Below are 65,685 nucleotides of genomic sequence, written 5' to 3' on the forward strand. Positions count from 1 at the left end.
GATGAGAGTAATGACATAACATTCAGTCAAAGTGAGCCCCCTAGTGGCTGGCTATTATGGCTACAGGTCATAAGTCCCGCACTTTTCATAAAAGTGACACTAGCCAACTCTTCAAATACAGTTTCTCCAAACGTGTTTATTATTTTAGGTAGTTATTATCACGATAATCTATGTCCAAGAGTCCATTTCCTCGGATGAGATGGTTTTTATTCGTTATTTGACACTATAAACCATGCTATAAACACACACTGACCACCTCGAGCTTTTATTTTGGCACTTCCTGTTACCGGCATTTTGAATTTGCATATTAGTTAAATATTTAGTTTCAACCCAAACATTTAGATTCAACATTTAGATTTAGATTTAACATTTAGATTTAGATTCAACATTTAGATTTAGATTTAACATTTAGATTTAACATTTATATTTAGATTCAACATTTAGATTTAGATTTAGATTTAACATTTAGATTTAACATTTAGATTTAACATTTAGATTTAGATTTAACATTTAGATGTAACATTTAGATTTAGATTTAATATTTAGATTTAACATTTAGATTTAGATTTAACATTTAACATTTAGATTTAACATTTAGATTTATATTTATATTTAACATTTAGATTTAGATTTAACATTTAGATTTAGATTTAGCATTTAGATTTAACATTTAACATTTAGGTGTAACATTTAATATTTAGATTTAACTATTTAAAATATCTCTAAGTTGACAAATATTATTGTAAATGTGGTAAAAAGTGACCGTCAAAAATTCATACCAGTTTTTTAAACATTGTTTGAAGCTAAATGTGACAAAATGTTGCTGTTATTTTCAGCGTGAGCCTCTTTACAAACGGCGCCCCATAAATGCTCACCAATGGAGATTGATTATCAATAAATACCTGTTTGTGCTGCCCGTTCAGCAGTCATTCCTTAAAATATATTCCTTCTCACACACTCGTTCTGTGACCTTTTCGTTCTTTAAAGGATTACTGGTTGATTATACTTAAGCATAATGTGTTTTTTACTCAGGGTGTGTTCAGTTTATTTAACTAAAGGCCATTAGATTTGAAGTGATAATTAGTTTTAACAAACATACTAAATGTGGTACAACCACTTGTAGCTTTGTGTGAAGAACAAAGCAAAATTAAGCCATTATTTACTGATAATCTTCTCCAATGGGATGTCAGTGAGTTGAATTTTAGAACAGTCTGATTTGTAAACTAGATCAACTGCATGATTCGTTGGAAGGATTTGAGATGATTGTGTATCTTATAATGAGAAAGTTGTAAAACAGATGGGGTCCCTTCAGTATAATGTGATGATGCCAACACCATTCTGTTAAAATGATGCACAATATTGCAAGACATTAAATCTGGATCATGCAATTAAAACTGTTAAGAGAAACACTCAACTTCATTGACTGAAAGAATTCAGTTCTCCGCATGACAATATGGCTCAGCAAACAGCCGTGTGGATGTTTAAATCAGAGTGCGCTGCCCCAGAGATTTTTATGCAAAGCGACAAAGCAAATTGGAAACTGTCTTTGTGATTCAGCTTTTCTGCATGACATAGCCTAAGTGAATATCTGAGTAAATTGAATAAGAGATGTCAGAGGAGGCTCATCGCAGATGTACGAGTCTGTTAAAGGCTTTCCGTTTAATCTAATGTGGTCTGTGGAGTCTCAACTGTTAAGCCAAACCGTCATGCAGAGCTTAAGGCGCTCTATTGCTATTCTGACTAAAACAAACACAAAACGCATGGTTTAACACATCTGTAGTTTAAGTCCACTTCATTGTTTTTTTTTTTTGTCATGTCTCTTTAAATTTGAATTTTGCATTTTAAAAAACTTTCAATGTTGAAAAATGGCAACCACTGAAATTCTAGTCTGATCCCGAATCAGAAGACATATTACACATGCTTTATAAGTCTTGGTTGTGGGAAATAAAGTTTAAGTACTTGTAGTTACCACAGTTACACACTGTAAAAAATATTATCAAAAAGTTGACATCATATGTTTTTACATTGCTCATCAAAATAAGTTAAGCAAGATTTAACTCATTTTTAAGTGAGTTTAATGTAATTTAAGATGAAATTACTTAAACATCCAAGTTGATTGTGCTTAAAAATTTAAGGTAGCAAACTTTGTTTTACAGTGTAAACGTATTATTGTCGCACTGAAGTTCTTACATTCATTGTTCATCATTTTCAGTAAAATAAAAGTAAAGGAACTGTGAGTACAAATCAAACGATCTGTAACAGACTAAACAATAGTGAAAACATTGTAACCTTTTGTGCAATGGAAAGATTCCATGGATGGAACCATCGACGCCAAGAAAGAACCTTTATTTTTAAGAGTGTAGAGTGTTATTCTCGTGAAAGAGCTGTATTGTTGCAGTGTCAGAATGAGATAAAACACCAGCGCTGACTTCGCTACAAACAAACGCTCTTCGCTCCAGGCAGAATCATGCAAATCCACTTCCACTCCAATACTTTGGCATGTGTCAGCTACAAAAGAGCTCTGACTTTCAGAAAAATACAGCTGAAAAGATACAAAATTTAAATGTGTTTTTTAGACAAGCCTCTGAGGGTTTCAGAGTACAGCGTTAACTTTAACCCACATAAAAAATCTGTGGTAAGATCCGAAGACCGCTGTTCATGAAGTCTGACAGATCTTGAGAGAATCTGCATAGAAAAGTGTAAGAAGCTCTGCCCATCCTTGGGCACAATAATACTTTAAATCTGACTCATTATTTAGATGCAATGACATTAACGGTTATAGGGTTCACCTTTCAGACATACTAAATACAAGCAATGAGATAAAAAGTGCTGTTTTCCTCACATCTCTTGGGTTTAGCTGGATAACAAGGCCAGAGTGCATGTTACGTACTTTGATGCTGTTTGCGCAGCGGGTGTGCGGGTGAAAAATACATGTGGTTTTAATGATCTAAATGCTGAGGGTTGGTTACAGTGACAATCACAATAAAATGTGATAAAATGCATGTGTGTGTGTGTGTGTGTGTGTGTGTGTGTGTGTGTGTGTGTGTGTGTGTGTGTGTGTGTGTGTGTGTGTGTGTGTGTGTGTGTGTGTGTGTGTGTGTGTGTGTGTGTGTGTGTGTGTGTGTGTGTGTGTGTGTTGCAAGACCGCATGAGCTGGTGTAGGAGTGTCTTCTCCAGGCATTGTGACTGAAACTGTGAAGATTGATTGACACTGTGAGTTTTTGTGAGATCCCAACGCCTCCACTGTTCCAACGGGGATTGACGTAGATCTCCAGGTTTAAGGGATTCTCGAGCGTAGGAGATGTGCCAGCCTCATCTGTTGTTGTCGCATTAATGTTTTAAAGGCTGTTGACTCACCTACTATCATCATTTACAATGTGTTATTGTGTATTCAAGAACTGATATTTTTAATTTGCTATAGTTCAGACACTGCTGATAAGACCATCTTAGACCAGTATGAATTTCCTTGTTGGTTCACAAGTGAATTTTGTTAACATAATCTGTCTATTTGGGCCAATCTAGTATTTCCAGGACTCTTAAAGCCCCACTGAAGTGCCTTGCAACGCGTAGCTTTGTATGATGCGTTGACGTAATTTCCACTGAAACAGGAAGCTAAGGCGGGACATATTGAATGGCTCCTCCCCCTTTTCAAATAGCCAATAGCGTTTAGTTTACCTCACAGACTGCAATCATGCTTGACAGTACCGAAGCAAATCCGAGTGCTGATGATACGTTGGATTCAATAGTAGAAGTGTGAATAAATTCTAGCCATTTCATCCTTAACCAACGTACAGTTGGAAAACGGAATAAAACTTGAGCGTTTGAGCAACTGAACACACATCTCCAACCTGTATCGCTCCGTGGCGCGTCAACGGTCGCTTTGGCCAGATGGTATTTATACCATAGGGGGCGGAGATTTACATTCTAGAGAGCATTTGATTGGACAGAAGATGTGATGAGAAGCTGAAGGTGATGTCATAAAAATCCATGATCCATTTTAGCATAAGTTGAAGGACTGTAAGTTTTGAATGCTTATATCTCCTAAATGAGAATTTTGTCATTGTTTTGGAACACACCAGCTTATTCATAACCTTAAGGCTAACATATTCATACTAAAAGCTAAAAAACTTAAATTTTGATTTCAGGGGGCGTTGAAGCACAATTGTTCCTGGTAAAAACATATTTGTATACACTGAGAACTGAAAGGAGATTTTAAAGTGCTAGTTGTAGTGAAAATAATTTTTACGGTGCAAAAAAAATATGAATGGTCCTTATCAAGTTCAGGTTCACAGTCTTGCACGAGTCTTCCATCTCCATCTGAATCCTCTCTGACACCTTACCTGTTCCCTGTCAGAGTATCACTGTTGTTTTTATTCATGAAGCTGTGAATTCATGTATGAGCCCTGAGTGAGACTGTGGTGAACTGACACATGAGAATAAAACTGTCAGGACTGATCTGAAACATTTGGGTGCATGGCGGCGATGACTGACCAATTCACATTAGGATATCCCGACCCATAATCCTTCTCTTGATTTAGTAGCACTGTTTTCCAACCCTGTTGTTTTCCCCTGGTGGATGAGGATGTGGTTTGTTTAGACGTCTTTTCTCCCTGACTGTCAGGCAATTAAAAGCCAATATCTGCTCAGCGCTGAGGTGAGTCATAGCTTGTAGTGTTTCCGAGGGCAGAGAGAGAGAGTAGCCTAAGCACTGGAGGGATAAAAGATGTACTTTATATCGGAACAATCTCTTTCGCTCTTTACAGCCTTAGAAAGGTGTCAGCATATAAGACACTCCTTTCAAAAACATTAAAAACCGACCCCAAACTTTTGAAAGGTAGTGTATACGAACCCATTTATTCTGTGTTCAAAAATATCATAAAGACAACATGCTGGCTTTTATGTTATTAAAACCAAAACCAATTGAAATATCATCTAGAAATTATTTGCTTTAAAGTTCTAGAATATTGTAATATAATATTTAGAAATAAATGATTAAATTAATAAGCATCCCCTTGTTGCCCGAGGACCCTAGTTTGAAAATCCCTAATCTAAATCACCTTTATTTTGGCTCTCGTTGAGTCCGAAAGGCCGACTTATATCGCACTAACCTTTTGTTAAGTAAATCTGTTCAATATCAAACATAAATCAGGTTTGTCCATTATAACAGAGAGATATTGTTCACAGGGGACTCTTAAATCATGATAACCTGATAAGTATTGAGTATAACAGCAGACTCTCTTAATAAAGATGCAATATGTTACCCGAAGGAAATGAACCGGATGCTTACACATGCCTTTTTTAAGCTTGCATGTGCAAAAAAAAAAAACATATAAACAGTAATTCCTCTAACTCATTTTATGCTTTTTGTATTTTTGAAAAGGACAGCAATGAAAAATATTGAACAAAACCAACAACCCATTTGTGATTCATGGTAAATATATCTGAAAACTAGCTTACTATGTAGTTCATATTCATTTTAGTTTTGTTTACTTTACCATGCAAAGGTGTAAAATAAGAGAAATGGTCGTGTTGTGTTGTTGTCATGGCGTGTGTTTTCTTGGTCGATTTGCACCAGGGATCACAGTGGCTTAAACTAGGACGCCACTGGGTTTTGGGGTCAATCCCATAGTTTTGAAATCCAATAACTGTGTAAAACTGAAGGCCTGGGTTGTTTCCATAGAGACAGAACTTTATTTTATGAGGCATTGCAGTTGTTGAACGCATCATAGGATAAGCCAAATGAGTCATCGGAGGATACGGACTGCCTTTTTTTCAGGGTGCAAAAATTCTTGGCCTTTTCTGATGTTCTTCTCAAGGCTAAAAGACCTTGAAATGTTAAAAATGAATGAGAAATTCCTGTGCACATAGAATACAAATTAAATTATTCACCAAAAAAAAAAATGTTTTTCATCAACTGAAACAAGCTAATTAAAACAGTTTCTAAAATAACCGTTTTTAATGTATAAGAATTCAAGGTCAGAATTTACTCTTTGCCCAATTTGTTGATTTGTTTTATTAGTGTCTGATTCATCAGATTCATCCTGTACTGTTTTGTAAGTCACAAATCATGCAGACTTACTATAAATAGAGAGAGCACTGATCCTCTGAATAAATGTTGCATGCGATGAAACGATGTTGGTCTGTCACAGACTGAGTGACCAGAACATTCTCACCCACCCTCGGATTCATGCAGAGTTCAGTGATGATAACACGAGCCCAATTAGCACAGTGTCGAGCGTCATATACACAACACATGCTGCGCAACTAACCGACTCATTGGTTTCAGCCTGGTTTGAAATGTGGCTGGGGCGCTTGTTAGCTGTTTCCAGATAAGAGATGCCCTGCTTCTGAAGAAATGTGTGATGATGCTTTTCATCTTTGTCTTCAAGGGCACAAAATTGGAAAAACAGTATAACAATATTACAGTATAAGCAAAGTGTTGCTGTCAATTTATCTGGAATATCATCATGCATGTCCTGAAATGCTAATTTATTATTATATTATATTATATTATATTATATTATATTATATTATATTATATTATATTATATTATATTATATTATATTATATTATTTTATATTATTTTATATTATATTACATTTATTTTAAAATATATTAATGATTTTATTCATTTATTTTAAAACATTTGACAGTTTTACATGCATTTTCTTTTTATTTCACAAAATGACAAACTTCATCGTTAAATTTCTTGTTGTTACAAATATGCAATTCACATAATATTTTGATTTTATTTTAATACTTCATGATTTCAGTTCAATTATGCTTAAATTCAAACCGGGAATTCCAGGAATTTTTAAAGTTGGAAACTTTACCTGGGAATTAATGGGAATAAACAAAATTGCAGGTTAGCCTATAACAGGGAACGTAAATGTTGTTGGAAAAAAATATACGGTTTATATAAATTACCTAAATTTCCAATTAATCCCCATAAATTCCCATTAATTTTCCAACTTGGAATATTTAAAAAATTCCCCTGCTCACTTCCGCCCCTTTGCAACCCTAATTAAGACCCCCTGTGGTGAAAATCAAGTCTTTTATATCTCTATGTGGTGCTTTTTAATATGCTTCAAGACAAACCTGGTACAAATTCAAAAAGCAACATCATTGCTGAGTGGTTTCTCCTTAAAATTGACATGAACTAAAGACAGTCTCAAAAACACAGTTTGAAACCGTCCCTCTCTCCTACCATCACAAACATGTAACCAATACTTTCAAATATTGCTGATTGTTAGAAGGCAGCTGTCTGACTCTGATATGCATGGCGAACGGGACATTAGCAACACATTATTAGCTGTCTGATAACATAGTCAAGCAAAAGGCTAATCATATGTATTACCGTTATTTATCCGACGATGTAGAGAGAGACACATAAAATGAATTGCCATTCTGATACGTCGACTTGTAGTTTAGCTAGCCTGTATAATTCACTCTTCCTCTTCATTTTCTGAATCGGTTTCTGGTTCAAAAATAAATGGCTGAATTAAACCAGTATTTCCACTTGCCATTGTGCAGCGTTTACCACAGTAAAGTTGACCGAGTGGATCAGGTATTCTAAGCTGGTGTGAGTGAGTGGAGGTGGGGCTAATTTGCATATTCATATTCATTCAACAAAAAAAATGGGATTTAAATTAGAGAATTGTATCTAGTAGATAGTAACAGCGATTGGTAGCATCTTTCCGAAATTGCTTCTTTAGATGGGCATAATGTAATTATGTGCTTGATGTGAGCCATACATCACCCATAGTTCATGTGTTGTTCCTCACAGCTGAAGAGGATGTGGTGTCCATGGCTGATTCCACCATCACTGTGGAGGACATCGAGGGGGAGCTATTCAAAATCGAGCGGATAAAGGATGCGCTGGTCCGGAAAGAGTCTGAGCTCAGATATATGTGAGTGAGGTGTTTTACTATGGTAAAACCTGAGGTGGCTCCTTTATATAGGAGGTCAAAAGTACAATGGTGCTCAAAATCATACAGTCAGCTTGCACTGCATCATGTGATCCTTTACTGTGTCGCACTGCATCATTGCATTCATCCCTTCTGTCAATACATAGACTTCAATAGAAAAGATAAGCAAATGTTCCAAAACATGGTGAAGGCTATTGGCTATATATTATCACATAATGCAGTGCAAGAAATAGCAGACATAACCCAATAAACCATACCATACTGTACCATATGCATTATTTTCATGATTTATCCATTTTTTTCTTTTGTCAAATCAACTAAGATAATTTATGTGGGTCAGATAACATAATATTTTGAGTTTCTTTTGATTAAACCAATCTCCTTCATTGTATTAACTACATTTTTTCATTTCAATGAACTTAAAATTTTAAGGCAACCAGTTTACTTGCTTTTTAAAGTTAAACCAACAATATTTTTTACAGTGTGTGAATATCATCAACTGACATACACTTTCTGTCAACAATTACAAATCTCAATTGAGGTATTTTCTTGGATACAGAACTAAAGGATAGGCTTGAACTTGGACATGAAAATAGCATGAACAACATTTCTGAAACAGTGAAACAATATTCCTGCCATAGAAAAGTATTTCCACGGACGTATCGTTATTATTAGCAGACTGAGGGAGCAAGAAGTACATTATGGCACATTTTACCCACAATGTACATTAATTCCACAGAACTAGCTATACAATGGAAGTGAAACAACTGAGGTCACCATTAACATTCATTATGAAGAGAAATAAAGCATCTTAGACATTCTGCTAAATTTGTCACAATGACTGTCATTCCACAATGTTTGTTTTTTTTGTTCAATAACAGTTTGAACAAAAATAAATGTTGCAAAGATCTGTGCAGAGCGGGAGTGTGAGATATATAGACTAAATAAAAGCAGGGTAAATTGTTGAGGACATTTATTGATAGGGATTCACTGCAGTTATTTACAACAATAGCTTCTGATGGGAGTCTGCAGTTAGACATCAACTCCAAATGTATGTGCCTGTATTGTTATTTGTGTGCGTATGTGAATATTACCTAGCAAAACATATTATCTGTTATTTCATTGCCGAACAGAGACTACTTTGACATCAACCAGCAAAAATGTTTTGTGACATGCAATACTGTGGATCTAAGTGCATGAAAGACAGGCTTTTGAGGTCATTTTTGCATTTGTTTTCCATTGAAAGAAATTTTGATTCTAGTGGTTTAGAGAAAAAATCTCAAAAGTTTTTATTAATTTTGTTCCTCATTCCTCAGGATGGATGACATCCAGTTGTGTAAGGAGATCACAAGGCTCAAAAAAGAACTCCAGAAATTGGTTTCCATCCCAGGTATGTTCTCAAAAAGACGTTATACCAAAATATTAAGCAGTAATATATTGCTGGAAGAGGATATGGATCTCATTCTCAGTGGTGCATATGTTTTTCTCTAAACCGAGTATCATGTCTGTTAGATACTCGATCAATATTGGGGTTCTTCGGTACATTCAAAGCTAATCTTAAAGGCCCTTTGTGACCCATGAGCATCAAATCAGCGTGTTAGAATGATTTCTGAAGACTGGAGTAATGATGCTGAAAATTCAGCTTTGCATCACAGGAATAAATCACATTTTACAATATATTCAAATAGAAAACAGTTATTTTAAATTGTAATAATAATTCACAATATTACTGTTATACTGTTTTTCAATATACTGTTTTTACTGTATTTTTGATCAAATAAATGCAGCCTTGGTGAGCATAAGAGACTTCTTTCTTACCAATCTCAAACTTTTGAACAGTTAGTATAATAAATAGATTCAGCTAATGAATTGCCTCCCCTGGTATTATGTGATTACTTTTTAATTTCTCCATTCTCTTCTGGTTCTCTTTAATGGCATCATTTATAGTTCCTTCTTTCATGTCAGCCTCTTTTCAGCACATGCTTGTGACATACTTCACTATAGGTCTCCTGTTTCCAAGGAGATGCACGAATGAAGCATACACCACGTTTTGTTTACCGCTGAAACCTCATATCGCAAGTGCATACAAAGCTTGCACTCACAGAAGAGGTTATTTATCCAAACCGGCAGATAATATTGTCTTATACAGTTCCATCAATGCGGGAAACAAATCACATTCCAGTACTAGTGATGTCCATTTATTCTGAGACCTTCAGGTTCTTTCTGGTTCATCTGTGGAGTCAGGATTTTGATATGCTTTGGTATCAACTCATATCTGTCATCATTTATTCATGTTAATCCAAACCAGAATGATTTCCTTTCTTCGGTGTAACAACAAAAACTGATATTTTGAAGAAGGTTCTTATTTTCCATATAGCAAAATAGCAGACATTGATACTGAAAATCTCCACAAAGGACACGCTATTCTCTGAAATTTGTCTTTGTTATTTTTTTTTTAAAAAGTCTCACCAAGGCTGCATATATTTAATTAAAAATACAGTAAAAACAGCAATATTTCGATATATTATTACAATTTAAAATAACTGTTTTCTATTTGAATACATTTTAAAATGTAATTTATTCCTGTGATCAAAGCTGAACTTTCACTGAAAATTTTTCAGCATCATTACTCCAGTCTTCAGTGTCACATGATCCTTCAGAAATCATTCTGATATGATTTGATGCTCAAGAAACATTTCTGTGAAACATTTTTTATTCTTTGACGAAAAGAACAGCATTTATATGATACAGAAATATTTTGTAACATTATAAATTTCTTGTAACTTTGGATTAATTTAATGCATTCTTAATGAATAAAAGTATTAATTTCTTAAAGGGGTGGTTGATTATGATTTAACTTTTTTAACTTCAGTTAGTGTGTAATGTTGCTGTTTGAGCATAAACAACATCTGCAAAGTTGCAACGCTCAAAGTTGAAAGCAAAGGGAGATATTTTCTTTTACAGAAATCGCTTTTTAAGGACTACAACAAATGGCTGGTGGTGACTACAAGCTTCTTCATGATTTAGTGACATCACTAACCCTAAAATGTACATAAACCCCGCCCCTGGGAATTTTTGGATTATCATGAGAGAATATGATAATCAGTGACTTGAAGATAATTAACTCCACATCAGCTACATAAAATCATCAACTAACCATTCAGAAAATGTCCTGTTGCATTACTACAGTGGTTTTAAACCTTTAAACTCCCCCCACTTCACACACTTGAACGCTGTTGAAACTGCATTTTTTTTTGGGGGGGGGGGGGGGGGGTCAGACCAGGTTTGAAGTCAACAGCAGTCAGGACATTCTGTAAAATATCTTCTTTTGTGTTGCATCGATGAGCATCATACGGGTTTGGAATGACATAAGGATTAGTGAATGATCATTTTGATTTTGGGTTAACCGTTCCACACGTGTCTCCTTTCTGCAGACAAAGAAAAGTCTAATGAGGACCGACAGCGTGAGGAGGAACTACTTCAACAGATCCAGAAGCTGGTGGAGACGCGGGACTTTCTAGTGGATGACATGGAGTTTGAGAGGCTCAGGTCAGTTTTAGAGAGTCGCCAGCCTTCAGGGACAGGAACGTGGGCCACAACCCTTTAGATTGCCGGCTAGCATGCGTGACTATCTGCCCCAAGAATGTGTTTTGTCCCTCTTGTGGCTGTTCCCTCATCTGTGAAGACACTGCAATCCAATTACCCTCCTCTTGAAGCCAATAATCCACCCTTACCTCACCACGGCCGTCACACACTCACACACACCTCACATCACGCTCACAGACGGTCCCAGCGGCTCTGATTCTGAGAAATGAGAGATTGATTTGCAGGCAAGAAAGAAATGGAAAGAAAAAAAGAGGTGTTTTTTTCGATAGGTTGAGCTGATTGTCATCTGCCAAGATATCACGACTGTGTGTGTGTGTGTGTGTGTGTGTGTGTGTGTGTGTGTGTGTGTGTGTGTGTGTGTGTGTGTGTAATCATGAGTGACGCACGCATCAGAACCCAACACGAATTAAGTCCTCACAGTTTATTCATGGGATAAATGAGCCACTGTCACCCACATGACAAGCCGCTATTACACGGGTGGATGGTGGAGCGAGAGAGAGAGAGAGAGAGAGAGACCGCGAAAAACTGTCAAACACTCTTAGTTTGCACACTAAACCCATGTGCTAAGAGAATAACTGATTGTTTGGAGTTTGGGTGTGAATGCTCAGTGTCTCACTTCACAGATGTTTGTGTGTGGGTCTAGTTTGACATTGCAGGGAGTGGAAAAATAGTAAATCTTGCTGCAATTTGGGGAACAAACAACAACTGAACAAGAAAAATGGCTTAATAAACACTAAATACCTTAATGAAAATATAAAAATGCATAAAGCTTAGTGTAATGGTTAGGTTTCAAATTAGGGGATATATATATATATATATATATATATATATATATATATACTGTATATATATACTGTATATATACACATATGTATGTGTGTGTGTGATCCAGATGTGCTTAAGTGACTAGCAGTATGTTTTGCTGTACTTGTATTGGCACATCCATTTTAATGTAGTGGATGTGCCGATACATTTGCAATGATTTTGTATCCATAGCATCCAGAATGAGTTTTAATTTAAATCTTTTAGATCAGCAATATAATAAAATGAGAAGAAATTCAGTAATAAGATTCTGTTTTATTCACAAATCCTGTATTATAATGTTTTTTTTTTTTATAATATTGTTATGAAACAGAGTTGACACCTACCTTATTCCTGAATGTGGAAGTCTCGTACCAGCGGTACTATCCTTTACATTTCTGGTGTTTCTATTCAAATTAGAATAATTTCGAGCTTATAATATAACGAGTGAGTGAGTAGATGACATGAAGCTGGAAACAGATGTGTGCTCATATCCTACATACAGATCCTGATCTGGTGAAGTTCGGGGCAGTTTGTCCTCAAAATGATAACAGCGCACATATAGGCTACCTTTTATGAGGGCTATTTTAACAGAGTATTTAAATTGTCGTTTTCTCTTGTATACCATTCAAATGTTTGAGGTCAGTAAGATATTTTGGTAACACTTTATTTTACAGTGTCTTATGTTACATGTACTTACCATAGTAATAACAGTAAATTACCGTATGCATAATTACATGCAAATAGCCCTCAACCAAATCCTAATCCTACTCTAACCCTATAGAAAGTACATGTTGTTACTTAATATTACACAGTACTTAAATATATTACACTGTAACAATGACACCTTAAAATAAAGTGTAACCAGTATTTTTTATTAGAATTTTTTTCATACTTTTATTCTGCAAGGATGCATTAAATTTTCCAAAAGAGACAGTAAAGTCATTTATAATGTTATAAAATATTATTTTTAAAAAAGTTGTTCTTTTGAGGCTCTTTGAGTCTTAAGATCTATGCATCAATGAAAGACAAATGTATTGCAGTTTCCACAAAAATAATAAGTAGCAAAAACTAAAAAATGTTAATAATTTAGCCTTAATAATAAATGAGCAGCAAATCGTCATTTCAGAATAATTTCTGACGGATCATGTGACACTGAAGTCTTAAGTAATGATGCTGAAAATTCAGCTTTGAATCACAGGAATAAATTACATTTAAAATATATTAAAACAGAAAGTAGTTCTTATAATAATATTTCACAATATCACTGTTTTACTGTTTTTAATCAAATAAATATAGTGAGCTTTATTCCAAAAACATAAAAAAATCGTACCGATCTCAAACTTCTGAACAGTTGTGTACACTTGACATTGAATCCTGACTTATGTATGTGTTTGTGCTTTTGCCTCCCTGATACATGCTGTTCTTCACACAGAGAGCGAGAGGAAGACAAGGAGATGGCTGACTTCCTACAGACAAAATTCCCCAACAGGTGCCGCATGAAAAGTATGTAAAAGTGTGTGTGTGTGTGTGTGTGTGTGTGTGTGTGTGTGTGTGTGTGTGTGTGTGTGTGTGCGAGAGCTCAAGGCCAGTCTCTTAAACCTCTACATAAATTAACATAATAATACAGTCCTTGAGCATCTCCATAATTGTTTTACTCAGTGCCTGTTCAAGTTGAATAAAAATGGAAACTATAGAACTTAATAAGGAACCTGTGTGAATGTTAATTCTGTTCTCAGGGTGTTAATAAGCTGTCTTCTTTTGTTTTCTTTTAGTTCACAACTAATGAGCTAATCCAGAACTGGAATAAATAGTGCAAAAGCACATGAATGTCAATAGAATTGGGAATGTTTGACTAAATTAGAAAGAACAGTCAAATGCTAATTAGTGTTATGGTGAGAATTTGAAACTTCTCACAAAAATCTTTCATAATCTTTAGTGCTGCTTTATAAAAGTGTACAAACTGAGCTTTCCACCCAAATAAACATATTATAGATTTATGTATGCAGGTAAATAAGGACTTTTCATATATATATCGTTGGGCGATAATATTGTTTACATTTTTGCTTATTAGTATGGTTGAATTGGATCATCGAAGGTCAACAGCAAAGACATTGGTTTATTAAGTGAGATTAAATACATAAAGTATATTTGTGTAATTTAACTCTGCACTTACTCACGATTTCTCTCAACACTGGGACAGGAGACCAGTCAATAAATGGGAAAACAAAGTAACTTGCGTTACTTATTTGAAAAAGTAACTCATATTTGTGTTTCTCAACTGCTTTATTGAACTTCACTGATTCAGTTCAAATCAGACTGAGCTGAACTGTTCCTCTGAACTATGTTCCTAAAATCAGTTCAGTTCAACTCAAATCATCTTAAAGGTGCAGTGAGCGATTTCTGAAAAATGCTGTTGATATTAGAAATCACAAAAAACAAACGCAAAATGATGTGGTCCCAAAAGGATCACACCCGTATCTTGATAGCCCCGCCCCCAAACTCACAAACATGCTGTGCAACACAAGCACCTCCCCCCTAATGACTGTATACGCGTACCTTACTGCTGATTGGCTGCAAGTGTGTTGTGCTGCTCAGTCCGATCCACTTTCAACAGCGTTTCTCCGAGATCGCTAACTGCACCTTTAACTGTGCTCCTCAAATCAGTCCAGTTCAATTCAACTCTGTTCTACTGACTTCTAAATTCAATTCAGTCACTTCAGTTTTACTAAAGTGAACTCAACTATGTTTCTCAGTTAAATTCAGTTGTATTTGTGTAGCACTTTTCACTATACACAGATGATTAGAAATCATTTTAAATGAATATCTAAAAAAAAAACCTTGGATTTCAGCAAAACACCGTATATTTGCAAATGTTCTGCATCGCACATTGAACACCTCAGCGCTCATGCTCGATGGTATTGCCGAGAATGATTCAGAGAAGGTCACTGCATCTCTCTCTCTCTGTTTTTCAGGTCAAACCAAGGACAAGAGAATGACGTCCAGAGCCCAGCAGACCTCGTCTCCTTTTGTGACAAAGACAGGCGTCACCCTGCTGAAAGAGTGCTGCGGCTTCACCTGCTCCGTCATGTAGATACGCCGGTGTAAAACAGGAGAGAGTAGAGCAGAGTGACAAGTAAACAAGCCCTCAGACCCACTCTCTTTCACATTCATTTCATAACTGACCGCAGTACATGGGTGCCCAACTGATGTGCATATTATGCAGAATTATTGCATTAACCTAATGGAGATGATATCCAAAATGAGGAGTGTGATTAGATGGTACAGTTCCTCATTTCCACAATTAACACTGAGCTGTCTAAAAGCACAAGACTAACGTCAGACTCGAGACTTTTTCTTGCTAGCACATTATTTTCTCCCTTCCTTCTTGGAAAAGAGCAAATTATCTGTTGTGGGGTTGCTCCACCTGCCAACCACAATGTGTGTCACCAAAAACACTGACATGGTCCTTGGGTTTTTAACGAATAGTTCACCTAAAAATGTAGTCAGTGTTTGATGAGAAGGACAATGATAAGGAGATTTTGGACAGGGTAAATCACCAGATAAGCTTTGAGAATTGATAAACAAAATATATGTAGGTACTTAAAATAAAATAAAGGTTAAATTAAATCAACTATAAAAAACCTAAAAGTAGTTAATATTATTTATTTAAACCAAGGTGACATTTCTCATTTTCATCAAACACATTAATTACTAAAACTTTAACTAAGATTAAATGAAAATGGATTTTCGTCAATTATAATTAAAATCGCATACTCTCTTGAGTAGGTCCTTACTTTGAATAAGTTATTCACGACTTCTAGATAGTTGACTTACTTTTCGATTATATATAGAAAAGGATGTTCTATATAGTATGCATGTGTGTAGTATGAATGTAATCCGGACTACGTACTACATTCGCCATGCTGTCATTATCATGTGACCTACCAGCGTCAGTTGCGTCGCTTCACTGCCATTCACAAATCGTCTCCCGTGGCCTCATGGATGTCCATATGTCCAATCCATCGTATGCACACTTTATTCTCGCTGGAAGTAGTAGGTCATCTGGATACTTTTTGCCTACTCTTTTATGAGTACTGGCAATTCAGACTTTCTTCCTCTGTCACATACTGTTTTTCGCCTACTATACAGTGGGGAAGTATGCGATTTTGGATGCAGCCAACAAGTTTTTCCGGAAATCCCAGGTTTCACTGTTAAACGGTAGGGGGCGCTGTTATGCATAGTCTAAAGTAATACAGCAAGTGACTAGAGATACAGTAATACACCTTCCCTAATGTTTCATAAATTTAGATCTACTGAAGCAAAATTATGCCATACAGTTGAACAACAGAGACAGCCAGAAGATCTGCGTACAATGTGAATATGCACCATTGCTTCTAATGTATACTTTGACATTTTACATCTGCATTTTTAACTACAATGTTGATGAAAGCTGTATAGTTTTGTGGTGCCCAGCATGACACAAAAATGCAGTTTGAAAGTTTAAATGGATATATTTATATTTCACCCAGTTTTAGTTTGCTTATCTTTCCCCACTGTAAAGTGCTTTAGCATATTATTTATGTATAAATCATGTACACTGCTGTTTAAAAGTTTGGGGTCAGTAAGATGTTTTCAGGAATTAATACTTTTATACAACAAGATGCACTGAATTTATCTGAAGTGACAGTATAAACTTTTATAATATTACAAAAGATATTTCAAATAAGTGCTGCATGGTCTTTTGAACTCTCCATTCATTAAAGACTTCCAAAAAATATGAAGCAGCACCACTGTTTTCAACATTGATAATAATCAGAAATGTTTCTAGAGCATCAAATCATCATATCAGAATGATTTCTGAAGGATCATGTGACACTGAAGACTGGAGTAATGATGCTGAAAATTCAGCTTTGCATCACAGGAATAAAGTACATATTCAAATATATTCAAATAGAAAACATTTTATTTCAAATTATTATATTATTTCACTATATTCACTGTATTTTTGATCAGATTAATGCAGTCTTGTTGAAGAGACTGACCCTAAACTTTTAAATGGTAGTGTGTTTGTGATGCATCGTTTTAACTAAATAGTGTTTATGCAAAAAAAATGATGAAAGTATTTTATCTTTACAAAAGAAATCAAATTGTGAAACTGAGAAATGTGTATTAATATAATGCTCACAGACACTTGATATGTGTAATGCTGCTTAGTTTGTTTGTGCTGATGCTTCTATTGTTATTTTCATGCCTCTAAATGATATTTTTCCACTAATGAATAAATAGGAATTCTGATGAATGAACCAATGCTTCATTGCCTTTTAGATTATACAGACTCGTAAAATCATCTTTTATTGCTATACAAATAACAAAATTATGAAACCCAAGCTTGCAAACTTCATATAAAATAAATTAACACATATTGTAGAATAGTCTGCACTTTTAAGTTTGAATGTGAACAGTTATTAAAAATGTAAAAAAAAATCTGATTTTATGTTGATTTCACATTCGTGAAGTCTCCATAGCCCTGGAAAAGTGCCAACAAATCTCATCTTGTGCACCAGCTTTAATAAGCCAAGGTCACTGAGTGTGTGCCTTTATTGACAGGTTCCTTATTACAGCAGGCAGGAAGGAACCGAGGAATTAAATGGGTGATGAAATCAAATCTGCTGGTATTTTGAATGTCCAGACTCTCGCTCTGGACAGTATAATCAGGATTTTGTTTAGATGATGATTCTTCTTCATCAAGCTCTGGCAGAGGATGCAGCGTCCCTGACATTTGTGTTGATTGGCTGAAGACTGTCCACAGCTGAAGGGAAATCCAGCGTGTGTGTGTGTGTGTGTGTGTGTGTGTGTGTGTGTGTGTGTGTGTGTGTGTGTGTGTGTGTGTGTGTGTGTGTGTGTGTGTGTGTGTGTGTGTGTGTGTGTGTGTGTGTGTGTGTGTGTGTGTGTGTGTGTGTGTGTGTGTGTGTGTGTGTGTGTGTGTGTGTGTGTGTGTGTGTGTGTGTGTGTGTGTGTGTGCGCGCGCAACTATCTTTGTGAGGACCTGTTTGAGTTTTAGACCATTGGAGTGAGGACAAAGAGAGTAAAGTGAGGACATTTTGACCGCTCCTCACTTTCTGAGACCCCTTTAAAGGCCTGTTTGAGGGTCAAGACTTGGTTTTAGGGATAAGGTTATAATTAGGTTAAGGGTTTAGGGTCAGGGTTCGGGTTAGGCACTTAGTTGTGATGGGTAAGGTGGTTAGGGTAAGCGGCTAGAGATAGCTTTGTGTCAATGAATGTCCTCATAAAGATAGATGTACAAGTGTGTGTGTGTGTGTGTGTGTGTGTGTGTGTGTGTGTGTGTGTGTGTGTGTGTGTGTGTGTGTGTGTGTGTGTGTGTGTGTGTGTGTGTGTGTGTGTGTGTGTGTGTGTGTGTGTGTGTGTGTGTGTGTGTGTGTGTGTGTGTGTGTGTGTGTGTGTGTGTGTGTGTGTGTGTGTGTGTGTGTGTGTAATATCTCTTAATTGGCCTTGACAGTATGTCATATGAAGTTGATTATTGTTCATTCAGCTGAAAATGTGAAGGCTAAACCATCATTCAAATGCATTATCCACTCTATGAAATGCTCTCAAAGAGCATTTACTTTTCTTACAAGAGTACTTTCTTTTGCTTTGTGTTGGACTGGGAAGCTTGCTGGCTGCTGACAAGACAAGTCAGTGTGTTTTATGTCCATTATCTGCAGGTTATTGACTGTGGATTCATGGAGGATTTTCTTTTCTTTGACTTTTCTTTTCTTTTGAGCTCCTAAAACTGTCGGTCTGAAGATATACAAGACTATTTAAAAGTTTGGGGTCGCAACAATGTTTTTCAAAAAAGAAGTCTCTTATACTCACCAAGGCTGCATTAAATCAAAATAACAGTAAAAACAGAATAAATATTGTGAAATATTATTACAATTTAAAATAACTTTTTTCCTTTTTGAATACATTTTAAAATGTAATTTATTCCTGTGATCAAAGCTGAATTTTCAGCATCATTACTCCAGTCTTCAGTGTCACATGATCCTTCAGAAATCATTCTGATATGATTTGATGCTCAATAAACATTTCTGATTATTATCAATGTTGAAAACAGTTGTGCTGCTTCATATTTTTGTGGAAACCGATACATTTTTCAGGACAGAATAGAAAGTTTAAATGAACAATCTTTTTTTAAACATTTTAAATGTATTTACTGTCATTTTACTCATTTAATGCATCCTTAATGAATAAAAACTTCTTTCAACACCAAAAAAAATCCACATTTTCCTCTGTTGATCTGCATCTCACACAGAGAAATGAGCTGTGAGTCATAACTGACTCATTCCTGACCAATTTAATTACAGGAGGAGTTCTGACTCCAATAAAGAACTGCGAAAAGCTTTGAGATTTTACCAGGTATGCGTGCCAAAAAAAAAAACTATTGCAGTTCAGCTGTCATTTTCTTGCCACTAATTATCTGAAATTACATGCAACGCAATGTATTCAAGGAAAATTAAGATCATGAAATGAACAACTTACAATGCAATGAAGAATCCATCATTTTGATATAGTATCTCAGTGATGTGTCATGTGAATTTCTGACCTTTACAACCACAGTATTTTAAATGCCACTACCATAGGTGTTGGTTTGCATGCTTTTTTTACTCAGTAGACAATTAAACAGAGACATACGCCACCATGTGGTTGATCATGAAAGTTAACCAGTTCACGGAAGAAGGTTTCACTACAACCAGTCAGTGTAAGAGATGTTGTTTATTACTGGTCGAAAGTTTGAGTAATTAGTGTCTTCTGCCCAACAAGGCTGCATTTAACTGATCAAAAATACAGTTAAAAAAAAAAGTTATATTGTGAAGTATTAAATATTTTGCATTATAAATGTCTTTACTGTTGCTTTTGATCAATTTAATGCATCTTGCTGAATATTTTTTATTTTATTTTTTTCGCCAAATGGTGGTTAATCATGGTTTCCACAAAATATTAAGCAGCACGACTGTTTTAAACACTGATCATTAAAAAAAAAGGCTATGAAATGTTACTTGAGCATCAAATCATCATATTAGAATAATTTCTGAAGGATCATGTGACACTGAAGACGATGATGCTGAAAATTCAGCTTTGCATCACAGCAATAAATTACATTTTAAAATATACTCAAATGGAATATTTAAAATTGTATGACATTTTAAATTGAAAAGTTTTTCAATTCAGTCTTGGTGAGCATAAGAGACTTCGTAACACACTCTTATAAATATCGATGATTTCTAAGCCTTTCAAACATTCACTAGTAGCCCCAATTCCCAAAACTAATATAGAAAAATCTCTTACATCTGTCCTGGTTGAAACTGGAAGGCTTGGCGTGGACTGGGATTAGTTTTGTGGCCTGTTCAATAGGCCGTAGTGTTTACAACAGAAAGTGGTTGACCTTTAGAGACAAAAAGACTAATATTAGCAAAGGCAGTATTTCAGATATGATAAAGACTGACATGCATCAAAATTAGCTTGACCTCCTGCTACCATTTTTACAATTCCCTACAAAACCAAAGACTGCATCTCATACTCCAAGGAATCAATGTTTTCTGTGGTATAGAGCATAGACATTGACACACACACACACACACACACACACACACACACACACACACACACACACACACACACACACACCCTGACAGGTCACCAGACTGCTTGTTATGCACTCTCAAATCAAATCATGTGGGCAACACGTATAGGGCAGGGCCTTTATTTTAGTTGGTTAAAGAGCACCACACCTTATCATTTATGCAGTTCCAAATGACAAGAATGTTGGTTGTGTTTTTCCATGGCTATGTTCAGAATAGTGTTCAACCATGCTAATCATACTACAGTATGCAATATGCAGTATTTATAGGTGCATAATGCATGAATAGTTTTTTATGCACTGCATACCTGGATGACAACATATTTAAAGAGCTTAAATCATGGAATACTGCATCCCACAATGCAATGCCTTACGTGCACATCTTTCCATTTCCAGTGTGATCAGTGAGTAATATCAGTGGCAGTTTTCATTTTTAATTATTTAATTAGATTGAAACAATACAAAACTGAGTTAAAATCCAATTTAAAAGGATAATTCACCCAAAAATGACAATTCGGTCATCATTTACTCACACTCAATCCAAACAAGTTCTTCTGTCCAACATTTGATAACAAAACAGTATATCTTCTTTTATGTTCAGCATAAGAAAGCAATTCATACAGGTTTGCAATAACTTGAGTGATGACTAAACAAATGAAATTATACAATTTATTTTTGGGTGAACTGTCCCTTTAAGAAAGATAAGAACGTGCCTACTTGGACTAAACATGCATGCTTGCTGTAATCTGTTTAAGACGGTTTAAAACGTTTATTGTTGCATAACGCATTCTGTTTCGCATACAAATGAAAACAGTACGCAGAATACAGTAAACACCTGGGAGAGCCCCGTATTCTCATAGTGCTACTGTCACTTTAAGAGATGATGTAATCGGTTAAGTTTGTTTAGCTCTCCAGCTGGTCAGCCCGAAGCCGAAACACTGAGCAGCAGAGACACTCGGAGGATGGAGTTTTTCATAGGAAACCCTTTTTCTTCACCCGTGGGTCAACTTATAGGTGAGTAACACGCTGGATGAGGTCGCAAATAACTGGCAGTATGTTTAAGCGGGCGTCAGTTTAGCACAGATCAGCAAGTGTACTTTAATTTGATGTATGGAATACGACTGCTTGATGTTTAGCCTACATCACATATATCTGTATATTCGCTTCTGGTTTTCTTGCAAGACACACATGAACGGAACACGTATACATCGCTTAATTACGGATGACAGCAAATGATACGATTAAACTAAGATTGACACCTCGTTCGTGCGAACCAGAATCGGAGGCGCCCCATCAACGCGTTCGTGATTGGCGGAGCCGCGTGTCAATCAAACGCCATCTGCCAATATGGACGAGGAGGCTTGTTTGATGTTGCTCGCACGTCTCAGTGCATCCTAATAACGTTTTGACCCATTTCTTTGTAGCTCTTGTTTAGAAAATAACTATTTACATATGAAAATTAAAACGGTTATGTAACCTAGTCCCGATGTTAATGCTGTTTTCGTAAGAAATACAATAATAGGTCTACTTTTCATTCATTTTAAGAGGTGGCCTCTTGTTCTGCTGTGCACTTGATTGTGTCGTTGCAGCTAGACTAGTCTCATTTGAGCACAGAACAATTAGTTGGGGAGGAACTGTATGTTCCAGCCAAACGCCATAATTATGTATTAGCAGCAAACTTATCTTTGCAATGTTCTGCTCATCCCAGATTTATCCTTCGAATTGTCAGACTGTCTAAAAAAATTTCTGTGGAACATTTGAAAAGAATTGTAATCCACATCATCATCTCCTTTAGCGTTTAGTAAGTCAGCATGCCATGTAATGGATGTTGCAATAATCTTTTCTTCCCTATTGTGTCTTCTCAAACAAAAAAAAATGTAGGACTTGATAGCTACAAGAGGGATGCAGTTATTTTTATTAAAGATTATGAGGGCTCATGATTTTAAATATGATAAACCATATGCATGGATAAATCATTTATAATAAATACTGCAATATTCCAGAAGGTGACTTTAAAGACGGATAGTCACCTAGCTTATGTAATGGAACTTGCCCTTTCAAACTGTTGAAAAGCCTGTTTTCCCTGCCTAGGTGCCCAGGTGTGGAACCTTAAGCATTGTAAACAATGCAGCAAGTCATGTTAAACTAGCTTGTTCGTTACTAAACTAACTAGTTAGCTAGTTAAAATTTCCAGTTCAGCATATGGATGGGATTTCACTAATCCAGAATGAGTGGAGTGTAAATATGAGACCTCTTTGTAAAGTTAGTCTGGGCTCTTCGTGACAATAAGCAGCTATTATGTCAACACAAGTTCAGTGCTTGTAACTTTGATAGTGTTGCTGTGAATCATAAAGCGCTCGGCTGATGAGTAAGATAACAGTAATGTCCTGGTTTAATAGCAGGGCGTTCAGCAGACAGACAGTTCAGTGATTTTATCCTAAAGTTTATTTTGTGCTGTGGATTCTGTTGATAAAGAACGGTACTAGTTAGCTTGCAAACATCTACATAATTGCTTTGGGTTCATCTGCATTTTGTTCAGTTATGCTATAAAAAAAAGGAACGATAAGTATGAGATCAAAGTATGCATGTAATAGCTATTATTTTAAACTACAGCATGTTGTATCCAGTTGTTTTAGGGTGAACCCTTTATGATTGTTTGACTGTTTCTTGGTCTCTTTCTCAGAACATGCCACCAGTTCTTCTCTCCCGTCAGAGGACTGGGGCCTCAACATGGAGATCTGTGACATTGTCAATGAAACAGATGAAGGGTGTGTATGTTGTCAGAGACGACAGATTTCTGTTTATGTAGTCATGACAATGGATTTTTTTCTTAAAAGTCTTTCCCAAATGTATTTGGACACCTAAACTACACTTAAAACATCTGAATGTTGTATTAGACCAAGGATTCCCACAATTGTCCGAGATTTTCAGGTTGACATTTCAAAAATTGAACAACACATGCACATATTCACGGTTCTGTAATGTCGGTTAATGCTCACATGACATGCAGGTAAACAAATAAAATATTTCATTTAATTAAAGAATAAAATTAAAATATTTCATTAAAGTGTTTCATTTTGATTGAACTAGCAGCATACTGTACTCTGATCCATTATAAATCAGTGGATATATCAACAAGTCACAATAACAAGCTAATGTTTCACAGCCACAAATACCTTGTGTCTTTATTTTGAGCTGTATAGCAATTGTTTTAACATTTAAAACCTCTCCTTTTGCTTAAGCTGCCATTATTTGCATAACATAATAATAGTGTCCAAATCTGAATAGTTCATTCAACTTTGAGTTTCTAGATTGTATAACATACATTGTTTAACATCATTTTTGTTATGCTGCTCTGTTTGCAGACCTAAAGATGCAGTCAGGGCAATAAAGAAGAGAATTCTGGGTAACAGGAATTTCAAAGAGGTCATGCTGGCTTTAAGTGTAAGTGTCAAACATATTGTCAATACCATCAAAGGCTCTTCCTCATGTTTAGACATTAATAATTCACATTACGTTTTGAATTGTGCATTCTTCAGTGTCCGCTTTGGTTTTGCTGCAGGTTTTGGAGGCCTGTGTGAAGAACTGCGGGCACAAGTTCCACATCTACGTGTCCACCAGAGACTTTGTGGAGAACGTTTTGGTCCAAACGATCCTGCCTAAAAACAACGCACCAGTGACTCTTCAGGACAGAGTCTTGAGCATGATACAGGTGCAAATAAACCCTTTGTCAACTCAGCTAGTGCTCAGAGTAAATAGTGTCACATGATCCTTCAGAAACCATTCTAATATGCTAATTTGCTGCTCACAAATTATTTTATCAATAGAAGGTAAAAAAACAAAACAAATACAAAGCTCTGTCATGAAAATGGCGCAGGCTGACTTTAACTCAATCTGCTTGCAATCACATCATTGTCCATAGGGCACAGCTGATTGGTTCTTGCTGTATCAGTAGCCAATGAGCTCGCTGCTCAACCTTCAAATTACTTTGTTAGCATTTGCTGTAGCAGTTGCAGTGCGCCTTCAGAAACCCTCCACCTTCCCCAGCTCCACCTGTATAGCTCTGCCACGGTTAATTCATACATGTTATATTGTACAGCAGCAGCAGCATGTCTTATGTCTGCTACGATTTTGGCAATCCTACAAGATCATTAGAAATCACACTGTACAACATGGATCTAATTAACGACATGTATGTAGACTGTACGATAATGATACCTATTGAATCATAGGCTATGACGCAAGTTAGTATAGATAGGTTGACCATACATCCTCTTTTTCCCGGACATGTCCTCTTTTTGGACCAAAAAAAATGATTCCGGCTGGGATTTCTAGATAGCCCAAAATGTTTCGGGATTCGGCTTTTGCTTTCTACAGTCGCCATTCATTGTGTGCGTTTTAGCGTTGCTTTAGGTCCTGTCTTCTCGCGCGCCACCATTGGTCGGTCGGTCATGTACGTAATGCAAACATTGGTCAAACTGCATGTCAGTCATTACCCTCAGCACCACAGCAACAGCCAAGAGCTTGCTTGTCAACAGTGGCTCCTGAACAGTGTAAAAAAAGCCCAAATGTAAATTCACAGATGATTTACAGAGAAAATTCCAGTGTTTTCGTCTCGGTCGGGATCCGTGTGAAGCAGAATGCATGACCTGCAAAGCTGGTACGAATGTGTCAGTGTCAAATAAAGGTGCTGTAGCGACCTAGAAGCCTACATAAGGAAAGTGTACAAGAGACCATCTGGAGGACTGAAATAATTTTTGACTGAAATAGTGTTTGTTTTTTGTTTTTATGGCAACTGATTTTAAATTTTTAATTTTTTGTTATTAAACTATTGTTGCGGGCCAAAAGTTGAAAGGAAAGGATGCATTACTTTATGTAGTAAAGTTCAATAGCATAGTTGCAAGGTTGTGAATGCATTTGTCAAGTATTTGTTGATGCATTCGTCATCAGCATGCGCTAGTGGAAAACAAATAGAACGAGATGAATCGACACCATCAGAAAATTATCGCAGGCTGTCTTTTGTCGCAAGGTCATAACAACGACAACGTAGAACCACCGTTTAGGAGCCACGACCTCAGAAATTGCCACGATTAGTCATCTTTCGTCTGGGTCAGCCCAAAATCGTACATTACTTGCTCACAGCTAAGTGTCTGTGTATGTATTGATAGTAGCAAGTCCCGTACTTGTTCTGCAACAGAAGCAATTACCAACAGCAGCAGCATTAATTCCAAAAACCAAACATATCCATTACCATGCCAAACACTCTGAGAGTTTTCATGACAGAACAGCATTTATTTGCAACATTATTATTTTGTAACATTACAAATGTCTTTACGGTCACTTTTGATCAATTTAACGCATCCTTACTGAATAAAAGTATTCATTTCTTTCAAAGAAAACTCTTCCACTGGCATTGAAAGGTTTGGCTCAGTATGTGGCTCTGTGCCTGTGTGCTGCAGTGTGAAGTATTCAGACAGTGTGTGTGTGTGTGTCTTTTCTCTCTTACTAGGCGTGGTCCGATGCCTTCCGCAGCTCTCCAGATTTGACGGGTGTTGTAACCGTGTATGAGGATCTCAGGAGAAAAGGCCTGGAGTTTCCCATGACTGAACTGAATGGGTATTCCCCTATTCACACTCCCAACAGGGTATAACTGCTGCATTTCAAATACTTGTTAAAGCAGCTTTCTATAAACAATTATAAATACATAAATAACAATTTGTAATGCACAACTGTTTAAAAAAAAGCTGCACACAGTAGATCCTCTCTAGAGTGTTAGCATGCACTGCTTTTGCTTATTTTCTGATTTATTAATTAATGCTTGATGCCAACAGACTGTTGAGTCCGTGCCTTCGGTAACAGCGCGTACAGAAAGTCACTTCGTCAAATCCTCACAGCCACAGAATACAGAGACGCCCGTCACGCTGTCACCTCAACAGGTAACACACACACATAGCAAAGCTATCTAGCATGTCACGCTTAAAGGAATAGTTCTATTCAAAATGAAAATGTTCATCATTTACTCACACTCAAGTTGTTTCAAACCTGTATTAAGTTCTTTCTTCTGCTGAACACAAAGGAAAATATTTCGGTAACCAAACAGTTGATGGACCCCACTGACTTCCAGAGGTGGACAAAGTACACAACTTCCTTACTTGAGTGAAAGTACAGATACTACTGGTCAAATATTACTCTGTTACAAGTAAAAGTTGTAAAGACCGATTTTTACTTAAGTAAAAGTACTGAAGTACTAGTTTTTAAAAGTAACTTACTCAAGTATCAAAAGTGAAAAGTAAATGTCAATGCATTGTTTTATTATTGTTGCATTGTCGTTGCATTGTTGTATGTAATACTTACTGTACCTCATGCCTCTGAATCTATACTGCATACCTACCCTCATATCAATATCACATTTATTTCTAGAACACACTTCCAGTAGTGGGATTAAATGTGAGATTGAATAAGTGCACTCAATAACGTCCACAATGGTTTCAGACACCCAAATGGCTGTTCCCTCAAATAGTGGCCTATAAAGTTTTTTGGCTTTTAGTATGAATATGTTAGCCTTACTGTTATCTATAAGCTAGTGTGCTCCAAAACAATGACAAAATTCGCATTTAGAAGACCAAACCCAACGTTGAAAATGAAAATCAGATTGATGTCAGAATCCAACGTCAGATTGACATTAATAATCTCCAACGTTGGACCGACGTTGTATTGTGGTTGAAATTGAAAATCTGGTTGATGTCAGAAACCAACATCAGTCAGGTTCTGACATCAACCCGACTTTCATTTCCAACCAAAATCCAACCCCTGCAACCAAAATCATCCCCTGACTGACGTTACTACTTTCTAAGGACCTTGACAGAATTGTAGTGGAGTAAAAAGTACGATATTTGTCTTTCAAATGCAGTGAAGTAAAAGTAAAAAGTTTCCAGAAAAATGTATACTCAAGTAAAGTACAGATACTCAAAAAGTGTACTTAAGTACAGTACTCAAGTAAATGTACTTTGTTACTGTCCACCTCTGCTGTCTTCCATAGTAGGAAAAAAAATACTATGGAAGTCAATGGGGTCCATCAACTGTTGGTTACAGACATTTTTCAAAATATCTTCTTTTGTGTTCAGCAGAAAAAAGAAATTCATACAGGTTTGAAACAACTTGAGGGTGAGTAAATGATGACAGAATTTTCATTTTTGGGTGAACTATCCCTTTAAGTCATGAGAAAAATCTGAAAAAACTGTATATCTTCCTCAGCATTTTTGTCCTGTTTTCCAATACAAATATATAAACATCTTTGATACATTTACTTGGGAGCAAATGTAAAATTAAGTCTTGAAAAGTTGAACAAAATGGAGTGAGTTTATGCAAATATCAGTCAATGAGTTATGATAACTTCCCCTTGAATTAAGTGGATTATTCTGAGCCCATTGTCAGATATTTGTTCTTGTTTTAAACATAAACTCAATTTATTAAATGCATCTTGATTTAAGAGTCTTTTGACAATTGTACTGAGGAAGAACATCACTTTTGTGCAGTGTGTGATCAGAAGGTACGGTAAAAGTTATGTGCATATTCTAGTGGTTGTGAGTATAATATTTTGTAAAACAATCATAAAGTAATTGATGTTGGAAGTTGTATTTTCAAACTCTTAAGTTTTGCTAACACAACTCATTATTTTTCTCTTTATATTGAATTGACTTCAATATATTTCTTACATTTTCTTTACTTGCTCTTGAAAAAGTTTTAAATTTACCTTCGTAAAACCTGCAGAAACCCTGATTTTAGAAATGAACAAATTGTTATGGATTGACTGAACTGACTAAACAGACTACAAAAGTAACCTCAGATTAGGTTTAAATAAATACTTTGTTTAATGTTAATATTATTTAATAATTTATATATACATAGTAATTTGCATATTACATGGTGTGATGGTCAATGCAAAAATAACCTCCAACCAGGTTATTTAGATGGATTGTATTTATTTATTTACTATGCTACACAACATGTTGATATATATACATGTTAATGCTTTGGCAACATTGTGATACACAGTCATGCTCAAATTTATTTATTTATTAAATTTATTTGAAATTTATTTATATATATATATATATATATATATTTCATCTGTTATGCACTCTTATGATTATGAATTCTGTGACTGACCAATAATTATGGTGGTTAAATATTAAATTAAGATTATTTTGTTGCCATTAATTACAGTTTTTCTCAAATGCTAAAACACATTTCACAAACGTTTCCTCCATGTTCCCCAATGTCTAAACACAACACCCTTTTCTAAAGCTACATAAACACAACCACACCTTCTCACTTCAAAACTCAAACTTTTACACCAAAAGAGCAGCTCGAAGCTTTCAAAAATGTAAACACTATACACATCATTACACACTACAGACTACAGCAAAACAATTGAAAACACAATGCTCAATTTGTGAGAAGGTTCTTTGTTTCATAACTGCCAATGCATATTTTTAGAAACGTTACAGTAATGGATCTTCTTAGATCTCTGCAGAGGATTAGGCATTTAGATTTGTGAGTTTCATATGAAGAGTATAAATCTATAGTAAATTCTGCATGTACACTACTGTAACACAACTCAATGCAAAAACAGAATCTATTGCACACAACAGTACTCTTGAAAACATGATCAGGGTGTGAAGTTTTTTTATTTACTTTATTCACACCACACACACACCACAATCACTGTGCGGCATCATGTCGCTGAGCTGCATCGGGCCACATCACCTCATCCACATCGCAGGCTATATTGTCTCTTGCCAGGCGAATCCATCCCTCCACTGGGATGTCAACACAGGCCAGCTCCATTGCCCTTAGGAGGTTCTCTCTAGTGTATGGTTGTCTGTCATAAACCTTCCATCTCCACGATGAGAAGAACTCCTCTATAGGGTTCAGGAAAGGGGAGTAGGGTGGCAGACAGACGTTTAAAAAGTGGTTACTGTTGGTGGTGAACCACTCTCTGATTTGGTTTGTTCTGTGGAAGCGTACATTGTCCCAAATGATCACATAAATGTGATGTGCGGGCCCAGGATGGTGTTGTTGGCGGTCCAGGAGGATGTCTTTTAGCTCCTCTAGGAATGTGAGGAGACGTTGGGTGTTGTAAGACCCAAGGACAGCATGCCGGTGGACAAGCCCCTCCGAACCCATGGCCGCACAAAGAGTAATATGTGAACATGGATGTATACTTACTTGCACATACTCTTAAAGGGATACTTCACCTCTGGGAAGATGAATGTGTATTTAAAATAGGTCATTTAAGTAGAAGAAATGTGAAGAATTTTTTTAATTTGGAGCTTTCTAGACTGAGAAAAGCCAGAAAATGTATTTTTGGCTTATGTGGATGAAAGACAACAACTCCCAGAATGCACTTGCTTCGCTGCCTTAGGAGGCCACGCCTACCGGTAAGAGTGCGCAGATGAAAACAACAAAGCTAGCCTACGTGATGAGTTTGCGAGGGATTTAGAGATCGTCCAAAATGTCCGGGATTCGGCTTTTGCGTTCTACAGTCGCCATTCATCATGTTTACTGTGGCGAGCAGGACGAGGCTGACGGCCGCGGGAGAACAGCGCAAGGCCGGTGGCGTGATCACTGAGACGCGCCGGGTCTCGCATCTCTCACGGAGGAGCGGGAATTTTTCTTAGCAATGGTAATAACGCAAATCAACCGATCACTTGTTTAGCGTTCATGTAAACACTACATTCAAATTCACCAATCGGAATGAATTCAGTTAGATTGAAAGGTGTGCATGTAAACAATGAATGGCGACCGCAGAACGCAAAAGCCGAATCCCGGACATTTTGAACGATCTCGCCCGCCGGACAAGTCCGGGAAAAGGAGGATGGTAACCCCTACTTACTCAGCTTTCTCCTACTATTCAGCTTTCTCCACAGAACAAGAGTCTGCAAGCTTAGCTTCCAAAGAAAGACGTCTGACACTGTACATTCTGTGAGTGAGATCCCACCCTCTATGGGCGGGCTGAATACATGCGGAACAACGCCTCCTACTGGCTGTAGTCTTTAGCCTCTGGCCAGAAAATCCTCCAATGACGCAAAATGACGATTTTTGCGTCATCGGAGGATTTTTTCCAGACAAAAAATACATAAATCTCTTGTCTCAGGGGGATATGAGGGTGGAAAGCATGGTAATTCGAAAATACTACAGGTTTTCTACTAATACAAAGCGTAATGCTAAATCCTGAAGTAACCCTTTAACGTAGGTCTTTGTGTCGCGCAGAGTTGCGCTCAAAGGGAACCCTATAGACCTGTTTCATCCGCATCTTTTGGCGCCGGAGAACTCGGTCTATTGTGGCCAAGCTGACATCATCAATGCTCTCAAAGTTGACATTATCAGCAATGACTTTGTCTCTGATCTCCCGGAGTCTGATGAGGTTATTCTCACGAACCATATCCACAATGAGGGTTTCTTGTGCCGCTGTAAATATGGCAACCCTCCCACCTCTATGTGGCATTCTTTCAACTCTAAAGAAAGAAACATGTGTTGTCAATTGACATGTTTTACAATACAGTAACAACTGATTTGAAACCAATGGACTACTTTCACAGGCTTGTAAAATTGTATTGTGACAAAGAAAGCAATAGAGTACAATACCTGTTGTGTTGTCTGAATGCCCTGATAATGGTGGCCACGGTGAACCTACTCAGGTTTGGACGGACTCTTAGTCCTGCTTCAGCCATTGTCATGCCATGGACAATGACTGTTGCTCGCATCTCGTCCGTAATGATGGTGCGAGGTTGTCTTGCTCTCCCTCCTGGACCTTCTCCTCTCCCTTGTTGGCCTCCTCCTCTTCCTCGTTGGCCTGCTCCTCTTCTTCCATGGCCAGCTCTTCTCCCTCCTCTGACTCGAATTCCTCTTCCCCTGACTCTGCCTTCATCCATTGTGTTTGTTTGGAATCTTCAGCAAACTGTGCACTCTGAACTTGCTTTTATACATGTGGTCACAGCATTAGCAACAAGTGTCTTCAATTTTGAGTCGTTGTGTGTAATGAATGACGCCAGGTGTGTTCATTGTGTTCAAATATTGCTGACTGTGGCAAGCATTTTGCATCACATGAGCTTTCATTTGAGAATATGAGCAGAGTTCTTTTGCAACTTGTGTTTTAGCAAGGCAAAATGTGTTAAGATTTATGAGAACGGAGGATTGTGTTTTGTGAATTGTGTCTTCATGTGAAATGTGTTTATGATATTGGAAAATGATGGCTAGATTTAGTAAATGTGTTTAGACAACTGGTCATTTGGTTTAGAGGATTGGCTTTTGTGTTTTATCATTTGAGAAAAACTGTAATGTATTATATATCATGAAGTAACTTTTTAGCATTTATCAAAATGGGTTCATGTTCATTTATAAATAAATATACTATTGCTCATTGTAATTCTTGTTTGTTTTAACTAATGTTAATTTAGCCAACTTGAAATGTTAAAAATCTGTAGAAATGAACGTCAACCAAGATAAGTATGTGAATGCTGTAAAATTGTTGTTTGTATTACTATAACATTGAATACTGCTGGTTTCAAGTGTGTTTGTGTTTCAGATGAAGACATTGAAGGCCGAACTGGTGGTGGCGCGTAATAATATATCTGTGATGTCAGACATGATGAGTCAGATGGAGCCTGGAAGTCTCGAGCCGACGGACACAGAGCTGCTACAGGTTGGAATCAGACACGGACACAAACACACACCCTTACTTTCTCCTGCATGTACACACTCATCCTCCAGTGTATAAATGTCAAGGGCTGTTGCTGTTTCTCTACTCTCTCTGGCGGTCAGTAGCAGCTGTACTCCATGAGCAAGGACATGCAGGGCCGGATGGTGGAGCTCATACCCCGACTGACCGAGGAGAAGCTCATAGAGCAGTTACTCACTGCCAATGATGACATTAACACCACGTTTGCACAATATCACAGGTTAGAGGCATGATGTTTGAGAATGTTCCGTGAATATTTCATGTGTAAACTTTCATGTCATGCGCATGGAGACCTGCAAGGTTTAAAAAAAATGGTGAATAAGTATCTGACTGATGATAGATATAGGTATTATATTTATTATATTAAAAATAGTTTGAATACACATCAATTGTTTAGGTTAACAATTCCATCATGAAGTTAAATGTTTTTTCTTTGCATGTCTGACAGAATCTCACACACTATAAACACACATTCCAAATAGCATACTACTTTATCTTAGTTAGAAATAGTATGAATAGTATGCTATATCCAATTAAAAACTGTGTGCGCACATCGACACTTGACCTGACCTCTGGCACTATGTTTATATGCTAGTGTACTGCCACCCAGTGGACATTAAATACAATGCATGATAAAAACACAAAAAAAATGCATTGGCCTGGGATGTTATGCTAATTAAAATGGCAACACTTTACAATATGGTCTCATTTGTTAGCATTAGCTAATGCATTGACTAACAGTGAACAGTATATTTTTACAGCATGAATTAGCCTTTGTTAATGTTAGATAATACAAATGTTCACGTTTAACTTTTGATCTTAGATTGTATTGGTAATTAGAGTAATATTAATAAATGCTGTAGAAGTATTGTTCATTTTTAGTTCATTTTCACTAATGTAGTTAACTAATGTAGCCTTATTGTGAAGTGTAAACCATTAAAACTATTAAAAGCTTTTTTGTTCATTGAAACAAATCTGATAAAATAAATGTTATATGGAAAAAAGGTTGACTCGGAAACTAACTGAAATAAGTTTAATAAGTTGAAGCACTAGAAATACTAACTAGAGATGAATAAAAACTGTTATAAAAATAAATTAAACCTAAATAGTGTGGTGGCCAATTCTCTGTCTCAAAAAATCTTTCAGAGTCGAAGTTTCAGGTCTCAGAAGAATTAACTTTATTGTACAGACAATAAAGGAGAAGCCGGCTGGCCATCCGGACATCTGATCTTACAATGGTCTGCACTCAAGTCTTATACCCTTTTTTTATCACTTGGTGTCCAATTAGCATTCATACAGTTATCTTTTTCTTTTTGCTCCTCCTTGTCACTTCGCCACGATTAGAAACACCTGCATCGATGTCTAATTTCTATTGCTGGCCATACTTGCGCGTGCGCTTTTTGACAATGACTTCACATATGTTTTTTGGGGTACTTTTCCACTCTTGTCCTCTCACAACCTTTTACCCAGTTTTTTTCCTCATATACTCTTTTGACCTGTTCTCATTGTCTCCCAAAATTTTTGTCCTCTTTTGACCCATAATTTTTATCCTCCCATATTTTAGGCCTAGTTTCTCTAATATTTATTGCATGCATCTGGACTCATGTATGAGACAAATGAAATTCTCCAATAATAGTAATATTTAAAAAAAATAATAATAATAATTCAAATGACAAAAGCACATAACAATATTAAAAAAATATATAAATTGAGAGCTGAAAACATACAAACGAAAGTTAATTCAAATTAATGTTCCTGAAATGTTCCAATTGTCCTTTCTAGAAGATGATCCTAATTAATATTGGCCATTATGGTAATTATGAAATGTCATATATATATATTTAGAATGACAGGGTTCCCACGATCATGGAAAACGTAGGCATATCAGAGAATTAAAAGAAATTATAATTATTTAATAGAATTTTTTTAACAATTAAAAGAATTAATTATTAAAATCCTCAACATAGAGTTGATTTATAGTATATATATTACTAATCCTTTTTTTAAAAATGTAAAAATTCTGTTTAAAAATCCTTGTAAACTAAGCATGATCTACTGTGGAACTCATGAAAATTCATTCGCTATTCGCAATTTAATAACTTGTCTCATCAGTGTTACCCAACTTCTTTTTTTCAGATTTGAAAGACACCTCAACCGACAGAGCAGTGCACAGTCTGTAAGAATTTATAAATGTAATATTAAATATTGCTGGATTCATTTATAGATAGATTCCTTTCTTAATTTATTGTTATATTTCAGAATCCAGTTTATGCAAACCTCATTGACTTGGGTACTCCCAACCAATCAAAGGCAGCAAATGGTGCTCACAATCTAGTCAGCCAATCAACAGTTACCACACTATCCAATCAGATGGCAGGATTGAGTAAGTGCCAATTTTGCTTATATTTATATTTTGTTCACATTTTATTCTCAATCTTCAGTTAATAATGAATCATTTTGTTGCATGATTTGCTACAGGCACAAAAGCAGATGCGCCAAAACTAAATAAAAGCAGCTCATTACAAAAAAGGTACGAATTAAAGCAGTTTATATGTATAATTTAAGTCTCATTTTATAAAACAGCTTTACAAACTAGAGCTGTGAGCAAATGTTTGTGAAGTTTTTAGGAAGTGAATTTATTGGCAATAAAGTGAACTTGATTGTTTAAACTGATTGCCCATATTATGCTATTTTAAAAGTTCCTAACTTTGTTTTGGAGGTCTCCTACAATAGATTTACATTTATCCAAGGTCAAAAAACTCATAATATACATTGCAGCATCACCTCTTTTCTCACAATGTCTGAAACGATTGGATAAAGTATTCAATCTCTCTCTAAACCCCTCTTCTCTAAGAGCTACTCTGCTCTGATTGGTCAGATCTGTTGCCTAGTCTGTTGTGATTGGTCTACTCTGCTCTGATTGGTCAGATCTGTTGCACAGTCTGTTGTGATTTGGTCTATCGTTGTCGGAAACCAAATGGCCATTATTTTAATTTCATCTCTGGAGGCTTCCTCAGCACTGGATACACAGTGATTATACTATATTATAGTGGGATTATTATACTATAGTAGGATTATAACATACAAACCTACGTAAGTTCATGCAGGAAGTAAGACTGGAATTACTGACTGGCGGTTCCAAATCGGTCCTTTCTTTTGGGGGACAATAACTTGATTTGACATGCACTTTGATCTTTGTAACTTTGCAGACCTTTCACATTCACAAACAGCTACATTACACACTACATGAAAGGTCAAATCCATAAAAGCATAATAGGAGGTGCTTTAAATAAAGAGTGTGTTGTATAGAAAGTTTCTGTAGCTCATTTTGCATGATTTGAGGTATTGGTTTTTGTCCAAAGCAATTTACTATTGTGATTTATTGATAGTCCAGAAAGCTGTGCAGCTCTCGAGGGACTGGCAGCCACACAAAGAGAGCGACTGGACACTGCAGCGGTAAGTGTCTTTGAATTATTAAATCCTACAGAAGGGATATCATGTTTGAAATGGTGTTCAAATAGCACCTTTTGTATTATGAGAGAGCAGCATTCATTAATGTGTGAGAGCAGTCAGTTGTTTTCACTTTTCTTTGGATGCCACAATATGTGTCCATCACTTAAAACGGTTGTCTGTCTATGTTAAGGATGAAAGCCTAGACTCCACCTCCCTCGGCAGCTCACCTCAGTTGCATTGGATGCTTGAAAAGGGAATGGTGGGTCTGATTGGCTGATGAGACGGACAGTCAGTGCAGTGTGTGACGTGCTGTTGGTTGAGCTTGTGTACCTGTTGCTCTGGGCTCGTTTTTTTTCTTTTTCTTTCAGCATGTCAAAGTTTTTTTGTCATTCGGTGAACGACGAGTGTCTGCTGTCTTGCTTTTGTGTCGCCTGCATGTTTTGAGCTTCATTATCTTTATTTGCTGAAGGTTCGGTGGGACTTTTTGGTGTTTAGTTGATTCTGTCCCTCAGGCCTGGATCCTGACAGATCCATACTTTTATCCATACCTTTTATTTTTGGTGTTCCCATTTCAAACCAACTTATTTCCCATTCCCAGGACTGAAACATACCGATTTCTCTTTTATACTTTAAAGTAGTATAAAGCTTGTTTGAGATGGGTGTGGTTTGGAACTGATAGTTGTACTTTATTATGCTAAAGTGAATTAATTCATAGTTTTTTTCTTCTGCTGTCAGATCCCTGTCAATCAGAGTGATGTGATGGATGACATTGAACAATGGCTTGACGTGGATGATGTGAGTGAAACATTCCTCTTAGAATGGGAATTGAAAGATATAACAGTTGTAATTCTAAGTCCAATTCCACTTAACAATTGTATGTGTGTATACACATATATATATTTATATATATATATATATATATATATATAGAGAGAGAGAGAGAGAGAGAGAGAGAGAGAGAGAGAGAGAGAGAGAGAGAGAGAGAGAGAGAGAGAGAGAGAGAGAGAGAGAGAGAGAGAGAGAGAGAGAGAGAGAGAGAGAGAGAGAGAGAGAGAGAGAGAGAGAGAGAGAGAGAGAGAGAGAGAGAGAGAGAGAGAGAGAGAGAGAGAGAGAGAGAGAGAGAGAGAGAGAGAGAGAGAGAGAGAGAGAGAGAGAGAGAGAGAGAGAGAGAGAGAGAGAGAGAGAGAGAGAGAGAGAGAGAGAGAGCGAGAGAGCGAGCTATATATGTATGTACAGTGAGGAAAATAAGTATTTGAACACCCTGCTATTTTGCAAGTTCTCCCACTTGGAAATCATGGAGGGGTCTGAAATTGTCATCGTAGGTGCATGTCCACTGTGAGAGACATAATCTAAAAAAAAAAAAAAAACAGAAATCACAATATATGATTTTTTAACTATTTATTTGTATGATACAGCTGCAAATAAGTATTTGAACACCTGTCTATCAGCTAGAATTCTGACCCTCAAAGACCTGTTAGTCTGCCTTTAAAATGTCCACCTTCACTCCATTTATTATCCTAAATTAGATGCACCTGTTTGAGGTCATTAGCTGCATAAAGACACCTGTCCACCCCATACAATCAGTAAGAATCCAACTACTAACATGGCCAAGACCAAAGAGCTGTCCAAAGACACTAGAGACAAAATTGTACACCTCCACAAGGCTGGAAAGGGCTACGGGGAAATTGCCAAGCAGCTTGGTGAAAAAAGGTCCACTGTTGGAGCAATCATTAGAAAATGGAAGAAGCTAAACATGACTGTCAATCTCCCTCGGACTGGGGCTCCATGCAAGATCTCACCTCGTGGGGTCTCAATGATCCTAAGAAAGGTGAGAAATCAGCCCAGAACTACACGGGAGGAGCTGGTCAATGACCTGAAAAGAGCTGGGACCACCGTTTCCAAGGTTACTGTTGGTAATACACTAAGACGTCATGGTTTGAAATCATGCATGGCACGGAAGGTTCCCCTGCTTAGACCAGCACATGTCAAGGCCCGTCTTAAGTTTGCCAATGACCATTTGGATGATCCAGAGGAGTCATGGGAGAAAGTCATGTGGTCAGATGAGACCAAAATAGAACTTTTTGGTCATAATTCCACTAAATGTGTTTGGAGGAAGAAGAATGAAGAGTACCATCCCAAGAACACCATCCCTACTGTGAAGCATGGGGGTGGTAGCATCATGCTTTGGGGGTGTTTTTCTGCACATGGGACAGGGCGACTGCACTGTATTAAGGAGAGGATGACCGGGGCCATGTATTGCGAGATTTTGGGGAACAACCTCCTTCCCTCAGTTAGAGCATTGAAGATGGGTCGAGGCTGGGTCTTCCAACATGACAATGACCCGAAGCACACAGCCAGGATAACCAAGGAGTGGCTCTGTAAGAAGCATATCAAGGTTCTGGCGTGGCCTAGCCAGTCTCCAGACCTAAACCCAATAGAGAATCTTTGGAGGGAGCTCAAACTCCGTGTTTCTCAGCGACAGCCCAGAAACCTGACTGATCTAGAGAAGATCTGTGTGGAGGAGTGGGCCAAAATCCCTCCTGCAGTGTGTGCAAACCTAGTGAAAAACTACAGGAAACGTTTGACCTCTGTAATTGCAAACAAAGGCTACTGTACCAAATATAAACATTGATTTTCTCAGGTGTTCAAATACTTATTTGCAGCTGCATCATACAAATAAATAGTTAAAAAATCATACATTGTGATTTCTGGATTTTTTTTTTAGATTGTCTCTCACAGTGGACATGCACCTACGATGACAATTTCAGACCCCTCCATGATTTCTAAGTGGGTGAACTTGCAAAATAGCAGGGTGTTCAAATACTTATTTTCCTCACTGTATGTATGTGTGTGTGTGTGTGTGTGTGTGTGTGTGTGTGTGTGTGTGTGTGTGTGTGTGTGTGTGTGTGTGTGTGTGTGTGTGTGTGTGTGTGTGTGTGTGTAGTAATGTTTAAAAACAACATTTGAAATATCAAAATTCTCTTTCAAACTTACATATTTTGTAATATGTAAGATTTTTTTTTATTTTGAAAAATTAATACTTTTATTTGGCAATATGTATTAAATTGATCAAAAATGACAGTAAAGACATTTATAATGTTACAAAAGATTTCTATTTCAAATAAATTATGTTCTTTTGAATATGCTATTAATCAAAGACTTGAAACATTTTTTTTATATATATATATAATTTAAAGATTTGTGAATGTTGCACTGAAACTTGCAATAAAACCAGAGATATTTATGAAGATATTGAAATCTTAAAACACTGATTATTGTTTACTGTATTGAAATTTGTATTTCATAAGTATATTTTTGTGTTGCAGGAAGATGACTCGGAGGGAGTGACTAGTGAAGGTACTCTTCTTTTTGTATGCTTAGGAAATAATATGGCTAATATGATGCTTTCAGCTACAAATAAGACTAGTACTATTATAGGATCTATATCCCGCATACTATAAGCACATTTAAATCAACGCAGATTTTAATAAACAGAGAAAATGTGTAAAAAAAAAAAAAAACTTCAGTCCATCTGGGCCATATGCCATGATTATATTTGCATGTTCACTCATCTTTTCTTCTGCATGCTAGGTTATATCAGTGGCCAGCCTTTGTTTTCTCCCCTAACCCCGTTCTGTCTCGTACTATCCAGTCTTCCTCTTGTCAGAGTTTCAGTCTATGTCATGTCTGACCTGCCGAATGCCCTTTAATCACCTTACACCTACACATTCTCGTGATCTTTACTTCCTATTTAACGGAAGTCTGTGGCTTTGTAGTTTCTATTGCTTGTGATTTTCAATCTCTGAACATCTCCTCTTAAACATTTGGTGGTAATGTAAAAACACTTTGCTCGGTGATTCATCTTTTCCACACTTGCTGGTACTTTCCAAAACCCAGCATATAAGCTATTAGACTTCATAAATGCATTTTTTCATATGGCAATTGCTTATTTGAAGATATGTATATATATATATATGGCATTTCTTATTGTCTCAAGTCCTGTTTAAATCTAGGCAAGCAGCATTTCATATAACAGACGTGTGAAAGAGATCATTTCATGACTCATCTCTTTCTCACCCTCAGAGTTCGACAAGTTTCTAGCGGAGAGAGCGAAAGCAGCTGAACGTCTTCCTTCAGTAAAGGCGTCACCCCACGACCCCGGCCGTTCACAGCTGTAGCTCTGGGTTGGATTTACGTCTCTACATGAAACATTTGTATTTCAGTTAATAACCATGTGCTTCGGTTTGTGTATAGTATTTTCGGGTTTATTTCTAACCATGTTAGGAACCTAACTTTAGGCGCGGGTTATGTGGATGTTTCACATTACACTAATTTTGATTTTGCAGATGCCATCTTATGAAATGTTTTTTATAACTAAACATTAATTTCTTCAGTACAGTCATTTCAGTTGTAGAGGTAAAAATCTCAGTGACACATGAAGAACTTTATTAAAGATCTTGATCGTTGAGGTTGAAGCCGTCGTGTGTATAGAAAATGTATTATATTAGACTGTTTTGAAGGAAGTGGCTCTTAAAGAGAAAAACGGAAGTTTGTAGGTTGTTTCTTTCTTACAATAATTGTGGTTTCTGTAGAGAAGGGGTGGCGAACGTCAGTTCTGGAGAGTTTTGCGCTAACCCTGATAAAACTCACGTGCCTTTAGCTTTCTGGTAACTTCAGACCTTGATGAGCTTGTTCATGTGTGTTTGATTAGGATTGAACAAAACTCTGCAGGACTGTGGCTCTCCAAGACCTACGTTCACCACCCTTGCTCTAGTATATGAGCTATTAGTGTTTGTAATCTATGTACAACCTTAAACAGCTCATATTAGGGGTTACGTTAAAAAATATTTAATAAAATTAAGGTTATTACAATTCACCTTTATCTTTTTGTGTATAGTTATTTTGTTAAAACATACCTGAATAATATTATTCTATTAGTGAAACAATGCAGAAATGATATTCTGTCTCTTCAGCGTTTGCACACAGTACCCACCATCTGTATATTTGTACGCAGTGCAGAATAACTCCAACTGAACACGTGTTTTGCAAACATAACCTGAGGCAAGCCTGTTAGAAAAGATTTGCATGTGCTGCAATATAAATAAAAGCCGCAAAATTGATTCGGATCATTTTACTTTATTGTTCAAAACATGCAACACATTCAGGCTGCAAAACCCATGTTGTAGACAAATAATAATAAAATAAAATAAAAACCAACACCATACCACACAATGCAAGACTTTAAAGCCAACTTTAAGGATATCACAGTATTTCATTCATGCATTTCTTTTGGGAAAATAAATAGTGATATTTTATTTACCCAAATAATTAGCAACTTCATAATATAAGTTCCTTATTGTAAAAAAGTCCTTTAACTAGTAGTCATGTTAGTTTTCTGTCTAAATAAATAATAGCAAAAGAAGGCACAATGAAGCTTAGGTTAGAGACAGTGCATGTAAAGGATAAGCGCTAATAGATCTAAGCCATAAGAGAGAGGACAGACTTCAGTCAGCCACTATTCATAATGTTGAGTTGAGTTTGACAACATTAATCTGCTCGTCACATTTTGGAGTTGAATCCAACAAAACTCGTTACCTGTCATCACTGTTAGCGGCTGGGCATGCAGTGTTGCTCATTTGATGTGTAACACCTTTGTCACTAACTTTCAGTGTAGGCACTTTGTGAGAAATCAAAACACTTCGTCATGTCAGGACAAACACTAACCCCCAAGCCTTCTTTATATACTAGAGTAACGAGAGCATGTGATTGTTGCAACACTCTTAATGAAATCATATTATTATATTGCTAGAAGGCAACTTCCAGTGTTTAGGGAATTCACCTAAAATCCTACTAGAGGCATTATTTTAGATCTCATGTTTCAGAAGATAGATATTTCCACATATTATAAATTATATTTCCAATCCTGAGACAGAATGTAAACGGTCATGCTTTGAGTGACTTCCCCTCTGCTTAAATGGACAGTTCAGCCAAAATGACGTCTCATACTCAACCTGCATGTCATTACAAACTGGTATGACTTTCTGTATTAACATAAAAGATCTTTTGAGAAACATTAACTCTTCCTCTGTTTTGCCATTTAAAATCAGGCACATGTTTGGTAAAAACCATGTTTGGTGACTTGCGTACAACAAATTATTTTATTTTTTTGTCCATACACTGAAAGTGAATGTTAACCAAAATGGTGAACTATTTAAATGTTCCACACACATTAAAAAAAAGGGTAAATGACAGAATTATCCCTTTAAGAGATTCACATAGAGAATGTTTATTATTCTAAATGGGGGAATATGTACATGCAGGGAATGATTTGCATAAAACATCTCCATAAGGGTTTTTGCTCAAGCTCGCTCTTAGGGCTCTTTTTACACCTGGTATTAAGATGAGTTTTGGTTGATCGGATAACAAGTGGACGACACTGAATAAAGTGTAAACGGGGTCTAAAACTTGAGTTTGACCACTTCCAGAGGTAGTCGAAAACGCATTTGGCCTGTGGTCGAAAAGACCGGCTCCTCTCCGCCTACTGGCCTAATGCGTAAACATCATGGGAAGTGCACTATAGCCAGACAGGATTTCAACTTTGTCGGCTGAAGACCCAAATTTGATTTGAAGATGAAAAACTTACCAAGAACAATGTTCTCTCGCCATTCCTGATTTCTAACACACACACAGAGTTCGGTGTGGTCTTGCGGCTGTCAGAGCAGAAACGAAAACCGTTGCTCTCCATGTTTTTCTGTCATCTCCGGTTAAGTTCATATGTAAATTACATGAGCTTATTTTTGTCAATTAGACCGAAAAGTTAGCATCATTATAGGGTGGTTGTGTACACACTGCCAACACATTTATGCTCAAACCTTTTGCATAATTTAGCATAATAGGTGCCCTTTAATACCAGGTGTAAACAGGCCTAGAGGGGAATTCTCACCTGAGAGCACACGAAGCAAGATATCAAGAGTAAGCAAGAGTGATTTCAGCTTGTGCACGTTTTCTAATTTTACAACAACAACAAAAAAAAAGATCAAAAGCATGACCTTATGGATTAATCATGATTTCTGAGTGAAAACATTCATGCAGTTTTTTATGCATCTATCTGTCTATATTTTAAGGACACTTCATAGGTACAGTGCTTTGTTCTCTTCAAGTTGAGCAGCTGTCGATCTTGCATTGTTGCATCATGTTGCATTGACCTAAACCAACGTAGTTCCATTTTGTGCACTAGATCAAACTCCCTCTTGGCTCATACAAGTGTTCTGGACATTCAAGGTCCAAGGTCCAGAAGTGTACATGACCTTTGTCAGTTTGGCCCTGAGGGTCGAAGTGAAAGGTCAGTCACTGAAAAGCTTGTGCATGGGCGTGTTCTCCTGAGTGCACAGTAGTAATAAAGTTCCTTGACCAGTACACATCACATTCTGTCAGTATGTCGGTGGGACGGACATGTCGAGCAGATCTGAGGGGAAGTAGATCCATCTTCTGAGTCTTTAAACTTGGCTTTCAATGTTCGTCCGAGAATTCTGCAGTTTTACTGGTCATCAATTGATCAAAAAAGGATCATCTATATAGAAAAGAGGTGAAGAGATCATGAGCAATAAGAACATGGGCATTAAGACCCATTCAATCCAAGAACGATTACCGTAACATTTTACAATAAGGTCTCATTTGTTAACATTAGTAATGTTTGGTGAATCGTGATCTGTTCTTAAAATCGTTTGTATGCATGCTTAGTGAATGAGACCCTATATCTTTATAGTGATCATCCTTGGTGTGAATGGACCTTTAGTTACATTATTAATAGTTTATTAATGGATTATTTATAAATTAATACAATACTGTATTTGTTTGGAGGTTTGGCCTGTTGTATTTGCACTGAATAATAGCAAATTAAACTTGCCAACAAGATTTTTGGCAAAAATGTTAATTGAAGGTTTTTGATTTTGTCTACACTACAACAAAGACAAAAATTACATAACTAAAATGTCTGAATTCAAACACTGTTGATGAAAATTTGAAAACCCAACAACATTATTAATAAAGCACTAAAAATGTTTTTACATTAGTAATCTCAAGTATGATGTTAATCATAAACATGCTACATAAGTTTAATCTACGTATGGCCATGCATAACCAGGGTCAGAAATCAAAGGGGATTTGGGGAAAAAACACCCCCAAATTCAAGGCATTATATTTATATTTGCTCACATTGAATTAGATTTCTTTTAACATGTTTTTTGCAGCATTGAGCATTATAACTAATCACACACATATCTGTTGAGCTTACAAATGCAATGGCCAATCACAGGCTTTAAGGCGCCACTAAAAACAGTTTGGTTTGGTGCACACGATCACTGACTGAATTCTGCACTCTCGCAAATTCTCTTGTCATTAACAACAAAGTGCTGATTTTGCAGTGTAGACCATTTCAGTGATTATAAATGATTCCCTGTTTGAATAACCGTTTTGTTTTCCAAGGTACTAAAGAAATACATGTGAAGTCTTGCATTCTCTTATGCGGAAACAGAAATAAACTAATTCAGAATCAGTTCTTAGCTTTTTTTTTTCCACAAACGGTTTTATCAGGGCTGTCAAACTTAACACGTTAAAGGGTTAGTTCACCCAAAAATGGACCGAAGATGAACGAAGGTCTTACGCGGTTGGAACAACATGAGGGTGAGTAATTACTGACAGAATTTTCATTTTTGGGTGAACTAACCCTTTAACGCATGCGATAAACTAGTGTTGTCAAATTACCGGTAATTCGGTACCAAGTCGGTACTGATAATGTGACCATACCAGCATTTCTGTAGTACCGGGTATATTCGGTACCCACTAATAGGCAGCTGCTTTAAGTCGCTTCCATGTTTTTATCTAAGTGCGGGGCTCCAGACTAACTTTTTTACTTGGAGCACTGTCTGTAGCCGATATATACCACGATATATATAGTGTCTGTGTATATTAAACTGCATTTAAATATTAACCCTGCATGTTCTGCTTGTCTCTGTGTGAATGAATGGTGCAGACGCGCGGTTTCATTTACCACACACACACACACTGAAGCACGAGTGACGCTGGCGCTGTTTTCAGACTCTGCTGCCTCACGATATGATAACATGATGAAACCACTTCATGAGCATTTTACCGTTTAATTTGAGGAAAAAAAAAACTATCGTCATATCATACACACACAGAAACTCAAAAGGTCTTCATGGCAAAATAAAAGTTTGGTTTAACTTGAAGAAATCGACAGAAATAATTATATTAAAGGGATAGTTCACCCAAAAATGAAAATTCTGTCATCATTTACTCTCCCTCAAGTTGTTCCAAACCTGTATGATTTCCTTTCTTCTGCTGAACACAAAAGAAGATGTTTTAAAGAAGGCTGGTAATTAAACAGTTGCTGGTCCCCACTGACATCCATAGTATATTTTTTTCGTACTATGGAAGTCAATGGGGTCCATCAGTCGTTTGGTTACCGACTTTCTTCAAAATATCTTCTTTTGTGTTCAGCAGAAGAAAGAAAGTCATACAGGTTTGAGGGAGAGTAAATGATGACAATTTTCATTTTTGGGTGAACTATCCTTTAAGCTACTGCACAGTAGATTTAGCTACGTCTCCATGGGATTTTGTATCGTGACATCCCTACGATAAACTTTTCCCAGTTTAACGTGTAAAAAAAATATTAACGCAATTAATGCAGCATCTGTTTTTTCTGTCATTCTTCAGCTAGTGTTACAATCTATGATCACGCTCTTATTCATGAAAATGCTTTTAAAAACCATTCAAGCGCAATAAGACGAGAACGCACTGTCTTGAGAATCTCCAGTCTATGGCCTCGTTTACACTGTCAGTGAAACATGACCTAATTCCGATTTTTTGCTCATGTGACACAGATCGGATGTGTTTTATGACCGTGTAACCAGGGGAAAAAAAATGCATGCATTCAGATATTTCGAGATCAGTTTTAGGCCTCATTCATATGTGGAAATAAATCAGATATGTGCCAATGCGACTGTCATGTAAACGAGCAAATTGGATTTTCTGAGGCATTAGGCAACGTCTTCGCGGTTTAATGAGAACAACCCGATGTGCATCTGCAAAGGGACGGATAGCCCGACGAAACGTTGTGTCGTCATAGGAGAGGAATGTGGACAAACGTTGACAACATATCAAAGGTTGGCTTGCTCATCCTAAATGACCCACTGCTCCTCAAAGCCCGCCACAATATGCTCCCACCAGTCCTGAGAACTCTCTCGCACACAATAACTGAAGCATATGTGCAATAATGCAATGATGATGGCCCTTTTCGTCCTCCTCCGCCTCAAAATCATGGTGATGTTTGGCAAACTTCGCATCAAGCATAATTCACATTCGTCTATCTGTGCAAGAACCCCCTTTAGGCATGCACGATGTTTCAGATAGTATGGCAAGTGTAAACACATGAATCGGATATGGGTCACAATTGAAAGAACGTGTAAACGGACAGTCAAAAAAAAAAATCTGATATAGGCAACAAATCAGAATTGGGCATGTGAGACACACGGCTCGTGCGCACAGAAAGATAGAGAGATGCACAGATGCACCAGTATAGAGTTCTCTTTTGCGCTTGAACGAACAATAGCACAAACACAATTATGCCAAAAGCCGTTGTGTCCAGTATTTTTTTTAAAGCAGTCTTAAATGAGTTAAATGATGTTTACATTGAACCAGTGTTGTAAAGAGTTTTGACAAAATGGGATGCACATCAGATTTGCGTCATGTGCAGGAGCAGCATGTCTTAAAGTGACAGTAGCCTAATAAACCTGCTGCTCTGATATCTGTCATTAAAGCCAGCGACACACTGGCTGCGTGGCGTGAGCGTGGCATTTCTTTTGCATGTCAGCTGGGTGGCGTTTTCCAAGTCTTTCCACACCAGAAATGTGTCTGACGCGGCTCTGCTGCTGCTAGGTGACACATAAGCCTCATTGGTGATTTATTTGACAGTAGTGATAAGACCCAGCAAATGTCAAAATGATTGATGGTTTTTTTGATTGACAGGTTAACCTTCCGGTATAGGGGTCAGGGATTAACCCTTGACCTTCCTACCCCTTGATCATGTGGTTTTGACAGTTAGTTTGACCCATTGACTCTCCCTATTATATTTCATAGTTTTGACAGTTAGTTTGACCTCTTAACCATGCTAGTCCTCGATCATGAAGTTTTGACAGATGGTTTTGATGAATGGTTTAATGTTTGAAGAAAGTGTCAAGAAGGGTTATATAGGATGTGTGTCACAGGATCCCCCTCCGCATTCCTGAGCAGCGTATATAAATGGGGTACTCGAAGAGGGTCGTGTACCGCAGAAATTGCAGACGGATCAGGGAAAGGAATTTTTTAACAAACATTTTCAAGATGTAACGAAAAAGCACGAAATTAATCATTTCGCTACCGCTACCGATTTGAAAGCCAGCGTCGTGGAACGATTTAATAGAACATTAAAAAGTCGTATGTGGAGATTTTTTACAGCTACAAATTCCCGACGATACATAGATGTTTTACAAGACATTATGCAGGGGTACAACACCAGTTATCACTAGGGGTCGACCGATTAATCGGTCGGACGATTAATCGGCCGATTTTTTGCATTTTTTAACATATTCGGCATCGCCCAATATCCAGTATATCAAGCCGATTATTAGGCGGGCGCATCTGTGGGCAGCTGGTGTTGTTGTTGTTGTGGAACAAGCATTCGACGCACGCTGCGCCTAGAGTCATTCTCCAGCAGAGTGAGCAGACCTCATCCAGTGCCTAAGGAAGGAGCTAAGTTCCTTGGAGAAAACTCCGTTATCTTTAATTAAAACCTTTTGATATGTTATGTTACTGCCAACTTAGAGAAAAAATATGAATAGACGACATGACGTTCGGCTACTTTGGATATTGATAGCGTAGTTGTAGTTGCATTAGCACAGCAGAAGGGTTGCTATCATGTCACAATAAGTAAGCAAGAATTTTGCAATTACAGACAGAGAATCTGAGACTTTTATTTGTTCTGTTTTTTGTGTCTTATATTTTAGAGGGTTGTCACTCAATGAAGAGAAATAAGTAATAAAAAAGTGACCAACGCACTATAGGTTAGTGAAGGACTGGCTTTGCTTTGCTAGCGTCATTGTTGCTAGGGTTGGGTAGCTACAGATAGACCCGGTGCTAATACAGCACTTAACAACCGTTATTTTCCGGACCGAATATCAATGCGGATTTCTGTGCTTCATTTCGGTGCTACTGTTAAGCCTGTGCTTCTCTTGGATGCTCTGAAAACGGACGTTAGAAATGCGACGCTAGTTAGAAGTTAACTTTAGCATACCGTTAGCTAGTAGCTGAATTAAACACGGTTAAAATGCTGGCCAAACAGTGTAATGTGTGACTGTATTTCACTGTAGAATAGGGGTGGAACGGTACATGTATTCGTATTGAACAGAAACGGTACGGGCGTCACAGTTCGGTGTATAAATTTACACTAAGAATACATGGTATAAAAATAAATAAAACTCGCGTGCAAAATTAATTGTGATGCGGAACTACTGTTAGATACGCGGGTTCTTTAGGGACACCTAATCTATAGCTCCGCCTTAGCTCTGAAGCAGGCAGCGATGTAAAGATTGCAATGCTGGAATCATATACTGTCTATGGCTGGAATATGGTGTGTGTGTGAGAGAAAGGGGCGTGGGCGCGATCGAAAAGTCGCGTGTTTAAAGTCGCAAAGTGTTTACTTATATTTATTTGAGGCGCATATGCGATCGAACAGTGGAAACATAAAAACATACTCAGTCATTTTGTTTATAACCTACAAGACATCATTAAAACTGCAAAGTGTTTAAGTTACTCTTAATAAAAATGTTAAGGAAAACAAATATATTAATCTGAAATGTAGCAAATTAATTTTCAATTCATTCAGGTACAATTACCAAACATATCTCAAGGTCTTTTTATCTTTTGTACAAGTGCAGATTGGTCAAGTGTTTATTGTTCAATAAATGTTTTTGTTGAGAAATCTTGTCTATCTTAAGTAATTATTTGTGTTACATTTTATCTTTCAAATAGAGGTTAAAAACAAGCACATAATCGGCCAAAATAAATCGGCAGCATTAATTTGCCATCGGCCGACCCGGATTTAAAAAAAATCGGCATTGGCCTGAAAAAAACCATATCGGTCGACCTCTAGTTATCACCGAAGGATCAGAATGAGACCTGTGGACGTCAACAAAGCAATCCCTGATCCGTCTGCAATTTCTGCGGTACACGACCCTCTTCGAGTACCCCATTTATATACGCTGCTCAGGAATGCGGAGGGTGGGAGGGGGATCCTCCTCTCAAAAACCCGGGCAGACTCGTCGTCACGGAGACTCACTAGTAGCTTAGCTTTGTTGTTTAACTGCTCTCTAACCGGTAGGTGTGGCTTGGGAGTGGCCTCCAAGGGCAGCGAAGCGAGTGCATTCTGGGAGTTGTTGTCTTTCATCCACATGAGTCAAATTTATTTTCGGGCTTTTCTCAGTCTAGAAGGCTCCAAATTAGGGCTGGACGATAAAACGATAACGATATGTATCGCGATAGACACGTAATCAATATCAATAAAAAATGCGTTCGATAATTTTTTTTTTTTTTTGTCGGAAGAAACCAGCAAAGCAAATTGCATGAACAAAGGCACTCACTCTCTAGTAACCTAGCAACGTAGGAAGTGACACGCTAACAGCCAGTCAGTCAGTATGGTTGCGCAATATTGTTGTCTCGTGTTGGATTCTTCAGTAACAGAACCGGCGTAGAGTGAAAGTAGAAGATGAGTAAAGTAGAAAATGAGTGCCGCAGCGATTGTTGATAAAACAGGAAAAGTCAGCTCGCCTGACTTCAAGTCTGACCGTAGTCAGACCAATGTCGTCTGCAGATTATGCAAGACCGTCGTCAGTATCTCTGTTATTCGCGACGCGTGCTGATGCGCTGTTCTAGCGTGTGCGTTTCTCAGCGCGTAACGTTACATATGAAGCTCATATGCACTAAAAGCCTGTCTACCAGCGCCTGAATACTGGACTAAGTTATCTTTCGAGTCTTATTGTGCTAATATACACACAAGGTTTACATAAACTAGTCGGATATGTCTAAAGTGAAAGCAAACTTGAGAAAATTTAGGGAAAATCTGCTTGTCAAATGCGTGTATCAGCTCTTAAAGAGACAGTAGTAACAGTAAACACGCCGCCGCTTGTCCTTAAAGGGATAGTTCACCCAAAAATAAAAATTCTCATTATTTACGCACTCTAATGTTGTTCCAAACCTGTATTTATTTCCTTCTAATATTTTCTAATATTATTATTTTGAAGAATGTGGATATCCAAACAGTCGCTGGTCCCCATTGACTTCCATAGGAGAAAAATATACTATGGAAGTCACTGGGGTACATCAACTGTTGGTCATTCTTCCAAAATAACTTTTATTTTCAACAGAAGAAAGAAACCTATTCGAGTTTAAAACAACGTGAGAGAGTAAATTATGAAAATTAGAATTTTTAGAACTATCCCTTTAAAGGGACACTTCACCCATTTGCATTAAGCTTTGCATTGTTAGAAACCCAATCATACTATTGAATGGTCGTGCAACTAGGGGTGGGAGATATTGACAAAAATGGATATCTCGATATTTTTTTCCAATATCTCGATATCGATATTCAGACGATATTTTTGCCATCCTTCAAAGAAATGTGTGCAAACTGGCAAAGAAGGTCCAATTGGTCTTTTGACTTGCTGCATTTGACCTATGTAGGCTATAGAAGAAACAATAAAGGAGCTAACTAAACAGAATCTGAGGAAGCCCCTATCTTTTTCCACTTACAAAAAAAAAAAAAAAACGGAACTAGGCACCTTTTGCAACAGTGATTATTAAATCAAACAACAATATTGTTGATGATAAATTCAAAGTAAAAAAAAATATTTTCAAAACGCTATAAATCCATCCATTTTTTCCCCAAAACGCTATAAATCCATCCATCCCCCCCCCCCCCAAATAAAAATTGATGGTTTGTCTTTTAAAAAAAATCTTTTGTCTTTTATTTTTCGTGTTTGCATTTGAGGAAAAAACAATATCACATGTCAGTTCTCCATTATGGACGCGAGTGCTCTGAAAGCGGCAAAAAGACTAAAGACTTTCAAACTTTCACAGAGACCTCAAAAAAAGCCAGAACAAAAGCCAAAACAAACAAACAAAAACCAAAACAAAAAGCACAAAGCCTTTCTTTAAGACGAATTTCGTTTTGTATTAATTGTATCTTAATTTTAATAATTTTTTCATTAACCAATTTCCTGGATTAATACATTAAAATTAATTATAAATATAGGCTAGCAATCACAACATAAGGCGCCGTGCTTGAACTGGAGATTATATCATCATGAACCGAACCGTAGCCTACTCGCCTCACAGGCCTAAAAAATGTGAAATATATTTACAGAAAGCTGGTTCTAAACAAAACCATCCAAAACAAAATAAAACTATGTAGCCTAATAAATGTGCATTTCTCCGTTGCCTTCACAGCCTACTGCGAAGATCGCGAGTCATTATAGCCTATCGTCAACTTCATCTTTGCAGCCGACACAGAAATATTTTACATATTCATAATCATTACTTTTGGTGGATCTTTGAGGCAGCTTTTTAGGTTTATGGCGTTTTGGAAAAGAGCTCTTCACGTAACGTTTCACCAAGGCACAGCGGCCCTTCAGCACATAAGAAAAAAAGAAGAGAAAAAGCACGGACTTACTAATTACGAAACTTTGATGTGGTTGAACAGGTGAAACAGTCACAAATTCCTCTGCAACTCAAACCTTCTCAGTACGAGTTATGAAGGAAGAGAACAGCATTAGGCTACAGTTTTCAGCGCGTCCTCCTCTGATTGCTGTGTTCTGACTGAAAAAGTGTGTGCAGGAGCACATGCGCAAACGGTTTGTAAAATGTCTTTTTGTAAAATGACATTTGATAAAATAAAAATAAATCATATATCATTTTAAAAACGGTTTTGCGCATGTGCTTCTGCGCGCACTTTCGAATTTACGTATGAGTTTTTGACGACACGGGACGGAACCATGGGCTGGGCCACTCGGAGGTTGCTTCCGCAAATAGTACTGCCCTACTGTACATTATTAAAAATCGCTACATATAATTGTTTAGAAGGTTATTGTGTGCGTTATTTGTTTTCTCTTTAACTTCTTTCAGCTCGTTTCATGTTTGGGGGGTCGGATTGTACAAATTATGAAATATTCGATATCCCAATTTTGCATATCGTCCAGACAACAATTTGGATATTATCGTCTAAACGATATATCGCCCACCTCTACGTGCAACACTCTTTCATTTTTCCCTGATACGGGAGAAATCTGTTATTTACCTCTTACACTTCCTCCTACAATGACGCAAAAATCGTCATTTTGCGTCATTGTAGGAGGAAGTGTAAGAGGGGGGGATTTCTGTTGAGACTACAAGCACTCGTTCCTCATCTTTCCCAGGGGGCGGGACCCGCTCACGCTACAGACCTATTACAGATCAGTGGGTGGGACTTTACTCTCTGAAACTGAAAGCAATATCCTCCATCTTGTTTGAAGCTAAGCTAACAGGCACTGCGGAGACAGATGTAAAGTTATGACAATAGCGGAGGAGAGTGCTCCATATGATATAGACTAGAGGAAGAGGATTTCGGAAGTCTGATGCTTGAATCAGGTGTTTGTGGCTACCTTTACAAGCCGCATTATAGCGAAGTGCAGCCGAGGCAGAAGACCTGCCTGCCGCGGACGAGGAGCCCGGACTGGCTCGGGTTAGGGCGGACCGGTGGCGCCGGTGATCTCACTATGCAACTACGAACCGCTACGAACACAGAGATAGAGTCCGTCTGCGGCAAAGAATTTCAACGATGACAATTTCTCCTGGACGAAATCTCTGAATCAGACGAGGACACGGACGTTTGTGTTGTGAACTAGTTTCCTAGTTTCGCACCGCATAATGTTCTGACTGAACATCCAGGTACCATGCAATAATTCACCTTTTCGAAAGAAATACAAACGAGGAGTAATACACTAATGAGTTCGCCAACTAACTAGACATTTTGTGTGAATGTGAAATTAATTTCAAGCTCTGGTGGTAGCTAGCCTTGTAGACGGAAGAGTGATTTCTCTTCCGAGGCAGATATGCGCTTTCTGGATTAGTGGGAGTGGCTTGCGGAGCTGTGCAATGTGGTGCATTGTGGGAGTTGTTGTCTTTCATACAAATGCGTCCTGAAGTTATTTTTTGTCTTTTCTCGGTCACAAAGGCACCAAATTCAAAATTTCTTTTACATTTCGACTACATATATGACCCACTTTAAATAAAAAACAATGTTCAAATGGGTGAAATGCCCCTTTAATGTTAATAAAACAACAAAATGTAAAGATAAAATTACTCACTGCTCTTGACTGATAACTTTAATAATAGCTTTAATAAGTATCAATGTATAATTTATGCAGTGAAGTCTGTTTTGTTTTATTTTCATATTTGTTCATTACTTTCTGCAATGCTACTGTTAAACACCTACTGTAGCTGAAAACATAAAGCACTGTTTATTTAATTTGTATATTAAGTTGTGTATGTGTATCTTTGATCTTAATATTTAATAACAAAGAAAATAATGAGACATTTTTTTTCTCCCCCTGTCTGGCATTCTTTTATATTTTATATTTTGTTACCTAAGGCTTTGTTTTTAAAATATGGACATTAGTTTGGCTGTAATGCTCAGTCACAAAATAGTAAAACCAACATTGCCATATCGCCCAACCCTTTATAAAGCATTTCTTACGTATTCTTTAATTTTGCACCTTAATGTTAAGAGATAATTGTTAAGTGTTCATTGTGATTTTAGACTTTTGAGTTTTCCATGGTCGTGTTGACATTTCTGCTTTTATAACTGATGGGATTATAATCAGAGGTAGGTTAAGTTTAAAATAAAAAATCTTTAAATGTAATATATTTGTCTCCTGGACTGGTCCTTATTTTAAATATGTCATAAAAAATATCAATAATTATCGATATCGACTGATATGAAACACTTATATCGTGATACAGTTTTCAGCCATATCGCCCAGCCCTACTCCAAATTCAAAAATAATTTCACATTTCTACTACATAAATGACCCAATTTAAATACACATTCATCTTTCCAGAGGTGAAGTATCCCTTTAATGAGCTGTAGTCACGCACTGACAGAAGTTCAAGTTAATCCCATGGTTCATAAGGTGCACTGTATACTGAATCTGGTCCTCCAGTTTCAGTAGAGAAGGTGTTTTTCCAGTTTTAGAGTCTCCTGCATGTCGAGCGCGAGGGAGAGACAGCAGTGCACAGATGTGACGCGTGTCTCTCTATATGAAGTAAAGGTGAGCGGGAATTTACCGCATTATGAACTCGTCAATTGAGGAAGTTAACACTGTACCAATACCCCCAACCTCACACCAAATGCCCCTGTAGATGGGCTAGCCTATATAAAGATCATTTAGTAAGCAGAAATGTGAAATTTTTCTGTAGCCGCTCCGAATTATTTTGCATTTACAACGGGTGAATCTCCAGTTGTCACTGGTGATTGTCGTTTGAACCTTTCTGGATCCGCCATCAAATTGATGTTTAATTATATCAAGTGCTGTGAGAAAAGGCTATAAATCTGCTGAATGAACTAAATATTTCAAGACTCTGTCAATCACAAACAGTGACTATGAATGCGGTCATCATATTTGTATTACTGAGAAAAACTTTTTAATTCTTGGCACTTTATTTTAAATTTGTATTTTATGAGAAAATGTTTGAATAAAATGTTGAAATATTATGTAAGTTAACTAAAGGATTAATCGACTGATCAGGAAATTATTAGTAATTTAATAATTTAATAGTAAAAAAAATAATACTAGTTACTAGTAATAGTAGTTACAGCCGTTCAGTGCTTCTCAAACTTTTTTTGGAGGCAACTTTTTCCTATGTCCCCATCAGACACACCCAATTCCAGTCTTACAGCCTCTGCTATAGGGATGACCTGAATCATGTGTGTTAGAGGAGGAAGACATCTGATATGGGGGTCCCAGGACAGGTTTGAGAAGCACTGTGACTGTTCTAACAGATACATTCACATTACCACATTTCTGCATGAAAGCCAGGCTAGATCACAATTAATTTGTCTCACCTCTGTGAAGAAAACAACTTCAGGATCTTCACCATGGACGGACAGAGCTTTGGCCATTGAACAGTGGTGACGTTTCTTCCACTGAAACTTTTATTTCTGGTAAAACATTACATATCAATTACTTTTTGCCACAGTTTTTCATGGTGTTTAGAATGAATAAGGGTCACACTGTATTTTAGGTGTCTTTAACTACTATGCACTTGCATAAAATGTTAGGCACAATGTGTTTATTGTGTTCATGTTGTTTTGCAAAACACTGCCAGGCTAGAGAACGAGGAAGGTTAGGGACAGGTTTGGTGGTCTGGTTAGGTTTAAGGAGGGGGGGGGAGAGAAGATCGACAGTGTAATTATAGATGTAATTAAAGAAATTAATTAGTTTTAATTACATGCAGGTATTTTTAAATACAAGTATAATGTAAAAAATATGTTTATTTGGATCCCCTACTCTCCCTGGGGTCCGACAAGTAAAAACACAAAACTACATAATTCAACAGTAAAAGTCAAACCAATAAAACAAACCCAAAATTCATTCCAAATATCAAAATCAGCAATTTATTATATATATATTGTGCCATTCAATTAAAGATTTTTTAACCTCATTTTACTTGTTAAAACAATATGCAACATCCGATGACAAGTCATTCCTCTATACATTAGTCCATTGCTTTGCATTGGTTTTTAAAAGTAAAAGAAGTAAAAAAAAAAAAAAAAAGACTAATTCTACTATTCAAAAGTTGGCAGTACAGGACATTAGGAAGTCTAGACACTGAAACATTTCTTTCAGGGAGATAATCATCCTCTACCCTTCCCCAGTGGCCAACCTAAAGTTTACAAAAAAAGTGCATTGTATCAAATGATTCATTTAAATGTTAGTACAGAGTAGTTAAAGACACTTATAAAGTGAGATCTGAATATATAACACTTTATACTATACCACACATTAAATATTAACATATTCAAATGATTACTTACGTTCTCATATACATTCTTTTTTGTTATTCTCATTCATGAACTGCTGATCTATTCAAGCATTAGGCTATATAACATTAATTAATGACAAAGTTATTATGAAGTGTTTCCAAAAGGTACTGTAGAAATCCTTTAGATAACGTTACACACCCACAGAGCCCTGATCAGGGCGACAGCAGCACAGTAAAGTTAGCCTCCTCCAGACTCTCCACAGAGGCCTCCAGACACACTCAAACACACCACCTGCGGCTGCGATAAAATAACATTAGATAATTATATCTGAGCACTGACCACTGATTGTTACGAAGCATCTCGAAAACAGATTAAACCATAAACTAGACTTAAACTAGGTTATAATAACTTCTTTTGAACGGAATCCATCACGAAAACGTCGTCGTGTTTTGGCACAGACAACTCGAGACGTTTGCTCGATAATGTCCACAAGTCACTTCTATTTCGATTTTTATGTTGCTTTTAATAGTTTGAAATCGCAAAATCAACCGTGAAATCGCAACATCAACTCCGAAATGGTTATAGTGGACGATAATTGGATTAAGCAATATCGGAGAATCTTTGAGCAGGTTGGAAGATGAGAGCAAAACAGCGCGCCGCTGTTTCATCAGAAGAGCGCAGCGCAACAGTAAAAAACAACGTAACGTTACATTTCTCACCTCTAGTGTTGGTTTCCATACTATTAGTATTTGGTGAAACGATTGTTGTGTTAATGTGTCCTTTATAAACTTAATTTACAAAGGCGACAGGTCCAAGCGAACTTCTCCGGGCAGCGTGCGGGAAGTTTAGTCGCGCGTCAAGTTCGAATGGAGAGGCTAAACTGGTGGTTCTTTTGAAGCAGCGCTCAATGATGTCACGACGACTACTAAGTTGCCAGTTCCTCACTTTTTGTCAAATTGAGTTACGCCCTGCAAAATGTCATTTTTATTCGGCATGGCTGTTTTTCCTTCCTCCATGTGTTTCTGTCTTTACCAGGCTCGACCCCTTACCCCAATAATACGTCGTTGCTCACAGTTTTCCATTTCCAGGTGCGTGCGCTGTTTGGGGAATATGAATGTACATGGCAACCACGAGCATCAACAGTAAAAAAAAAAAAAAAAAAAAAAGCTCGTGAACGAGTTAGTAGTGGCACACAGCGCGAAACATAAAGGCTTAGTTCTTAATAGCATCCTAAGTTACTACTCCAACCATTTCTAACACACATAACGTTAGATATAACAGAAATAGCGCCCTATTCCGAATCAAGCCAAACATTTCTCATTGACCAATCGGAGATGACTTTGCATACAACCAATCAAACGATACTTAACTTATATGTCATCAAAAATCTAAAATTAGCCTACTAAATGCATTTTATGCAGAAATGTTTTCACTTGCCAGAATAACGTTCGTTACCACCGCAAATATTAACGTAAAAGCATATATTGGTGGGGAAAAGATATTTTGCTGCAAATTGCAGTTTAGAGTTAATCTGTATTTATATTTTTATTTAGGAAAAATGCTTACATTGCACTTGTTTCTCTTCCGAGATCTAACTAACTAATATACGCTTCCGCAACATTTATTCTAAATTTATGTAACAATCAACGTCCAAAAAGTTACATAGGCTACCCATACAAGTCCCATTGAGAAACACTATAATTTGTTAAGATATTTACATTATTAAAGAGGACATTGTTAATAAAAAAATAAAAATTACAAAAAAGTGATTCCCTACATTTCTGCTAAACTTCAATTTCAACAAGTGCTCACAGTGTCTGTATGTATTTTTAATTGTACAAATACAGTAATGGAAAAACTAGAAAATTTACTTATGTTAAAGAAATGTTTACCTTTTTAATTCCCCCTTCTCAATTCTGCCAGCTGTTGCAATAAGGAAATGAATGAACTCATTTTCTTCTCTTCTTTTTGTGAAAATATCAGCAGAATTAAATGGCCTTACTCGGCATCTTCTTTTCTTCGGTGTTTTGACCAAGAACTCCATTATAATGGTTAAATCTCGTTGTTTTAATAAGTCCTGAAGAGAGTGATGACCACGTTGCCTGTTGCTGAGAAACGGTTTTTCCCGCGCATGTTTGGGCGTCGCTCTTCTTTGGTTGATTTTTGGTTGAGAGGGTATGTGGAGCATCGCGCCCCCTGCCTGTTGAACAGAAGACTTTATTTCAAGCAATGGTTGTGTTTTAAAAAATGTTTTACATCTCTGACAAACTATTTCAAGACCTCTGCACCCATTTTGGGAGTTGTTGTAGCCAGCAAACGTTAATACCTCCGGAGGAGTTCCTGCCTCATTAAGATCTTTGATCACCATCATCATCATCATCATTAGTTCCAGTGTGGTCAACATATGTATTTGTAGTTTTATTACTGTTAAAGGGATACTCCACTTTAAAATGAAAATTCTGTCATCATATACTCACGCTCATGTTGTTTCAAACGTGAGTTCATGAGTTTCTGGTCCCATTGACATAAATGTTAAACGACCATAAATTAATGCATGAATAGGAAAACAGCATGCGAATACAAATACACAATCCATAATTTGCAACGTTTTTTTAAGAGCTTCATATCTTAGGCTAATCTTTTCCTCAGCAGATAAAGATCATAAAATAATCTTTTCAATCTGTTATGAATATTAAATGGACCTAAGTGGATGTAACGTGTCAGAATGACAGCAGTTTCTAACGTCACTGTTGCATAACAACAAAACCACAAAGGCTGCATGAACTCATACTGAGAGCTCCTGCAAATTAACAACATGCAGGATATTAAGGAATTTCCCTTGAATTATGAATCTAAAAAAACAAAAGGAAATCCTGCACCCCATATCAATACTTGCAAAAAGTATATCAAAAAATATTTATTAGCAACGTTTTGGCATGACCTTCAGGCCTTGAATTATCAATGAAATACATCCTATGACAATCCTCCGTGTATTATGGCTTCCACAATATTTCAAATTTGCTCCTGGAAGTTTTTATGATAGAGTTAAATTAGTGTAGCTGTTATGAGATGAAACGTCTTTCATTTAATTGTTATTTAAACGGAAGTTCTTCGCAGTTTCAGCCGCCATTCAACAAAGGAAAAAATAAGTTGCTGAACCAACTAAAATACTGTGTGGGTGTTTCGTTCACAATCAAACCACAATTTCCCCTGATTATGTTCAGTTTCGGAAGTATACATTTTTACAGATCTCATTACATAAGCTTACTAAATTTGTGCACAATAACATTAGATAGTCATAAAGCATAAAACAAAAGAAGCTGTATAAAAAGTCAAGTTTTCAACATTAAATGTAAAAAGTCATGATCAGCCAAACATGTAAACTCATTTACTCACTCGTCCGGTTTTTCATTGTCTTGACAAGATCATCATGAATCATGATCTTGCAAGCTATTCTAACTCAGACTTTCAGGGAAAGACTGAAAGAGTTGTCCTCGAAGTTATGTGACCGTGCTGCACTTGCCTGTAACATCCTAACAAGATTCACATTACATATGATTTATGAACTCAATAAACACACATCTGTTCATCTGACCCTGTAACATCCAGACCAGATTCACATTACATATGATTTATGAACTCAATAAACACACATCTGTTCATCTGACCCTGTAACATCCAGACCAGATTCACATATGATTTATGAACTCAATAAACACACATCTGTTCATCTGACCCTGTAACATCCTGACCAGATTCACATATGATTTATGAACTCAATAAACACACATCTGTTCATCTGACCCTGTAACATCCTGACCAGATTCACATATGATTTATGAACTCAATAAACACACATCTGTTCATCTGACCCTGTAACATCCAGACCAGATTCACATTACATATGATTTATGAACTCAATAAACACACATCTGTTCATCTGACCAGGCCCGGAGTGGGTAATCGGGAGAATCGGGAGTATTCCCGGTGGGCCGCTTCACTTTTGGGCCGGTCGAGGAAATTTTTTTTTTTTTTTTCACATTTCAATGTCACATCAGTTACATTAGGCTACAAACGTTCCGCATTCTGACACCGCAGCGCACAACTCAGCATGGGTTGTACCATGTGAGGGAGTTCTCCCCTCCCCTCCTATAGAAATGGTTGGGTCCATAGCCCGTCTTTTCAAAACGTTTTCTCAGGGAGGCTACTATGGCGTCATTTTTGAGTCAAATGTTATGAGCGTGTAATACATGCTCACGAGCACATTATGTTATTTCACACGCGCAAAAATGAACCTTCAGCTGGCATGATAAAAGTACTCGCGCACAAATTCAACAACCGAGAGGTGTACAGGTAGCTGCGAGCGAGCGCCTGGCATACTCTCATAGGTTAACTCTGCTTGTACAGTGGAATCCTGCTCGCGCGCAGTGGATTTCTGCTCGCGCGGAGTGCTGTTTTGCTCGCGCAGTGGATTTCTGCTCGCTCAGCTGATTTCTGCTCCCTCGAGTCTACACGACTTTTGACAATTTGGGGGCGGAAACCAAGGAGGGCACTGACCCTCTAATGATTGGTCACTTTCATCATGGAAAATCTTGGGAAATCCTAACCCCGCCCACCTTCAGACGCAGCGCGAGTCACTCAGCTCGCTCTGCTACTCCGGCTATCTCTGTGTATTTTAGACAACGAAATATGTGATAAAACACCTTACTAACTATTTTCGTTTTCATTTAAAGAAATCTTAAACATGATAGCCACACAAATGTGGTTTATGCAACGCGTATTGATTATATTCACTGCACATAACGTTTGCCTATTTATATATAAATATATATATATAGCCTATATATATATAGCCTATATATATAACACAAACCTGCCTCTTTTCGTTTTAAATATAATATAAAAACATTAAACATTTTAATATGGTCCAGGCAATATGTGCATTTGTACTAAACAACAGATTTTGCAGTAAACAAAATTACAGTTTTTAAATTTTTAAATACAATTATTAATTTAAAATGACAAAACTCAACCCAGTCTCTTTTTGTTAAATTTCAGTTTTATCAATATTAGCCATTATAAAAGTATAAGTAAAAGGTATAAGAAGCTATACAAATAAAGCAAACAATTCAGTCAAACACACAAAGTCAGCGCTCTATAAAACCATACAAAGGTAATGTTAAATAGCTTATAAAGTTATGAAACTTCCCCTCAGCCAAAACGATTGGCCAGGGAATAAATTATAGATTCACGAGACCAAAAATCGCCCGTTAGATATACACAAGACGAATTATATCTCATGTTTAGCCACTACAGACAGAGACGCCAGGGAAAGCGGCGAACGTCAGAACGACTATAGCCGAGGAAAGGCTGTTCCAGGCGGGGTACATGAGCGCCGAGCGCCCGGTCATCGTTGTATGGTTAGACAAGAGCGCTGACTTTGTATGTTTGACTGAATTGTTTTCTTTATTTGTATAGCTTCTTGTACCTTTTACTTATACTTTTATCATGGCTAATATTGATAAATCTGAAATTTAACAAAAAGAGACTGGGTTGAGTTTTGTCATTTTAAATTAATAATTGTATTTAAAAATGTAAAAACTGTAATGTTGTTTACTGCAAAATCTGTTGTTTAGTACAAATGCACATATTGCCTGGACCATATTAAAATGTTTAATGTTTTTATATTATATTTAAAACGAAAAGAGGCAGGTTTGTGTTTTATATATATATATATATATATATATATATATATATATATATATATATATATATATATATATATATATATATATATATATATATATATATATAAATAGGCAAACGCTATGTGCAGTGAATATAATCAATACGCGTTGCATGAACCACATTTGTGTGGCTATCATGTTTAAGATTTCTTTAAATGAAAACGAAAATAGTTAGTAAGGTGTTTTATCACATATTTCGTTGCCTAAAATATACAGAGATAACCGGACAGAGCGAGCTGAGTGACTCGCGCTGCGTCTGAAGGTGGGCGGGGTTAGGATTTCCCAAGATTTTCCATGATGAAAGTGACCAATCATAAGAGGGTCAGTGCCCTCCTTGGTTTCCGCCCCCAAATTGTCAAAAGTCATGTAGACTCGAGGGAGCAGAAATCAGCTGAGCGAGCAGAAATCCACTGCGCGAGCAAAACAGCACTCCGCGCGAGCAGAAATCCACTGCGCGCGAGCAGGATTCCACTGTACAAGCAGAGTTAACCTATGAGAGTATGCCAGGCGCTCGCTCGCAGCTACCTGTACACCTCTCGGTTGTTGAATTTGTGCGCGAGTACTTTTATCATGCCAGCTGAAGGTTCATTTTTGCGCGTGTGAAATAACATAATGTGCTCGTGAGCATGTATTACACGCTCATAACATTTGACTCAAAAATTACGCCATAGGCTACCGCGGCACCGCCTGCGCCTACCGATAGCTGGGCCGGCCGTAACGGTACGCGTCAGGGAGGATGGATGGGAGGAAGAGGCCAGGAGGTATGGAAGCTTTGTTTCTGCCACAGAATAAAACATTTTAAAAGATAATTGCGACTTTTTATCTCACAATTGCGAGTTTACATGAGAAAAAAAAAATCTGAATTGCGAGATATAGCCTAAAGTCACAATTGCGTGAAATAAAGTCGCAATTGCGTGATATAAAGTCAATATTGCCTTAAATAAAGTCGCAATTGCATGTTATAAAGTCAGAATTGTGAGATATAAAGTCAGAATTGCCTGAAATAAAGTCGCAATTCCGTGTTATAAAGAATTGTGAGATATAGAGTCAGAATTGCGTGATATAAAGTCGCAATTGTGTGTTATAAAGTCAGAATTGCGAGATATAAAGTCAGAATTGTGTGAAATAAAGTTGCGATTGCTTATTATAAAGTCAGAATTGCAATATATAAAGTCAGAACTGCGTGAAATAAAGTCGCAATTGCTTATAAAGTCAGAACGGCAAGATAAAGAGTCAGAATTGTGTGATATAAAGTCATAAAACGTGTTATAAAGTCAGAATTGCGAAATATGAAGTCAGAACTGCAAGATATGGAGTCAGAATTGTGAGATATAAGTCAGAATTGCGTGATATAAAGTCGCAATTGCGTGTTATAAAGTCAGAATTGCGAGATATAAAGTCAGAATTGTGTGAAATAAAGTTGCGATTGCTTATTATAAAGTCAGAATTGCAATATATAAAGTCAGAACTGCGTGAAATAAAGTCGCAATTGCTTATAAAGTCAGAACGGCAAGATAAAGAGTCAGAATTGTGTGATATAAAGTCATAAAACGTGTTATAAAGTCAGAATTGCGAAATATGAAGTCAGAACTGCAAGATATGGAGTCAGAATTGTGAGATATAAAGTCAGAATTGCGTGATATAAAGTCGCAATTGCGTGTTATAAAGTCAGAATTGCGAAATATAAAGTCAGAATTGTGTGAAAAAGTTGCAATTGCTTCTTATAAAGTCTAAGTGAATTATTATTTAACCTTTACATCATTTGTTAACCCATGGTATTAATACAAACTACACAATAGTACGAGCTGAACTGTTGCTTCATTTATCCAATTAAAAAAAAGTGCTAATTTGGAATTCCACCATGGAAAAAGTGGGCCGGTCTTGGGCCTGAAACTCCCGGGCTGAAAAGTGGCCCCACTCCGGCCCTGCATCTGACCCTGTAACATCCTAACAAGATTCACATTACATATGATTTATGAACTCAATAAACACACATCTGTTCATCTGACCCTGTAACATCCAGACCAGATTCACATATGATTTATGAACTCAATAAACACACATCTGTTCATCTGACCCTGTAACATCCTGACCAGATTCACATATGATTTATGAACTCAATAAACACACATCTGTTCATCTGACCCTGTAACATCCTGACCAGATTCACATTACATATGATTTATGAACTCAATAAACACACATCTGTTCATCTGACCCTGTAACATCCAGACCAGATTCACATATGATTTATGAACTCAATAAACACACATCTGTTCATCTGACCCTGTAACATCCTGACCAGATTCACATATGATTTATGAACTCAATAAACACACATCTGTTCATCTGACCCTGTAACATCCTGACCAGATTCACATATCATTTATGAACTCAATAAACACACATCTGTTCATCTGACCCTGTAACATCCAGACCAGATTCACATTACATATGATTTATGAACTCAATAAACACACATCTGTTCATCTGACCCTGTAACATCCTGACCAGATTCACATATGATTTATGAACTCAATAAACACACATCTGTTCATCTGACCCTGTAACATCCAGACCAGATTCACATATGATTTATGAACTCAACACTACATTTACATGTTGAGGTTGTTTTAACTTTTTATCCAACATAAATGCTCCTCAATTTATCAACAGTAATGGACAAATAAAATAGATAACTTATGTTTAGTTACTTTATAGATTTGTTCTACATAATAGCACACATTCATCACTCAGATATCTATTTCATGTTGTGATATTTCAATATTTTCCTGTCAGATGTAAATAGACATTTAAAATAAGCATCTTTAAGATGTACATTTCTTATGTTAATTTTGTTCATCAAAAAATTTAAATTATACAAATCTGACATCAATTTAATCTCCAATCTGTTATTAACAGTTGAGATAGTTATTTAATGCTGATCTGACCAGCTGAAGACACTATAGTTTAAACCTCAGTTGCGCAGGGGGAATGTAGTAGCCTAACATGTGCCCCTATTAGAACTATGCTATTGTATTCTATACTTTTATTAATTCTATTGAGAAACCATGAGAAATGGTGAATAAAGACTGAGTCATAGTTCAGAAATGATTTATTGTTTTTAATATGCTGTAGCCTATTGTGTTTTGTGTGTTTGTTGTCAAACTCAAAAATTAGTTTATTTTCATTATTTAAAAAAAATGCCATTATTTTCTATGAAAAAGTTACTAATTGTATTTTATTGACAAAATATATGTGGGAAAATAATGTAGGAAAAAACAAATACTCTGAACCCCAAGTGGATTTACACAAACTGAGAAAGTCAAAAAGTTTTAGGTTGTGTCCCGCTCTCCCATATGAAACAGGTGTAAAGCTGGTTTTTAGCCACGGAATAAAACAATTAAAGGTTAATTCCCACTTTTATCTCACAATTCTGCCTTTTTTTCCTCACAATTGCAATTCTGACATTATAATGCCCTGTTCATGTTGCTGATGATGCCCGGCAACAAACCTAGCATCTGGTCGTTGATTAGGAGTTGTTTAAACTGTATGTGACTGAAATTCCTTAAGCAGTGTTTGTTTGCATATAACATCATCAGTCAACACAGCACTCCCGTTATATGAACTCATG

The 65,685-nt window shown here is 36.9% G+C and overlaps 2 protein-coding genes and 1 long non-coding RNA gene across 4 annotated transcripts in view; 2 read left to right on the forward strand and 1 right to left on the reverse strand.

Annotated features, from left to right (window-relative positions):
* The window catches only part of LOC308701370 (bMERB domain-containing protein 1), a gene marked incomplete at both ends in the record, with an annotated part of 17,001 nt that extends 1,571 nt beyond the window's left edge, over nt 1-15,430 (forward strand). Inside the window, 5 exons of the mRNA XM_081383627.1 lie at nt 7,788-7,911; nt 9,246-9,319; nt 11,364-11,478; nt 13,772-13,842; nt 15,312-15,430. Coding sequence (XP_081239753.1) covers nt 7,788-7,911; nt 9,246-9,319; nt 11,364-11,478; nt 13,772-13,842; nt 15,312-15,430 — 503 coding nt within the window. The remainder of the gene's footprint in view (nt 1-7,787; nt 7,912-9,245; nt 9,320-11,363; nt 11,479-13,771; nt 13,843-15,311) is intronic.
* A 6,256-nt stretch (nt 15,431-21,686) lies between these two features.
* On the forward strand, nt 21,687-41,361 carry tom1 (target of myb1 membrane trafficking protein). 2 transcript variants are annotated; one of them, XM_081359213.1, is made up of 16 exons: nt 21,848-21,991; nt 23,661-23,745; nt 24,343-24,421; nt 24,540-24,689; nt 26,487-26,621; nt 26,809-26,913; nt 32,568-32,684; nt 32,807-32,940; nt 34,857-34,896; nt 34,980-35,103; nt 35,199-35,250; nt 36,110-36,176; nt 36,364-36,432; nt 36,909-36,968; nt 39,500-39,530; nt 40,257-41,292. In XM_081359213.1, the coding sequence occupies exons 1-16, from the start codon at nt 21,940-21,942 to the stop codon at nt 40,349-40,351; spliced, it is 1,395 nt and encodes a 464-aa protein (XP_081215339.1). In that variant the 5' UTR covers nt 21,848-21,939; the 3' UTR covers nt 40,352-41,292. The 2 variants fall into 2 exon arrangements, with proteins under 2 accessions (XP_081215340.1, XP_081215339.1); XM_081359214.1 differs by lacking the exon at nt 36,364-36,432 and having other exon boundaries at nt 21,687-21,991; nt 40,257-41,361.
* LOC308687037 lies at nt 41,297-58,490 on the reverse strand. The gene is made up of 4 exons (XR_014029681.1): nt 58,197-58,490; nt 56,503-56,601; nt 55,384-55,479; nt 41,297-43,743 (listed from the first exon to the last, which is right to left on the reverse strand). It is a non-coding gene; the product is annotated as an uncharacterized lncRNA (long non-coding RNA).
* Between the last annotated feature and the right edge of the window lie 7,195 nt (nt 58,491-65,685).

The sequence above is a fragment of the Scardinius erythrophthalmus genome, assembly GCF_964197995.2.
Source record: "Scardinius erythrophthalmus genome assembly, chromosome: 1".
Lineage (NCBI taxonomy): Eukaryota > Metazoa > Chordata > Actinopteri > Cypriniformes > Leuciscidae > Scardinius > Scardinius erythrophthalmus.

What these genes read in the sequence shown, in the direction of transcription:
- tom1 (XM_081359213.1), top strand. Translation starts at nt 21,940, where the DNA reads ATGGAGTTTTTCATAGGAAACCCTTTTTCTTCACCCGTGGGTCAACTT. An exon ending in ACCCGTGGGTCAACTTATAG is followed by an intron (nt 21,992 to 23,660) that starts GTGAGTAACACG and finishes TCTCTTTCTCAG; the next exon opens with AACATGCCACCAGTTCTTCT. An exon ending in AGGTCATGCTGGCTTTAAGT is followed by an intron (nt 24,422 to 24,539) that starts GTAAGTGTCAAA and finishes GTTTTGCTGCAG; the next exon opens with GTTTTGGAGGCCTGTGTGAA.